The 72,089-nt window shown below is 34.8% G+C and overlaps 1 protein-coding gene across 1 annotated transcript; it reads right to left on the bottom strand.

The window, feature by feature from the left end:
* Positions 1–31,190: 31,190 nt before the first annotated feature.
* LOC142862591 (uncharacterized) lies at positions 31,191–50,995 on the bottom strand. The gene is given in 4 exon segments (XM_075995591.1): positions 31,191–32,803; positions 44,734–45,159; positions 45,241–46,286; positions 50,895–50,995. Coding segments are annotated over 4 exon segments (3,186 nt in total).
* Between the last annotated feature and the right edge of the window lie 21,094 nt (positions 50,996–72,089).

Genomic DNA, 72,089 nt, shown 5'->3' with positions numbered 1-72,089 from the left:
TCAAGGTATTGTCAGCACTCTATATTATTATTGTTTACTTTAAGTACTGTTGTATATTTTAAAGCTAATATTTTGGGAAAGTATTTCCAAAGTCATTACATTTATCTCACTTTTATCTAGTTTTATTTCTTTGATGATGAGTAAAATGTGAGCTGGTATTAAAGATTTTGTAACAATTGTAGAATTTTTCTCTGTGGTGAATTCTTTCAAGTAGATTAATATGTGAGCACTGGGTAAAAGCTTTGCTGGATTACTCACAATTGTATGGTTTCTCTCCTGTATGAATTCGTTTACGTAGACTGAGGTCTTTGAGCCAGATAAAGACTTTGCCACATTCTTCACATATGTATGGTTTCTCTGCTGTATGAATTGTTTTATGTAGATTGAGGTCTCTACACCAGATATAGGCTTTGCTACATTCTTCACATTTGTATGGTTTCTCTCCACTATGAATTATTTTATGTAGTGTAAGGATTGAGCACTGGGAAAAGGCTTTTCCACATTGCTCACATTTCTAGGGTTTTTCTCCTGTATGAATTCTTTTATGCCGAGTAATGTGTGTGTGCTGAGAAAAGGCTTTGCCACATTCCTCACATTTGTATGGTTTCTTTCCTGTATGAATTATTTTATGTCGAGTAAGGTTTCTGAGCCAGATAAAGGCTTTGCCACATTCTTCACATTTGTAGGGTTTCTCTCCACTATGAATTATTTTATGTTGAGTAAGGTTTATGCGCTGGGTATAGGCTTTGCCACATTCTTCACATTTGTAGGGTTTCTCTCCAGTATGAATTCTTTTATGTTGAGTAAGGTTTATGTGCCAGGTAAAGGCTTTGCCACATTCTTCACATTTGTAGAGTTTCTCTCCAGTATGAATTCTTTTATGTTGAGTAAGGTGTATGCACCTGGTATAGGCTTTTCCACATTCTTCACATTTGTAGGGTTTCTCTGCACTATGAATTCTTTTATGTTGAGCAAGGTCTGTGTACTGGGTAAAGGCTTTGTCACATTCCTCACATTTGTATGGTTTCTTTCCTGTATGAATTATTTTATGTCGAGTAAGGTTTCTGAGCCAGATAAAGGCTTTGCCACATTCTTCACATTTGTAGGGTTTCTCTCCAGTATGAATTCTTTTATGTTGAGTAAGGTTTATGCACCGGGTATAGGCTTTTCCACATTCTTCACATTTGTAGGGTTTCTCTGCACTATGAATTCTTTTATGTTGAGCAAGGTTTGTGTACTGGGTAAAGGCTTTGTCACATTCCTCACATTTGTATGGTTTCTTTCCTGTATGAATTATTTTATGTCGAGTAAGGTTTCTGAGCCAGATAAAGGCTTTGCCACATTCTTCACATTTGTAGGGTTTCTCTCCAGTATGAATTCTTTTATGTTGAGTAAGGTTTATGCACCGGGTATAGGCTTTTCCACATTCTTCACATTTGTAGGGTTTCTCTGCACTATGAATTCTTTTATGTCGAGCAAGGTGTGTGTACTGGGTAAAGGCTTTGTCACATTCCTCACATTTGTATGGTTTCTTTCCTGTATGAATTATTTTATGTCGAGTAAGGTTTCTGAGCCAGATAAAGGGTTTGTCACATTCTTCACATTTGTAGGGTTTCTCTCTACTATGAATTCTTTTATGTTGAGTAAGATTTGTACACTGGGTAAAGGCTTTTCCACATTCTTCACATTTGTAGGGTTTCTCTCCACTATGAGTTCTTTTATTTCGAGTAAGATTTGTGCACCAGGTAAAGGCTTTGCCACATTCTTGACATTTGTAGGATTTCTCTCCAGTGTAAATTCTCCTATGTATAGTAAATTTTGGGTAGCAGTTAAAGGGTTTTCCACATTCTTCACACTTGTAGGGTTTCTCTACAGTGTGAAATTTCCTAAGTCCAAGAATGTTTGATCTGTGGTTAAAGGGTTTGCCACATTCATTATATTTGAAATTTTTTTCTCTAGTATGTCTTATATTAGATATATTTAGATTTGAAGATTTGCTAAACATTTTTATACATTTATAACTTTTGAAGATTTTCCTATGGTTACTTGACAAACATTGGGTAAGACCATCATAACATACTTTTTGACGCTTACACTCACCAACACACTCCCAGTCCTTTCTTGAATGTACAATGTCAAGGTTACAGATTCCATTTAGTCTCATTATTGATTTCTGGAATGAAGCTTTTATACCCTGCTCTGACAGTAGTTCTTGGGTGCAATGGGAAGACAGTTCTGAAATAAATGAAAAGAACAAAGTATCTCACTAATTATACTTAGGTAAATATACTTCACAATTTGAATGTGCAAAACTATGGCAAGCACATTAGCAATAATGTGCAATAGAATACCATAATCTTACTTGCATCTTAGATGTAAGACCTTCAAAATATACTTGCAAACATGATTCATTGAGAAATCATCAGTGATAATATTTCATGGCATCCCAGATGTGAATGACACCAAGAACCATATGGAAGGGGAAGGAAAAGTTGTTACATTTACCCAGCAAAACCCTTCCTCCCCACTGATACAGAGTTATCACTTTAGCAGTAAAATTCCATTTCCTGGATTCCCTTTCAAAAGAGATTCAAACCAATGGCACATGAGTCCATATATCTGGTTTTTGATGACCTTTGAATAGCTGGTTTCTATTTTCCATGACAAGTACATAACTCTCTGGGAAAGATATGCACATATGAAAACTAAAACCCCACGGTATTATATTGATGGTGCAAAAACATTTAATTATGCTATAAAATTTGAAAGACAAAATAAAAATGATCATTCCCATGTGTTAAGTGACATACAATATAAAAAGACATAATTTTTGACATCCATATAATATAGTTGAGGGCAGATGTAAAGATTATGAATTTTTGTATACAATTGAAGTTAAGTAGTTATCGGTTTAACATAAGTTGCAACTTCAAAATATTTTATGTAATTCTCACAGTGAACAGCAGAAAAATCTTTAAAGACACACACAAAAAAGGTGGCCTCAGTAAAAACATGTATCACTAAAAATCAGTGAGGTGCAATGAGGGGGAAAGGAGTGGGAAGAAAGAAAATATAGTGGCAAAAGTTATATAAAACAATTATTAGGGAAATTATAAATCCATCCCTTTGAGAAAATTATGCAAATATACATGTACTAGTATTACTAGTCAGAAGACACAGTCAAATAAAGGAATTTAAAAAAATCCATCTATATTCTCTCTAAAGAGACTTGACTTCATACCTGGTGAAAGAAATAGACAAAAAGTGGAAGGAAATAACAAGATATACCACGAAAATGTTAAGCATACAACACCAGTGGAGTTCAAAATTATATTAGGCGCATTACTTTTGTAGTACAAAATGTTATAGTTTATAAAATATACTTTTTTTTTGTGATATCTCATTGTGTTTTTTTTTTTATTTTGGTATATTATAGGGGTACAGATTTTAAGGTTTCAATAAATGCCCATTTCCCCCCCTCCCCCCAAAAGTCTGAGTCTCCATCATGACCATCCCCCAGATGGTGCACATCTCACTCACTATGAATGTATATACCCGCCCCCCTCCCCCTTCCCACCTGCCCAATACCCTATTACTGTAGCACCTATGTGTCTACTTAGGTGCTACTCAGTTAATACCAGTTTGCTGGAGAATATATCTGGTGCTTGTTTTTCCATTCTTGGGATACTTCACTTAGTAGTATGGGTTCCAGCTCTAACCAGGAAAATATAAGGTGTGCTATATCACCATTGTTTCTTAGAGCTGAATAGTACTCCATGGTGTACATATACCACATTTTATTAATCCATTCTTGGATGGATGGGCACTTGGGCTGTTTCCACAGCCTTGCAATTATGAATTGTGCTGCTATAAACATTCGAGTGCAGGTGTCTTTTTTGTAGAGTGTCACTGGATCATTTGGGTAGATGCCCAGCAATGGGATTGCTGGATCAAATGGTATATTCACTTGTATCGCTTTAAGGTATCTCCATATTGCTTTCCACAGAGGTTGAACTAGTTTGCAGTCCCACCAGCAGTGTAGGAGTGTTCCTCTCTCTCCGCAACCACGCCAGCAATTATTGTTTGGAGATTTTTTTGATAAAGGCCATTCTCACTGGGGTTAAGTGATATCTCATTGTGGTTTTGATTTGCATTTATACTTTTAAGTCAAAACTGCCACAAGAGACAAACAAGGACATTTAATATAAACAGAGATCATTCACTGCAAACCATTTAAATATAATAGGTATATCTGATATCTATCTATATCTCATATAAAGGTTCTCAAATACATAAAAAAGCATTGACACAATTGAAGCAAGAAATAGACAGAAAAAATGATAGGATCCGTGGTATTCCACTTTCAATAATAATAAAGCCAGTCAAATTACTAATAAGAAAACAGGAGGTTTGAAAACACTAGAGAGCAATTAGACCTCACAGATATATAGAGAACATTCTGCTGAATAATAGTAGAATATACAATATTCTTGATAGCTCATTATACATTCTTCCTACAAACTACCTTTTCAGACACAAAACAAGCCTTAACCAATTTTAGAAAACTGAAATTTTACACACTTTAATTTCTGACCAGAATGGAATGAAACTGTAAATAAATAACAAAAAAGACAAAAAAAATGCAAAAGTATAGGAAAATGAACAACACACTCTTGAACACGTTCTTGTTCAAGGGAAGAAGACCTAATGTTGTGTAGATGTCCAATGTGATCTACAGATTAAATGCAATTCCTTTCAAATTCTCAATTTCATGTTTTCAAAAATAGAAATAGCATGAAAAGCCTGTCAATGGGTAGATCACAAGCTAAGGCCATGCTGATGGAGCTTGGTGAAAATGTACCCCTGGCACAGAAAGGGGGGCATCTCTGCACAGACAATTCCAGCATCGACTATTGTGGTGAGAAGGTGCCATGGTCTTCCTGTAGCACTCTGAAGCTGTTGTTTGTGTGTCAAACCACCCTCCTCCACTTTGAGTTGTAGCACCAGCTACACTTTAGAAGACAGCATTAGCTGGCATTTTGCACCCCACTGCCCAAGCATGCTCAGTCATTCAGTCCAGATTGTGCTGGACGTGTTCTACCCATTGCCCAAGGCAGGCTCAGGCACTCAGTACAAGGTGCTTTGGCAGCTGCTATGGGGTGAGTGTGGTCACACATGTATGAGAACCTTGAACCAAAAGGTTTCTTTCTGGGATGCCTGGAGTGTAGCAGATGCAGAGGAGGGGGTGTCCAGGTGTAGTGATTCTGGCTCTCGTGTTGCTCTTAGCACACTCCCATAGGATGAGAAACCTGATCCATTGCACTCCCAAGGCACTTGGGTGGGGGAGGTCAAAACCCCTTACTCTTTCCCTGGGCTCCAGAAGTCCTCTGATTTTGATTATGTGAGTTTCGACCTTCTATCCTCCTCTCTCTCAACTGCTTACTACCTGTGTTAGTGTTCTAGACTCCACTTATTTCTGTCTATACTGTTCCATGCTGACCAGGAATCATCTTCCACTCCCCTATGTTCAATCCTCAATGTTCTACTTGGAAAGTCCAACAAGCCTTGATTCTCATCAGTGATCTTGAAGTCTTCTTACACAATTATTTTTCTTACACAAATATAATACATTTTCACAGATAAAGAGCTGCTGAAATTACAATTTCCATGACTAATCACCTAGTGAAGACAAAAGAACTATTGAGCACAAACCAAGATAACAAATATTTAAATTTCAAACAAAATATACATAATCATTACACATCAGGTCACACAAACACATAGAGAATTATTTTAGCGATGGATAAATGGCTATTTCTTATTTAAATGTTAACCCATACAGTGTTAAAGTGAGCCGAGTTTAATATCACCACACAAAATTACAAAGTCTAGTTAAAAACAAAGATAAAATTAACTGAACTTATCATAAGATTTCAGGGCAAGCAGATGATTCACAAAACCTGTCCCACATCCACAAAAAATATAAATCTCTGGGAATCAAGTCTTAAGAAATGGAGATATTTACTGTATTTGAAATAAATGAAACATAATCATTTGAACCATCCTCTGCAAGAAATAACAAAACACTGCCAACACAATCTGTTGCCTAAAGAAAGTGATATATAAACAATGCCATAAAAAGTATAGCAAGAGCCTAATAAAAATTGTAGACCTCAAGTATACAATTACTGAGTTGAGAAATTCACTAGGCAAGCACAGAAGCACTGTTAATGAAGCAGAAGAATCAGAAAGTTGAAGACATTTCATGTATAAATCTTGAGTCATAGAAGCAAAATTTTAAAAGAGAGACAAGTGAAGATAGATTATGGGATTTATTGAACATAATCAAATAGATTAATATATTTAAGAAAGACTCCTAGAAGAAGAATATAGTGGGACAGTGGCAGGAAGATTATTTGGAGAATAAAGCAGCTGAGATTTTTCAAAATGCTATAGTGATAAAAAAAATATACTATCAACTAACAATACTTTATCTAGAATTTTTTCAAAAACAATACAAAAACTAAATATTTTCCAAGCTAAGCAAAAGCCAATGGTGTTCATCTCCACTAGAACAGCCCACAAGAAAGTAAATGGACTCCACTGTGATGAAAAATGAAATGATGTTGGGTAGCATAATAAACACTTAAAAACATAAAGCTCTGTATTAAAGATAAATCTGTAAACATATATAGAATTCTATAGGACCATGGTGGCTCATAAACCCTCATAATTATTCTATAGAATTAAAAATAAACAAAAGCACAAGTGTGAAAAAATCTGTTCTCATATATAAAATAAAAAACACATCATTTGTGACATTAATAACAAAATGTGGCACTCTAAGATATGTGGGTTTTGTATTCACTTGAACTGAAGTTGTTATGAGATTAAGATATATTGTTGTAACAGAAATATTTTAAGTAGCCTCCATTTCCTAATGTGATAACAAACAGAATGCCTATAGAATGTAATCTAAAGCAAATTGGAAAGCAATCAAAGCATGTCACTTCAAAATTAAGATAACAAAAATAAACAGAGTAAGACAGGCATGAGGAATAATGTATTGACAAGGCACATGGAAAAGAATTAACCAATGGCAATAACTTCATTTTCTTCAGAAGTTACTTTAAATATAAATGTTTTAGACTCTCTAAAGAAAACTAAGACAAGTATATGGATAAAGAACAAACAACCGTACAATATGCCACCTACAAAAGCCTTCCTTTAGCTCTAAAATGTCATATTGGCAGAGAGTAATAAAAAAAATCTATGTAAGTATTTAGGGGAGGATATCATGGACATAATTAAGAGAAGTACACTTTAAGTGAAAAACCAGCAGAAGAGACAAAGACTGCTATAAGATAATGATAAAATGGGTCATTTAGGATAAATCTATAGAATACACAAACACAGATGATATACATTTATTGTACATATTTTATCATAGATATTTTACATATATTATATATTAGGGCTTCTAAATATGTTAAGCAAATATGAACAAAAGTACGGACAGAAGTGTGGCAAGAAACAACTAGCAACAAATTAGTTATAGGAGACTGCAAGACCTCACTTTCACTAAGTACAAAGATTTAATAGAAGATCAATAAGAAAACAGATAATGAGAAAAACATTATAGACCACTTAGATGTAAAAGACATTTAAGGAGCTTTTCAGTCCAAAGCAGCAGAATATACAATAGTTTAAATCATACATGGCAAATTATATTACGACAATTAAATCTTATCAAGTTGAAGAAGCCTAAAAATATTCAACATATATTTTCTGAAAAAAAAAATGAAGTGGAAGTAGAAATCAAAAGCGAAATATAAAGTGGCTAATAGAAAAATATATCAAAATTAAACACACTCTTAAAGGTATTCATGCTCAATGGTCAGATAATTTGAAATTGTAAGATGTCAATACCATTCTCAGTGATTTACAAATTTAATGCAATGTCTATAACATTCCATTAATACTTATTTTGGATACATATAAAAATAAATTCTAAAGTGTATTGGAATAGTAAATACCAAGACTGTTTTTGAAAGTAAAAACATGGAGCATTGCACTTCTTGATTTGAAAACAACTCTACAGGAATAAAAGCAACATGTTACTGGCACCAAGACAAATATGAAATGAAATAACAGAATGGAGAACCCTGAAATAAATCTTTGTGTCCATGATCAAATTACATGCCTCAAGATTACAAAGACCACACAATCAAAAAGAATAGCCCTTTCAACAAATATTGTGGAAAACTGAATATCTATGAAAGAAAAAAATGATGTTGGGTCCTTTCCTTCCACTATATGTAGGATATATTTTAGTTGAATTAAATGCTAAAACATAAGAAATACAATATAAAACTCTTAGAAGAAAATATAAAGGAAAAGTCATGATATTGGTCCTGACACTGTTTTAGTAGATGTAACATCAAATGAATAAGCAATAAAAATGAAGAGGCCGGGAGCGGTGGCTCACGCCTGTAATCCTAGCTCTTGGGAGGCCGAGGCGGGAGGATTGCTCAAGGTCAGGAGTTCAAAAGCAGCCTGAGCAAGAGCGAGACCCCGTCTCTACTATAAATAGAAAGAAATTAATTGGCCAACTGATATATATATAAAAAATTAGCCGGGCATGGTGGCTCATGCCTGTAGTCCCAGCTACTCGGGAGGCTGAGGCAGAAGGATCGCTCGAGCCCAGGAGTTTGAGGTTGCTGTGAGCTAGGCTGACGCCACGGCACTCACTCTAGCCTGGACAACAAAGCGAGACTCTGTCTCAAAAAAAAAAAAAAATGAAGAAAAGATAAATGAGATTGCATCAAATTTCAAAATTTCTGCACAAAGAAAAAACTTGATAGAGTAAAAATGCCTCCTACAAAATGGGTAAAAATAGATGTAAACTGCATATTTCATAAGACTTAACATCCTGAAAATATAAAAATGACTACAATTCAACAACAAAAGTGAATGGCTTGATTAAAAAATTGACAATGGATTGATCTGGCATTTCTGGAAAGAAGATATACAAATGGCCAAATAGAATTTGAAAGGGTCCTAAAAATTATTAATCTTTAGAGAAATGCAAAGCAAAATCACAATGAGATATTACCTCATATCCATTACATTGAAAATTTTTAAATAAGTAATTATATATATATATACACATACATATGGTGAGAATGTAGAGAAATGGCAATGCTGCCATATTATTCTGAAACTTGGATTCTAATTGTATAAAAAAATAGACTTAGAACAGATCAAAAATTAAAAATACATAAAGAGGAAAATGATTTGCATTTCCCTGATGATTAGAGATGTTGAGCATACTGCAATGACATATCACTTATGTCCAGTAGGAATGGCCTTTATCAAAAACTCCCCCAAACAACAAATGTTGGAGTGGATGTGGAGAGATAGGAACACTCCTACACTGCTAGTGGGACTGCAAACTGGTTCAGCCTCTGTAGAAAGCAATATGGAGATACCTTAAAGTGATACAAGTAGATCTACCATTTGATCCAGCAATTCCACTACTGGGAACCTACCCAAAAGGTCAAATGACACTCAACAAATGGGACACCTATACTCTAATGTTTATAGCAGCACAGTTCACAATTGCAAAGGTGTGGAAACAACGCAGGTGCCCATCAATACATGAGTAGATTAATAAAATGTGGTACACGTATACCATGGAGTACTATTCAGGTTTAAGAAACAATGGTGATGGCCTGGAATGGTGGCTTATGCCTGTATTCCTAGTACTCCAGAGGCTGAGGCAGGCAGATTGCTCAAGGTCAGGAGTTCAAAACCAGACTGAGCAAGAGGGATACCCTGTTTCTAATATAAATAGAAAGAAATTAATTGGCGAACTAATATATAGAGAAAAAATTAGCCAGGCATGGTTGTGCAGGCCTGTAGTCCCAGCTACTCGGGAGGCTGAGGCAGTAGGATTGCTTGAGCCCAGGAGTTTGAGGTTGCTGTGAGCTAGGCTGATGCCATGGCACTCACTCTAGCCTGTGCAACAAAGCAAGACTCTGTCTCAAAAAAAAAAAAAAAGAAAGAAAGAAACAATGGTGATATACCACCTCTTGTATTTTCCTGGATAGAGCTGGAACCCATTCTACTAAGTGATGTATCTCAAGGATAGAAAAACAAGCACCACATGAACTCATCAGCAAATTGGTATTAACGAATCAACACTTAATTGGACATATAGGAATTACATTTATCTGTCCGGAGGGTAGGTGGGGGAAAGGGGGCATGGGCAATATACGTAACCTTAACATTTGTACCCCTATAATATGATGAAATAAAAAAAAAAGAAGAGTAAAATGAACAATATGGTCAGAGGGGAAATATCCACTTGTTTTATCCCAAACAACAAAAATTTGGCAGCCATCCACAGAAAATTATTTTTTTCTGAATTTGGGACTAAAATTGATGGTAATTAAACCATAGAGGGAGCACAGATCTAGGAAGGTCATTTTGAATTTCAGGCTCTCATCTAGTTGGCAAAATTAAGGACTCCTTGTCCTGACTACAGACTATAACATGGGTCATCATCTTTGATACACAGAGTCTCCAGTGGTTCCCTGTGAAAGTTGGAGTGGTGCTGCTCATCCAGTGACTTTGGGAGAGACACACCTATGTGCAGCCATGAAGGCAGGCCTATATAACTTAGTCTTGTTATCATCTGTAAAGCAGACCTGTGGCTCTGCTGCAGCAGTCTCAACTACAGTCCATGTCCAGTTCTTTCAGTGCATAGATCCACATGGTGACCTGAAGGGAAACTTCCAATGCATTCATTCGGAGCCACACCCATCCACACAGCTAATATCAGCCCCACCATATGCAGACTCACTATACAACCATGCCCTAGTCAGTGTCCTACAGATCAAAATCCTGAAGGAAACCAGTTTACCCAGACACAAGAGAGGATTAAAAATGGCCCTAGTACTTCAGAAGTGACCCACCAAATGCACCCTCCACTGCAGAGCAAGGGGCAGCCTTGTTACCTAGCTACAGCAACTATCCATTGAAAACCCAGGACACTAAAGCAAATATCTTTACCTTCCAAAATCAGTTTATAAAAACTGGAAAAGTATTGAATCCGTCACATGCACAGACACCAATATAAGGATAATGTGCAACCACTCATAATGCTTCTATTTTATCATATTACTACAAGATCTAATCAGACATGTTAGGCAAGAACATAACAAAAATCCACTCAAATAAGAAACAGAAAAGTAAAAATAATACTGTTTGCAGATGACCTTATCTTATATACCAAAAACCATAAAGAAGATGGGAAAATTTTTTTAAAGTAGTAAAACCACTCAGCTACTCACAGGATATAAAATTTACATACAAATATCAATTGTTTTTCTATACACTAGCAAACTATCCATTAAGAAAAGAAAACACTGTGATACAATAGTATCAAGATAATAGATTCATAAGAAATAAATTTAACCAAGTGGTAAAAATAAATCCTTTGCACTGTGTACTAGAAGATATTAATAAAGGAAATTGAAGAAGACATCAGTAAATAGAAAGATATTATCCAAAACAATGCATACATTCAATGTACTCCCTATCAAAATTCTAGAGGTATTATTCACAGTATTAACAAAAAAATTCTAATATTTGTTTCATATCACAAATACCTTTGGTGAGCTAAAACTATGTTTAGAAAGAATAGAAAAGGTTCTGGCATTACATTTTCTGATTTTTAAATATATATCAAGGTGATAGTAATAAAAACAAAAAAAATATGTGTATAAAAACGACCACAAAAAGCAAAGGAATAGAATGGAGAGCTCAGAAATTAATTAAGCATATAAAGTAACTAATCTTTATCTAAGGCACTAGCAATGCGAATGCAGGAAGTATGATCTCTTCAAGGCTTGGTGATGGAAAACTGGATACCCACAAACAAATTAATAAAAGTATACTATTTTTTTTTACATGATACACCAAAACTAACTTGAGATTTATTAATGATTTAAATGGTAGACTTAAAAGTGTAATGTTTCTTTTATAAAAAGCATAAATAAAAAGAAGAAATATGAGAAAACCTTGATATAAGTCTTGAAATTATCTTTTTTTGTTGTTTGTATTATGGATTTTACAAAATAAGCACTGGAGCAAAATATAAAAAGTTTGAGCTGCATCAAACTTCAAATCCTCTGTACAGCAAGGAAACAAAAAACATAAGAAAACATAGAATGGGAGAAAAAATTTTCAAACTTTATATTGTATAATATGTTCATACCCCAAATATATAGGAAACTCCTATTATTCAAAACCCAATACAATATTATCATCCTAATCCAATCAAAAATAAGCAAAACTTTGTGTAATTTTTTCAAAGAAAACATACAAGTTTACAAGTAACATGAAGAGTAATTCAGCATCACTAAAACATCATGTGAACACAAAGCAAAATTTTGGTAAGGTATCCCCTTCCCAACTGTTAAAATGGCTAATGTGCAAAAGAAGAGATATAACAAGTGCGGGCAAGAGTATGCAAGAAAGCAATCCCTGTACCCTGTTATTGATCATAAATTGGCAATGTCATCATAGAGATTCATTAACAATTGTAAAAATATAGAACTGCCTTATCATTCATCAATTCTACTTATGAGTATAACCAAAGATGTAAAATCAGTATCTTAAGAAGATTCTGCACACCCATGTATATCGCAGTATTATGCACATTTGCCAATAAAATGTTAACTAAATGACTGTTTATGTTGTATAGACCAAAAAATGAGTATACAGACACATACCATAGAATATTATTAAGCCATAAAAATTATAATTATCCTGCCATTTGAACAACATGGATGTACATGGTAGGCATTGTGCTAAGTAAAATAAGCCATTCCCAGAAAGATAAATACTGCTATGGGTTATATAAAATAGTTGAATTTATAAAAATAAATAGTACAACAGTGATTCCCAGGGTGTGGTGGCAAGAAAAGTAGGGAAATGTTTGAGGGAAAATCTTTTAGTTATAAGATGAATAAGTTTTGGAGATCTAATTCATGGCATCTTTACAGTTATTAATAATGTTACAGTTATTAACAATGATTTATGTGCATGAAATTTGTTAAGACCATAGACCTCACTATACTTAAATATTCTCACTATAAATGAATGACAAATGTGTGAGATGATGGATATGTTTATTATTTTAACTCTGTTATTTTACAATGTATACACACATCAAATCATTACAGCATATACAATAAATGTATACAGTTATATAATTCTTATTTGTGGAAAAGTCCACCTGGTAAACACACAAACACACACACATATGTATATACACACACACATATACGCAATAGGAATGACACATTCCTGATAGTATTAATTAGGGGAAAATTAGGAAATATAAGTTATCAAAATATTATGTATCAATTATGATTTTAAATATATTCAGCAATTTGAAGCACTCAATGAGACAGTATGTTTAAAAATTCTATGAGGTGAATATGCAAAATAAACTATATTACTGTTTGTGAATTTGGGTATAATAAAATTGCAATTTTACTCTTATTTTGTACTAGAATAAAGGATATTTAGAAGTGAAATAACATTAGGTATTTTAATGTTTAGGAAGAGGCTATGCATTTCTATATAATTGGTGAGTCTGAATTTCTGTCAATTGCCTCTGAAAGCTTCGAATTACAAATTATGGTGCAGACAATATGAACATCTTTCCCTAGTATTTCTAGCATTATTGAAACAAATCCTAGTATCTCTTATTCCCCATTTACAAATTATAGCAATGGGGCAACAAATGGAACTTCAAACATGGAGCTGGGCATGGTGAATCACACTTATAATCCCAGAATTTGGGATCACTTGAGGCCAGGATCTTGAAACGAGCCCCAGCAACATAAGGAGACTCCATTTAAAAAAAAAAAAAAATATATATATATATATATATATATATATATATATATTAATAACAAAAGTTAGCTTGCAATGGTAGCTCATGCCCATAGTCCTAGCTACTTAGAAGACTGAGGTATTAGGATCCCTGGAGCACAGAAGTTTGAGGTTGCAGTGAGCTAGGATCAGCCACTCTACTCCAGAAGAGGCAGCAGAGCAAACTGTCAAACAATGATTTAATGTACAGGTCTTCAAAATATGTACAGATATTCTCATATCACCCCAAACAATAGAAATACTGACAGATAATAGAGTCCATTAAAAGCCATGACAGGAAGTTTGGCTCTTGCTGAATTCTAAGGAAAATCAGTGCATGGGTAGACTTTGTAGAGAGTTTAAGAGCATGGGACAGAAGATGTCCTTCTGTAAGTTAAAGAGAAACATACAAGGCTACTAAAAATCATTTCCAACAAAGCAGAATATTCCAAACCATTTTTTAATATCTGCCTTCCTCCTTGAGCTTTACCTCTCTAACATTTGTTATCTGCTTCACTGAATCTCACCTACCTGGATATTTAGCTGTTGTTTCCTCTTTCTTCATAATCCAGGGCTCTATCCTTTGCTCCAGACATGTGATCAGCTCTGGCTTTGAGACAGCAAGACCTGTTTTGTAAGAAAAAAATGCACATGACATTTGCTGAAGTCTTCCCAATTCTTAATGTAGTACTATCCTTAGTAGAGATAACATTATAGAATATTGTAGAAAATTCCTTTGAAACATATTTTTTCCCACACACCCTGTAGAATCATAAGAAATTATTTCTAATTTATAATGAGAGCACCAATTACCACTAGCACCAAATAAATAAGAGGTGGAAATTATATTCTAAGGTGCAGGCAACTATTATATACCCTGATTTCTAGAGTAACCACTAATCTAGTGTGAAATATATATATTAGCCCAAGAAAGGGAAAGGTTCAAGATAATATGAGATATCTAATGATTTTATTTTATACACCAAAAATCTTCAAATGTTTTTTTAAAACCATTGATATAAAATTCATTCATGTAAAGTAGAAACTTTTAAGAAACTCTCTGCAAAAATAAATTCATGGCCTTAATGTGGAATAGGAATTGTGTATATAAGTGATCCTCACCAAGGGAGACCAGGTTTCCATAGTTCTCTAACATCACATCCCTATACAAATTCCGCTGAGCATTGTCAAGGCATGCCCACTCCTCTGGAGAGAATTCTACAGCCACATCCTGGAATGTCACCATCTCCTGTAAAAAGACACATATTTCCCAAGTGACCATAGAGAGAGTTCGTAATTTGACTACAAGGAAAATGAGTTATGAGAACTGTTTCTGACATATGAGGGACTGGAATTATCCAATAAGATATTTTTAGTACATTGATATTCTTGCATATATTCTCTTATTCACAGGAATGAGGATCGCAAAAGATGTATGAAACTGTGTGCATATAATTATTCTTTGGATGATAAAGTATTTAATACAAAATTTAGGGCCTTACAACAGTAATATTACTTTATGGGTGTTATATTTACATCATATCAATGAATTGTGCATATTACTCACATAGAGGAACAAAGAGCGTTTGAAAGTTTCACCTAATTTTTACGAGTACAATAAAGAACTGGAGATTTTGTTAAAAGACAGACTCTGATTCAGTAGATCTGGGGTGAGGTCTGAATTTCTGCATGTCACATGATATAACTAACTACCGATAACAATGCTTCTTGCCTAAGGAGAGTATTTTGTCATCATCCAGTAAGTGGCAAACTTTGAATTTATCTCAGTTCATCTGAACAGAACACAGATAATAGCCCTCATTTTTCAAAGCAAGCTATAAGAAGAAATTAGAGCTTCCAGAATAAATGTGATGGCTCATGCACATCAGTAAGTAAATCTCCACAAGGCACTTAATGATAAAGAAAAAAAAACAATTAACTTTATATTGGATGAATCTGTCAGAAAGCATCTTAAGCAAATGAATGAAATTAACATAACTTTAGTGGGACAAATTGGTGTTAGGCGCCATTGCAAAGAGGAGGATACAAAATCACTGCTGGGATGGTAGCGGCCTACAATATGTAGCCATGAAAAATCATTAGATTTACGCAAATTTCAGATGTAGATACTTCCTATGTTTTGTTACCTTTAATAATGTATGTAAATACTTTAGTATCATACAGAGCAAGTCTTTTATATTTTTTCCATAATCTTCTGGTTATTTTAGGTAATCAATGCTATCTTCTTTCTGAACTTTCCTAATAATATATTAGGTAGAGATGATGAATCATCTAGATCAAACTTTGAGAGTATCTGTTTCCCTTCCTCATTCAAATCCAAAGACTCTATCCTATCCTCAATGGGAATCTCAAACATTCACACTATTCTATCTTGACCTGTCATGAAGGGGACATTTTTAATATTACATGTCATACATTTCTTTTTTTTTTTTTTTTTTGAGACAGGGTCTCACTTTGTTGCCCAGGCTAGAGTGAGTGCCGTGGCATCAGCCTAGCTCACAGCAACCTCACACTCCTGGGCTCAAGCGATCCTCCTGCCTCAGCCTCCCGAGTAGCTGAGACTACAGGCATGCGCCACCATGCTCGGCTAATTTTTTCTATATATATATTAGTTGCCCAATTAATTTCTTTCTATTTATAGTAGAGATGGGGTCTCGCTCTTGCTCAGGCTGGTTTCGAACTCCTGACCTTGAGCAATCCTCCCACCTCGGCCTCCCAGAGTGCTAGGATTACAGGCGTGAGTCACCGCGCCCGGCCATGTCATACATTTGTTATAAAACTTGGTTATTGTATTAACAAGCTTGTGGGAGAGAATGTACAGCAGGCCCTGTACAGGAAGGATTTCCCAGAGATCTTTGACTATTGTAAGAAAAAATTTAAAAAATGTAGTTACAAAGCTTATTAGGCATACACATCACAAGTAAAGAAGTAAAGGTTTACAAGTTCAAAAAGCTTACGTTCTACATGCATTTCTGGAAAAAAGAGTGGACCCAAACCCTAATCTGGGACACACTTACCTGAAAACCAGCCATTTCCTCTTCCTCTACTCCTACTCTGAAATTTCTTTTCAGCTGATATTGTGTAGAACAATTAGAATTAAATCCTGAGACTACACTTAATGGCATCAGCACAATTTCTTCCCTTGTTTCTGAAACATTCACAAGCAGGAGGAACATAAAATGTGGAAAGGCTACACTAAGTTGTTCTTTGTCAAAGGAAACATACATCTATGATCAGCTCCTTTATGGAGACCAAAATGTGAGGTTCTCCTGTCTTTTCTTCCGGTTACCTCCCCCTGCTACAGGTGCCAGGCATTTCTGCAACAGGAATGGGAATCTGGACCACACTGATCTGCCTCTACCAAAACCAAGACAGAAGAACCTTGTTTACACTGGAACAAGGCTAAACTGAACTCTCATGAATATATGTAGGAGTCCTAATGCTTGACCCTGGTATCAAATTGGAATTATTTGGGGCACAATTAAAACCACATGGATGTTCCCACCCAGCCCAGCAGGCAGGTGATGGTGTTTCTTCAATATAGCCAGGTTATCCTCATTGAAAGCCTGGGATAAGAGGCAATTACCTTAAAATTGTCTCTGAAACATCACTGTGAATATAAATCATGTAGTACTGTGGGCCTCACTCTAAGAAATGTGGTCAGCTGGTGTGGAAGGGGTACATTCATTGGGTTCTTTGTCAGGTCCCCTTTTAGTGCTGATGTTGCTCAATCTAGATCCATTATTAGTAGCACTCAGGTAGAAACAGCAAGCACAGCATACATACTGCCTTTTGCCCAACACTCATCACAACATATACTTAATTTCCAAAGCGAAGAGCAGCATAATGCAATGTCTACTGAGCATGTGCTATGTGCTCAGAAGTATGGTTTGTTGCACTGTGAAGAAGCCTTTAAATTGTGTGATGTATTCCTTATTATACCAGAAAAGGTGAGTAGTAACTGTCCAATAATTTACAGAAAATTTTAGATGTGGTGCCAGCCTTTCTATTCTTCTCACTCAAGTATAATACAAGATGACACAAGATCCAGAAAATTGTCTACACTCACCCTAAAAAGGTCTTTTCCAGCTCGACTTACAAGTCCATGCTGATCTCTTACACTGCAGCATATGTCTCCCCTGAGATTTTTGTACATCCTTAGTCCAAAGTATGTCCCTGTCTTGTGAATTCCAGGTTGAGGCCATGTCTAGTTTGGATGGAACTTCTGTATTCTTTGCTTTGACAGAGAGGGAAGGAAAACAGGAAGAGAAATTCCTCCTTGGAACGTGCTCTAAGGCTTTCTGAGGAACCTCAGACTTTGGATTCTGAATTCAGAGCTGCAGATTTAGGTCTCTAGAGAGGCCTGGATTGAGTAGAACTCACTGCACATTTCCTGGCATTTGGACAAGAAGAGAAGGCAGAAAGGGAGTTTATGCGTTGCACACAGTGCACATAATCTTGTTCCCATTTGTGTCTGAGCCCCATGGTCTCTGACTCCATTTCAGTTTTAAAGATGTGAGATACATTTATAGAAAGGATAGTACAACTGATTATTATCCTATGAGAGTGTATTCAAGGGAATCTGCTCTAAGTATGCTCTGGAGGGACAGTAGACACCAAAGAGGCCTAGAGAACTTACTGTGTGCAGATGTGGGACAGTGAAGCTCTGTGCTGCAGAGTTTCAGGTTACAGACTGGAAGCTCAAGAAGGAATCTGGTGTTCAAAGCCCTACTAATTTAGAAGTGGTGGGCACATTTTATGTTTATGTTGCATTTTTAATTCTGGAAAGTGTTCAGGAAATATTAAAAGAGATTCCAACTAAGAAAACCTCTCCACAAAGTTAGAAGAAAATTAAAAGAAAACCCTTTTATTACTCAATTAAATCAGAATGTGATGTGCACAGTGCGAATCCACTGAGAGATTTCAAAGTAACACATAAAGTTATTATTGTACATAACTAAGCAAATCCTAACTTTTACATACATGTTATCTAGATAAATAATAATTTGCTTTGAAGAAAGAAGACTAAACAGTCCTATTTTGTAATAAAGAGTGCACTGTATACTTACTTGGTAATTAGTGAGACTCTTTTTATGGTTATTGGTTAAATTCAAATAAAATACAAGTGTCTCAAATCAATGCAGGAGGAGATAATTTGGCAACTTAAAGCTAGGTGCTCTCTGAAGTTAGGATCCCATCTTATTGAAATTTTGGGATAGGAAATTATCTTCCTGGATATATCATTTCAAAGAGATGTTTCTCAGTTTCAGAAAAATATTCTTAAAAAACCTTTTTTTAAAAATCTTTCAAAAGGATATTCAAATCTTAGGCAGATACTTAGGATCTCTGGTTCTTTTGGGGACAATGGTGCCCCGTTTTGGTGCTGTTTCCAGCAATTGCTCCACCTGGAGAGATGGATAAGGCTGCCATTCCATTTTTGTTCTGCTCCACCCTTCATTCTCCCCTGAGCCACTTCTATACCTGAGGAATGAGGGAATGCTTTATCAATCTAGCCTTTTCCCAGCCAAGGCATAATAAGATTTACAAAGTGACCTAGGGTATCCTAAGTGTAATTAATAAGTCATTAGCTTTCATCTGCATTGCAGTTCACCTTTCTCCATGGCCATTCTTAGAAAGAGCTCCTATAGTGTGATGAAATTTTCAGGACACCAGTTGATTATTTGATAATAATCTACACTTCTGAAGATACAAATTCTGATGAAATAAAATTAATGAGCATGTTACAATTTTAAAGTAAAATAAAAAAAAACACCCAAGAGCCTGTCATTACATGAGTGGATTATTAATATTTGGTATATGTTTACAATGAAATATTATTCAATTTACGAAATGACAAGGAGCTAGCACTGCTTATATTTTCCTGAATTGAGTGAGCCCATTATGCAAAGTGAAGTGACACAAGATCAGAAGACTGGCTCCACATGTACTAGTCATCAAATTGGTACTAATTGATTAAAAGTATGGTGCTCAAATGGTGGTGGTGTTCATCAGGGATTCAGGAGTTTGGAGGAAGACCCACATCTTAGGGATGCCTTGATCTCCATGAAGAAGAAGGGCATAACTCTAACCCTTGGTAGGGAGAGGCAAAGATATAAAATGTGACTAAAATGTTTGTACTCTCATATTTTCTTGTAATAAAAAAATGAATATAAAAACCATACTTCTTTCCTAAACTTTATAAAAATACCAAATATTGAGTAACAAAGCAAATATAAAAGTCAATCAAGTATGATTTCAAAGTAACTTAAGCAAAAAAGTCAAGTTTATTTGAAAATTATCAATGTATCAATAAAGTTTGATTTAGTAATCTCATGCCAGGAAGTTAGGGTTAGGGTGATTTTAGGGGAAATTTAAAATTTAGGAAAAAATTATATATTAAAAAATACAAATTATTACCTTGTCTACAATAGTAATATTAGAATATTACTACATTTGAATGGTGATAATTATGTAAAGATACCATGGTTCATCTATTTAGAGGTCTATGAATTTTAAAAAATGCACAAACAGATATTCCGTACCCTTTGTTTTTCTCTTTCCCCATCCCACTCTCTGTGGTAACCACACTTCCCACTATGAAATCAGCTTTCTTTAGATTCCACAGATAAGTGAGATCATACAGTATTTGTCTTCCTGTGCCTGGCTTACTTTACTTAGCATCATGTCCTCCAGTTCAAAACATGTTGTCACAAATGAGAGAATTTCATTCTGTTTGAAGGCTCATTGTGTAAATGCACCTCATTTTCTTCATTTATTCATGTGCTGGTAGACGCTTAAGCTGCTTCTATACCTGGGCTAGAATGAATATTTTTGTAATGAATATGGAAGGACAGATATATCTTCTACATACTGGTTTTGCTTCAATTGAATATGCATCTAGAAATGGGAGTGATGGATCATATGGTAATTCAATTTTCATTTTTGAGGAATCTCTATACTATTTTCTACAATGGCTGTGTTGAGAAAATAGATTTTAAGGCTAAGAAGGGAGGATGGTGTTTGGGATTGAGGGATCAAATCTTATCTACTGGGTGAAACCTACATTCGTTGAATGATTGATACAATAAATGTTCTGAATTTAACACTATACAATTCATACATTCATCAAAGAAACAAACACAACTGGTACCCCCCCAGATTTATTGTAATACAAATAAATTTGTCTATCCTGATTTACATTCACAGCCACAATATGCAAGTGTTTCCTTTTCCCCACATCCTCACCAGCACTTAGCAATCATCATATTGAGAACTGGCATTCTCACAGGTGTGAGCAAATAGCTCATTGTGGCTTTAACTTTCATTTCCATGATGATTAGATACGTTGAGCATTTTGACATATATCTGTTGAACATTGATTTCTGTCTTTTGAGAAATGTCAATTAGTTTTATCATATCTTTCCCAAAGTATGCGTAGATGAAATCATCACACTGTGTCTAATATATACATATACAATTATTTGTCAATTAAAAACAAAAATGTAGGAAAGTAAATAACAATGACCAAATAAGATGATTGCACAGGAATAAGAAATGGATATTTGATATAGTGCACAAATAAGCCACATTCCAAATATATTATATTTTAGTACAAATACAGAAATGAATAAAAGGAAGAAAATGACCAATTTACATATCAACTTTCAAGGCAGGATCATTTCTTTTTGTCCATGATCTGTTCCTCAAAATATCTGACTTTATAGTTAAATGCATATGAATATGTCTCTCTACATATGGTAAATCCCAAGATTTCAATGTATATGTTTCATTGTTTTAGATTTGTATTTTCAGTGGAAAGTTAAATATGTCATATTCCCTATTTTCTGAGAACTCTCCTGGGGGCTCCAAAGACATCCCCGTTTGTCAGATAGTAGATGAGTGGGTTGAGCATTCACATTAGGATGGTGTAGATGACAGAGGCCAGTTCTCCTGCTCAGGGGAATGAGACTTTTGTAGAAGGGAATTGGTAATTGAAGCCACATAGATTAGAGACTCCAGGGGCATGTGAGAGAAGTAAGTAGCAAGAGTTTCCATGTGCCCCAGGCTTGAGACTGCAACTAGTCAAGTGGACAGTATAAATACATAGGAGGCCATAATAGCTAAGATAGGAGGGAAGAGGAAAATAACACCGTGGATAAAAAGACCCTTATATAGAGGGACGTGTCAGCAGAGACTGTTAAATACAGCTGGGATCACAGAAACAAAATGATGACCTTTCCTGTAAGGGAAGTTATGGAAAGTCAGAGGGCCGAGCACATGGATCAAGGCATTCAGCAAGCTCCTCAGCCAAGATGGAAGTACCAGGAGAACACAGAGAACATGGGGAATGTGGATGGGGTAGTGCAATGGGTGACAGATGGCCACGTAGCAGTCCTAAGCCAGGACGGCCAGCATCTGACACTCTGCTGCTGACGGGGTGATGAGAAGAAAGAGATGAATGCCACATTTAGTGAGAGAGATGTCATGATCCCTAGAGAGAAAGTTGAGGGCCATTTGAGGAACAAACATGGACATATAGAACTGCTACATGATAGATGGCTTGGTCATCAGAAAATATATACGGCAGTGGAGAGGTGGGTAGGGCTGAATGAGAAGGATGACTGTGGTGTTTCCAGAAAGGACCAGGATTTCCAGCATGGTGAGGACAAAAATAAGCCAGGGATTCTGGGTTCTGTGAAACAGGCAGAAAGGGTGACATCACCCTTGATGTCTGGTTGTTCTGCCGTGGTTGTTCCTTACTTGTTAACTTTCGAGACAGATTGAAAGAGATATATTGACAATCTGTACATAATTACTCTAAATTAAATCACAAGGCACTTTCCAGCACTTTAAATTCATTTTTGCCCTGCCCTTCTTCTTTTAGTTTCAGTAAATAATTACATTTGCATTTCACCAGGATTTACTAAGGAATCATAAAGGAGTTCTAGAATATGACACTTGACACATTGGAGGAGAGAGCATAATCACTGTTGTATTTGAACATGTATATTTGAAATATTTTTACCTTAATTAAAGTTCTATAAATTGAAATCCTCTCACAATTACAGTAAACATTCTGAAGAACCATATACAATAATTTAGTTACACTAGACTAAGAGCTAGTTAGAGCTAAATAGCAACATGTGTTTAAAGGCTACAGCTTATACTATTGCATGGATACCAAACATTTTCAGTATTGAAGAATGTTCTCTTGGATGCCAAGCAGACACCAGCCATAGGAAGAGACAGTACTGGCCTGTACATAATACAAACCCACAAGGCAGCCAAACAAGCTTAGCCAAAGGATGATGTACACTCAGGAGTGTACATGGTAACAGAGAGCAAAATCTACATTCATCCATTCAGGTCATAATTCCTACTGCACTGGAGAAAAGGCTGGAAACAAAACAGAGAAGACTCCCAGGCTTTGTAAGCTTTCATTCTGTTTGTAGTGATGGGCACAAATATATAATGTCAGGTAAATGTAACTGTGATGGAGAGGAGTAAAACAGGAATAGTGGAAGGAGAGTTGATGGTGGGGTGGGGTGTGGGTCTTGTGCCCCTAGGGAGATCCATTTGATCAGGGGCCTGGATGAAGGTAATGAGTGTACTGTGTGAGGATATGTGGGAAGAACCTGAGTGTGAGCTTGGTGAGTTTTGGCTCAAGTGGTGCGATTTGTGTGGAGAATAGAAAGAAAGGTGCAGATGTCAGTAGAGAACAGGGTCCTTATACTATTTCTCTCAAACTCCTAGAGTAAAATACTTTGGGGCATGCACCCCTAAAATTCATACATATACTCTTTATTTACTAGTACCAGTATATTAGCAAAGCATCATCACTACATTTAAGGATAAAAGTAAACATCTATACAAGTTCTAGTATTCTCTCACTTTACCCCAATGTATCATTTGCCTAAGGGACATTAATTGAGTGAATGTGCTTCCTTATAAAGTCTTAAAGTTGTCAGAAGGGATTAATTAAATTGGTTGAATGGACCAAATTTTTGCCACTCAGCATATAGCATAACTTCTTCACAGCCAAAAGCTCCTATAATTAATGCAAAAATTTCCATAAATAAGCCATTTGGAAAGAAGGCATATGGCATACTTATAAGTACCACTTTTGGGCAAATGAAGCTCGTCTACTTGGTATATAACTTTGAACGAGTTCTTTATGCTTACTGACTCTCAGTTTTCTCATTTGTAAAATGGGAATTGGACTTAATTTTTTTTTTCTGAAATTTGTGGCTGGAGGCTCCTAAAGAAAACCAGGTAAGTTATAAGTAAAGAAAACACACTATATTTTATCTCTGTAGTCAGGCTTCTATGGACTGTAGCTAATTAGGCACAGGAGTTGGAGAAGGAGTTCAGGAATAGAAAAAAAAAAAACCACAATGTTTGTATAGGTAAAGTAGTAGAAAATGGCATGGTGTAATTAGGAATTCCATTTATTTGTAAATGGTGAGAGAGCATGGGTCATGTGTAGTATCCTTCAGCAGTGGCTGCTGCATAGTAGATACTTAAACATTTATGAAAATAACACAGGCGGAATGATGAAGGAGAGTATGGAAGGAAACTATCAGGAATTAGAGTCCAATCCAAAGGAGCTTTATATACTGATTATGAAAGCTCAGAGACTGTGGAGGGCTCTGAAGAATTTTATGGAGGGATTGATGTGTTAAAACTGGCTGTTTAGCATCCCTCTAGCTAGTAGTGGTGTAGGGGGTGGGTTGGAGGAGCCAACTTTCAGGGGAAAAGCATAGTTGGAAACCCATCAGACCAGTCACGGTGGCAGTGACTAGGGCCCTGCTGAGGTTTTGGCATTGAGGAAGGAGAGAGGTAGATTCAGGCAATATTAGAAGTGAGATGAAGTGCAGAATGGTATTTCTTACTGAGGTAAGAACATAGGAGTCAGGTAAGAGAAATATTAAGGAATTGATGGAATTTAAGCCTACTTACCACTGTGATATGGAATGAGACACCCCTTCCAAATTTACTATTTTTGAAGTCTATGAAAGAGGTTGGGGTGTGCAAAAAGACGTCTTCTCTTTCACTATCACCTGCAACCCCCATCCTCACCCCTGACTCCTCCTTCCTGGGGTGCCCTCGCCACTCTTGCCCATTGTACCAATCACCATGTCTCTCACTTTTGGAGGGCATTTCTGTAATGATGAGTATAGACATTTTGGGTTAGTAGCTCCTTGTAGTACCTTTCCCAAAAGATTGAGGTCTTTTTAATTTTTTTTTTTATTTCAGCATATTACAGGGGTAAAAATGTTTACATTATGTATATGGCCTTTGCCCCACATGAGTCAGAGCTTCCATTATGTTGATCCCCCAGACGGTGAGCACTGCAAGCATTAGGTGTATATATACCCATCCCATCCTCCACCTTCTAAGCCACCTGGCACAAGATCAATTTAGTTCTGATGAATATCATCTCAGATCACCTTCTCTCTCTGGTGTGCCATGGTGGCCTTGCCACTGCTTGATCCAGTCCAGGGCTCTCTCACTACTCTCTGGCAGTTGGCCTGGTCCAGGGTCTTCTGCTGTCCTGAGACAAAAGCATTCCTGTGCTTCTCCTCTGCTGGAATAGAGATCACTCAGGTCACCCATTTTCCTGTCTACACCCCTTCCACCATGTTCCCACCTCTCAGGATCTTATTTCATGCCCCACCCTCTTCTTGCTCCACTCACATGCTCTGGCTTCTGAGGACCTGCCTTGTTACTAGAACTGCCCCTGAATGCTGCAAGGAAAGGGCTTGCTCTGTAGGGCAAACCCACAAGGTAATGGACATAATATTGGAACTCAGCTTGGATATCTATTTTCTAAAAAAAATATTTTGAAAGAGGTCTAAAACCTCTCCCAATTTTAAGCACATACATAGAATCAAAACCCTCTATGGGTTATCTGAATAAAAGCAAAAATGGAAACAAAAATGGGGGTTCATGGTTGAGAAAATATTCTGGCAAATGTGGCCAATATCTCCAATGTGATAATATAGAAAGAATAACCCTGTCCTATTCTAAACCACTTGGTGACTATATAGGTAATTTACAATTTGAAATTGTGGTAAAATGCACCCAATATAATATTTGCCATCTTACACATTGTTAGATATACAGTACAGTAGTGTTAAGTATATTCACACTATGTGAAAGAAATTTGCAGAACTTTTTTACACCCAGTAAACATAGCTCCATTTTTCCATTTGTTCAGTCCCTGGCACCACCATTTTAATTTTTGTTTCTATGAATTTGATTTTTCTAGATACTTTGTATAATATAGGTATTTTTTAAATACAAAAACAAAAGTATCTCCAGCAGAGAATAAAGACACCCCTGGTTTTAGTAAGTACCTAAACACTGGGGTTAAGGTCTGTGATGTTCTCCACTGTATAGTTTATTCATTCACTCATTCTTTCATTGAGGAAGGAATATATTCTACAATGTGTCTAGGACTGAAAAACATAGTGTTGAACATATGAGTTCTGTAGACATTTCTGCAATTTTCAGAGTCCAGCAAGCTATATCTTCTACTAATATATATATATGTATGTATGTATATATATATATATATATATATATATATATATATATATATATCAGTAGATGGTATTAACAGGCCATTGTCACAAGATGGTTTTTGTTCTCTAAAATTACCTTTTGTGCCAACAGTCTCAGCCAAAAGTTGCATTTTAAATGTCTGAGCAAATCTTTTGGGAATTCCTTAAGAGTTTTTTCAGCCACCAGGTGCTCCACTTGCTACATAAGGTGCCATTGGGGTGCGGTGGTGGGGAGCTGGTGCTGGGCTGCCTGGCTGAGCACAGCCACCGCCTTGGTGGCTCAGCAGCCATGGCAGTGGTGGCACCATGCTGCTTAATTTAGCTGGGCATAATGCCATTGGCATTTAGATTTAACATTATTAAAAGCCAATATATGTAAAATACTATTCCTTAAATTAGGAGGACTAACCATTTCTTGCACCATATCTTTCTTGCAATCTAGCAATAAAATCTACATGAGTTTCATTAACATTTTGTTTAACATTTATATAGGAAGCTACAGTCTAAGAGAAGGTATCTTTTTCCATACTTTAATACAGCACTGTTGAATTTGAGAAATAGCCTGATCATCATATTTTAGTTGAGCATTAATATCAAACCAATATTCTTGACCCGTAATTTGTGCCAGAAATTTTTACTGGTGGGTCCGTGGACACATTTAGCTAGGGTTTCTGACACATATTATCCCTGCACCAAGTGGTGAGCCACAAAAATTTAGGCATTGATATAACTGTTCGCACAGGAGATTTCCAAACTCATGGAATTAAACTTTCTATTTGAGCCAATTCTTTAAATGAGTTATTGGTGTAAAGAGAGTTTGTGCTGACTGGGTGCAGTGACTCACACCTGTAGTCCTAGCACTCTGGGAGGCCAAGGCAGGAGAATCACTCAAGGTCAGGAGTTTGAAACCAGCCTGAGCAAGACCTTGACCATGTCTCTACTAAAAATAAAAAGTAATTAATTGGCCAAATAAAAATATATAGAGAAATCAGCAGGGCATTGTGGCATATGCTTGTAGTCCCAGCTACTAGGGAGGCTGAGGCAGAAAGATTGCTTGAGTCCAAGAGTTTGAAGTTGCTGTGAGCTAGGCTGATGCCATGGCACTATAACCAAGGCAACAGAGTGAGAGTGCTGCTTTTGTTATTCCATTTGTCAGTCATAAGCAAGGCAACTCTGATAATGACCAACAAATTCATAATCCAGCACAGAGCATCAAAGGAGTTTTAATGCTTTTATTTGAAGCTAAAGACACCTGGACTTCCTGGTGCTGATGATTATGTTATGGAAGAGACTAAAGAGGTGTGTGGTGCTCACTGTCTCCCCTCTGGCCACTGTGACTATACAAAACAAGATTGGATCCAAAATCACAAATGAAATTTTCAATCAAAAAGTGGCCATGATCCCTGAGATTCCTCTAGAGAGAATGACCGAATTGTTGGCCACAGTTAGATGACTAAAAATGAGAACTGTGTACTATGCCCTGCACCTACTAAAATAAAGGAAGATAATGTTATGTAAAATAAATTCTCTAAGATTGAAATATCAGATAAAGAAAGATAATTCCAAATATTTTCAATCCAGAGAAATCATTCTATTACATTCTAACACTCAAAATACACACTCATAAGTAGATTCTAGATGGATACATATGTTATACTACAAGTAATTCATAGAAAATTAAATGCAATGCTCTTTATTTACCTAAACTCCCTATTAAGAGATTGCCAAATTCTCATATTTCTTTATATAGTACTTACCATATGCATCACCCACTTATTAATGCTTCACTTATTGTAATTATTTTCATATTTATGATGTTATATGTTAGAATCTAGTAACAGATTGCTTTTACTAAGCAAACAATGCTGAGTCTTGATTTACTCCTCTGGCCTTCAGAATTGTTTATCTTTCATTGGACTTTAAGGCTCTTACTTTAACCTTAGGACAATGAATTTCTCTAATCTTAATTAAATAATCAGAATGCTATATGTATAGCCTGTAAATGGTCTCAAGCTTTCTAGTTAAAATGTTATTTTCCTCCACATTATAAATACTCTACAATTCTCATCAAAACTTCTTAAAAACTTTGTGAACTCGCTGGGGCTGAGTACAACAGTGAGAATATCATAGACCAAACAGACAGAAAGAAAAATGGCTAGATACAGTTGTAGAGGGAATGAAGATAAAAAATGGCAAAAAACTGGAGATAATTATGAAGTGAAAGAAGCAGAATTTCCACTTATAAATTCAGAGAGTTGGTTGTTCTGTTTGTCCCTTCACTCCACGTGCAAAATCAATGACTTTTTTTTACCCTGGACACTTTCAATCTCTTCTCTGGAGCCACAAGCTCACTCCCACAGACATATTGACTGCTAATTATGAAGCATCTATTACATATCTAACACTTTCCTGTACTTTTTTCTATTTAAATATAAAATCAACTCCATAATTTATAAATCCTTCTTATTGTTTACCTGAACAGAGTAGCCTGATAAAGTCAAGAAATCAATTAGTTTGATAACCCAAAGTAAAAGAAACAGTAACCAAAAAGTGCTTTCAATATGCTTCCCAAATTAGAATGCACTAAGTAAAATCATATTACTATACTGTGGAATTATTCATACCTTCAGGTAATTTTATGAACACCAGTAAGTTTTATAACAATCTTTGCTGTAATTGCAGATCACATCATATAACCAATACTTAATGAACTTTGAAATAATAAAAAAACATAGTAGGCCTAGCATGAGTAATAGGCATGTAAGAACAGGGGATTGGCTGGGCAAGTTCCCATTCAGAGGCTTAAGGGTTTTAAACAATTAATTCAATATAAAGGGAACAAAATATTTCCTTTCAGAATCTTTGAAGTTTCCAGTTTGCTAGCAAATTCTCAACACTTTTGAAATTACCCATTTTGTCTAATATTTCTTCTTTTCTGTTCAAAATAAGTATATATCCACATTCAAACAAACATAATTACTTTCTCTGTAAATATACTGCAACTATACGTCAACTTAACCATGATGTATTTGTATACTTGATTCAATATAAATAAAAAAAAATATGCTTATTTCTGTTTTACTGGCCAAGAAAGTTGCATGTTGAAAGGAAAATGTAGGATAAAATGTAACAACTAGTCATTCCATGTTCAGGAATGTATGGCTTTTCATTAAGTGCAAAATCTTTATTATAAGCATTACAGCAATAATATAATTATAAATATAATTAAAAAAGCTTTGGGAACAATATTTTTCAAAGTAGAGCAACTAATAAAAAGGATCACAAATGATGTCTTTGTACTGTGTAACCCAACAGTACATTTTTATAATCCATTACCTCCAACATTGAGTAACATGGGATAGATTAATGTTGGTGCAAAATAACACTTCATTCTATCTACAACATGTTTGACATATTAAAAATACTTTTAATTTAATAAAACAAATTAAGTTCACATGCAATCTAAAAACATTCCAAATTTCATTTTATTTTATTATCGTAATGTGCGATATTAAAACAAGTTATTTTTCATATTGTAATTTTTTCATTCTGATTATAATGAGGAGAATATTAGCCTGTACACCTACATCATACATCACTTAAAATATTGATTGTTATAAGAAAACTCCATAGTACCTCTCAATTTAGTAAATCTTACATTTCAGTGTTTTTAATTTTTCATAGAAAAGTACATGAATAATGCCTACTTAACACAGAAAGACCTCTAATAAATGTGATGTAGCTATCATTAACCACACACATTAACATGCACGCTAAGAATGAAAGCATACCATCGATTGTATTTAAAGTTGAATAATATCAGTATTTGCTTGTCACAAATAGCAAAACAAAATTTCACTTTATTACAATTTCACCCCACACTGACAAGAAAGTATATTTTACATGTAATTATAACTCTCAGAAAATCTCGTATTAAAGCTAACATACAAATAAATCAACTAACTATTTTAACTGGGTAGTTCTTTATAATGAACAACCTGGTTTAAATAAATGTGTGAATGTGTTAGTGCATTAGTGTATTGCACTGCGAGTCATCGGATATATGTTTATACTTGATTCTTGATTAATTGCATTCTGAAATTTATTAAAGTAGTTTTAAGTATCAACTGTTTTTGTGTTCTCTAAGGTATATCTTTTGCATAAATATTTTTTCACATTCATTATATTTGTAAGGTTTCTATTCTTTAATATTTTTCTGATGTTGAGCAATATTTAGAATATATTGGAGCATTTCTTTCAGTGTAAGTTCTCCCATATCCGGTAAGATCTGTTATAACTAAAGGTATTGTCAGCAGTCTACATCACTATATTTAAGTTTCAGTACTGTTGTGCATTTTAAGGCAAATACATTGGTAAAGCACTTACATACTCATTACATTTATCTAACTTTTATCTAGTATGATTTCTTTGATGTTGAATAAGATGTGAACAAATATTAAAGACTTTGCCACAAATCTCACATTCGTAAAATTTTTCAGTGATAGGAATTCTTTTATGTAGATTAAGGTGTGAGCACTGGGAAAATGCTTTGCCACATTCCTCACATTTGTATGGTTTCTCTGCTCTATGGATTCATTTATGTAGAGTGAGGCCTTTTAGCTGGATAAAGGCTTTGCCAGATTCTATTGCTTTCTAGGGTGTCTCTCCAGTATGAATTCTTTTATGTTGAGTAAGGTGTGTGCACCAAGTAAAGGCTTTGCCACATTCTTCACATCTGTAGGGTTTCTCTCCAGTATGAATCCTTTTATGTCGAGTAAGGTGTGTGCACTGGGTAAAGGCTTTGACACATTCCTCACATTTGTAGGGTTTCTCTCCAGTGTGGATACTTTTATGTCGAGTAAGAATTGAGGAATGGTTAAAGGCTTTGCCACATTCTTCACATTTGTAGGGTTTCTCTCCTGTATGAATTCTTTTATGTAGAGTAAGTTTTGTACACTGGGTGAAGGCTTTACCACATTCTTCACATTTGTAGGGTTTCTCTCCAGTATGAATCCTTTTATGTCGAGTAAGGTGTGTACACAGGGTAAAGGCTTTGACACATTCCTCACATTTGTAGGGTTTCTCTCCAGTATGGATTCTTTTATGTATAGTAAGGTGTGTGCACTGAGTAAAGGCTTTGCCACATTCCTCGCATTTGTATCATTTCTCTCCCATATGAATTCTTTTATGTAGAGTAAGTTTTGTACACTGGGTGAAGGCTTTACCACATTCTTCACATTTGTAAGGTTTCTCTCCATTATGGATTCTTTTATGTTGAGTAAGGTGTGTGCACCATGTAAAGGTTTTGCCACATTCTTCACATTTGTAGGGTTTTTCTCCAGTATGTATTCTTTTATGTTGAATAAGGATTGAGGACTGGGAAAAGGCTTTGCCATATTCTTCACATTTGTAGGGTTTCTCTCCATTATGGATTCTTTTATGTTGAGTAAGGTGTGTGCACCGTGTAAAGGTTTTGCCACATTCTTCACATTTGTAGGGTTTTTCTCCAGTATGTATTCTTTTATGTTGAGTAAGGATTGAGGATTGGGAAAAGGCTTTGCCACATTCTTCACATTTGTAGGGTTTTTCTCCAGTATGGATTCTTTTATGTTGAATAAGGATTGAGGACTGGGAAAAGGCTTTGCCACATTCTTCACATTTGTAGGGTTTCTCTCCATTATGGATTCTTTTATGTCGAGTAAGGTGTGTGCACCATTTAAAGGTTTTGCCACATTCTTCACATTTGTAGGGTTTCTCCCCAGTATGTATTCTTTTATGTTGAATAAGGATTGAGGACTGGGAAAAGGCTTTGCCACATTCTTCACATTTGTAGGGTTTCTCTCCATTATGGATTCTTGTATGTCGAGTAAGGTGTGTGCAGCATGTAAAGGTTTTGCCACATTCTTCACATTTGTAGGGTTTCTCCCCAGTATGTATTCTTCTATGTTGAATAAGGATTGAGGACTGGGAAAAGGCTTTGCCACATTCTTCACATTTGTAGGGTTTCTCTCCATTATGGATTCTTTTATGTCGAGTAAGGTGTGTGCACTGGGTAAAGGCTTTGCCACATTCTTCACATTTGTAGGGTTTCTCTCCACTATGGATTCTTTTATGTGGAGTAAGGTATGTGCACTGGTTAAAGGCTTTGCCACATTCTTCACATTTGTAGGATTTCTCTTTAGAATGGATTCTTTTATGTCGAGTAAGGTGTGTGCACTGGGTAAAGGCTTTGCCATATTCTTCACATTTGTAGACTTTTAAAATGGCTAATGTCCAAAACAAGAGACATATAAGTGAGGACAAGAGTGTGCAGGAAATCCATCCTTGTAGACTGTTATTGATTATAAATAGATAGTGTCATCATACAGATTTGTTTAAAAATATAAATAATACAACTGCCTCATCATTCACCAATTCTACCTATGAGTATACTCATGTAAAATAAGTATCTGAAGAAGATTCTGCACCCCCATATATATTGCAGCATTATGCACATTAGCCAAGAAAATGGAAACAAACTAAATGCCTCCTTTGATGAATAGAATAAAAAATGACTGTACAAACACCTACCATATAATATTACTAAGCCATGAAAATGATAAATATCCTGCCATTTCAACAACATGGATGGACATTATGCTAAGTAAAATCAGCCATTCCCAGAAAGATAAAAACTGCTATGGATAATTTTTCTAAAGTTGAATTTACAAAAGTAAAGAGTACAACAGTGGTTTCCAGGGTGTAGAGTAAGGAAAAACGAAGAGATTTTAAGGGTAAAATCTTTTAGTTATAAGATGAATAGATCTTGGAGATCTATTGTATGGCAACATGAATAGAGTTATTAATAATGTTTTATACACTTAAAATTTTTAAGACCATAGAACTCACTATTAATAAATGTTCTCACTATAATTAAATGATAAATATGTGAGATGATGGATATGTTTATTACCTTAATTTTATTGTTTTACCATTCATACACACATCAGATCACTACAGTGTGTATAATAAATTTATGCAGTTATACAAATATTATTTGTGGAGACTTCCACCCATTAAACACCCCACACACAGAAATATATGCACACACACACATATGAGTGACACATTTCTGATGCTACTAGATAGGAGGAAATTATGGAACATAAGTTATCAAAGTATCATATATCAATTGGGAGTATAAATATATTCAGTTATTTGAAGCACTGAATGAGACAGTGTATTTAAGAACTATATAAGGTGAACAGAGAAAATAAACTATATTATAGTTTGGGTATTTGGGTATAATAAAGCTGAAATTTTACTCTCATTTTATACTAGAAAAAGATTATTTTAAGTCAAATAACATTAGATATTTTTACATTTAGGAAGAGGATATGCATTTGTACAAAATTAGTGAATCTGACTTTCTGTAGGATTGCCTCTGAAAACATAGAATTGGAAATCATGATGCAGAAAATATAAATATATTTCCCTAGTGTTTCTTGCATTCCAGAAACAAATCCCAACATCTTCACTATTCCCCTTTACACATTTCAGAAATGAGGCATCAAAGGGAACTTAAAACATGGACCTGGGCATGGAGGATCACCCTGATAATCCCAGCACTTTGGGAGACCAAGCAAGAAGGAAGCCAGGATCTTGATACCAGCCCTATCAACACGAGGAGACTCCATTTTTATAAGAAAATAATAATAACAAAATGGTAGCTCATGCCCATAGATCTAGTTATTTGGAAGACAGAGGTTATAGGATCTCTGGAGCCCATAGGTTTGAGGTTGCAGTGAGCTATGATCAGCCACTGTACTCCAGAAAGGACAGAAAACCGAAATACTGTCAAAGATGGTTTAATGTCATGGTCTTTAAAATATGCAGATAATCCCATAACTCCTAAGCAATAGAAATGCTGACAGATAATGTATTCCCTTATAAGCCATGACAACAAGTTTGGCTCTCACTGAATTCTAAGGAAGATCACTGCATGGGTAGAGTTCTTAGAGAGTTTAAGAGCGTGGGACAGAAGATGTCCTTCTGTGAGATAAAGAGAAACATACACAGGCTTCTAAAAATCATTTCCAAAAGAGCAGAATATTCCAACCCACTTTTTAATATCTGCCTTCCTCCTTGAGTTTTGGCTCTCTAACATTTGTTAATCTACTTCACTGAATCTCACCTACCTGGATATTTAGCTGTTGTTTCCTCTTTCTTCATAATCCAGGGCTCTATTCTTTGCTCCAGGCACGTGATCAGCTCTGGCTTTGACTCGGCAAGACCTGTTTCACTAGAGAAATTTCACATGACACTTGCTGAAGACTTTCCAATTACTAATGCAGTACTATCCTTAGTACAGAGAATATTAGAGAAGGTTCTAGAAACTTCCTTTGCAACATATTGCTTTCTCACAGACCCTGTAGAATGATAAAAATTGATCTAATTTATGACTAGAGCACCAATTCCCATTAGCACCAAATAAATAAGAGGTGCAAATTCTATTCCAAGGTGCAGACAACAATTTTATACCCTGATTTCTAGAGTAACCACTAATCTAGTGTGAAATCCCAACAAAGGGAAAGGTCCAAGATAACATGAGACATCTAATGATTTTATTTTATGGACCAAAATCTTCAAATTTTCTTTAAAAGCATGGATATAAAATTCATTCATGTTGCATTCCACAGAGGTTGAACTAGTTTGCAGTCCCACCAGCAGTGTAGGAGTGTTCCTCTCTCTCTGCATCCACACCAACATTTGCTGTTTGGGAACGTTTGGATTACATTGAGAACTTTTAAATAAGTAAATATATATACACATACATACATACATATGTAGAGAATGTAGAGAAATTGAAATGCTGCCATGTTATTCTGAACCTTGGATTCTAATATTATATAACATAGACATAGAACAGATCAAAAATTAAAAATACATTAAGAATAAAATGATTTGCATTTCCCTGATGATCAGAGATGTTGAGCATACTGCAATAAGATATCATTTATCTCTAGTAAGAATGACCTTCCAATAAAAAGTCCCCAAACAATAAATATTGGCATAGATGTGGAGAGATAGGAACACTTCTACACTGCTAGTGGGACTGCAAACTGGTTCAGCTTCTGTGGAAAGCAATATAGAGATACTTCAAAGCGATACACGTAGATCTACCATTTGATCCAGCAATTCCACTACTGGGCATCTACCCATAAGATCAAAAGTCACTTTATGAAAAAGACACCTGCACTCGAATGTTTATAGCAGCACAATTCACAATTGTGAAGCTATGGAAACAACCCAAGTGCCCATCAATTCATGCATGGATTAATAAAATTTGCTATATGTATACCATGGGATACTATTAAGCTTTAAGAAACAATGGTGATATGGCACCTCTCATATATTCCTGGATACAGCTGGAACCCATTCTACTAAGTGAAGTATCTCAAGAATGGAAAAACCAGCACCACATGTACTCACCAGCAAATTAGTATTAACGGATCAACACCTAAGGGGACACATATGAGTAACATTTATCAGGTGTCAGGAGGGTGGGAGGGAGGAGGAGGGGATGGGTGTATACAACCACAATGAATAAGATGTGCAATGTTTGGAGGATGGACATGCTTGAAACTCTTACTCAAGGGGGGAGGGGGGCATGGGCAATATAAGTAACCTTAAGACTTGTACCCCCATAATACACTAAAATAAAAATTAAAAAAATAAAATTCATTCATGTAAAGTAGAAACCTTTAAGAATCAATAAAAAAAGTAATGGCCTTAATATGGAATATGAATTCTGTATATAAGTGATCCTCACCAAGGGAGACCAGGTTTCCATAGTTCTCCAACATCACGTCTCTATACAAATTCCGCTGAGCATTGTCAAGGCATGCCCACTCCTCTGGAGAGAATTCTACAGCCACATCCCTGAATGTCACCAGCTCCTGTAAAAAGACACATTTCCCAAGTGGTCATAGAGAGAGTTCTTAATTTGACTGCAAGCAAAATGAGTTATGAGAACTGTTTCTGACATATGAGTGACTGCAATTATCCAATAAGATAATTTTTAGCACATTGATATTCTTGAACATATTCTCTTATCTGCTGGAATGAGGATCACAAAAGATGTATGAAAAAGTGTGCACATGATTATGCTTTGGATGATAAATCATTGAATACAAAATTAAGGGCCTTACAACAGTAATATAAATTTATGGGTGTTATATTTACATCACATTGATAAATTGTGCATATTTCTCACATAGAGAAACATAGTGAGTTAGAAAGTATCACCTAATTTTTACGAGTACAATGAAGAACTAGAGATTTTGTTAAAATACATATTCTGATTCAGGAGATCTGGGGTGGGGTCTGAATCTCTGCATGGCACATGATATAACTGCTGATATCAATGCTTCTTGCCTAAGGAGAGTATGTTGTCAACATCCAGTAAAAGGTAGAATTTATCTCAGTTCATCAGAACAGAACAGAGATGATAGCCCTCATTTTTCAAAGCAAGCTACAAGAAGAAAGGGGAGCTTCCAGATTAAATATGATCCTTCATGCACATCACTCAGTAAATCTCCATGAGACACTTAATGATAAAGAGAAAAAAAACACAATTAACTTTATATGGGAACAATCTCTCAGAGAGCATCTTAAGCAAGTGAATGTAATTAATATCACTTTAGTGGGACAAATTGTTGTTAGGCATCATTGCAAAGAGTAGAATACAAAATCACCACTGGGATAGTAGTGGCCAACAATATGTAACCATGAAAATTTATCAGTTGTATGCAAATTTCAGATACAGATGTTTCCCATGTTTTGTTATCTTTAATAATGTATGTAAATACTTTAGCATCACACAGAGCAAGTCTTCTATTTTCTTTATTTTCCATAATTTTCTGGTTATCCTACACAATCAATGCTATCCTCTTCCTGAATTCTCCTAATGATATTTTATGTATAGCTGATAAAGCAACCAGATAAATCTTTGAGAGTACATGTTTCCCCTCTTCACTCAAATTCAAAGACTATATCCAATGCCCAACAGGAATTTCAGACATCCACACTATTCTATCTTGACCTGTCACAGTGGGCACATTTTCATATTACATATCATACAGTTCTTATAAAATTTGGTTATTGTATTAGGAAGCTTCTGGGCGAGAATGTAGAGCAGGCTCTGTTATATAGGAAGGAAGGATTTTCCAGAGCTTCTTGACTATTATAAGAAAAAAGAAAAAAAAAATGTACTTACAAACTTCTTAGGCATACACAACAGAAGTAAAAATTAAAGGTTTACAAGTTCAAAAAACTGAAGTTCTACATGACTTTCTAGGAGAAAGAGTGGACACAACCTCTAATCTGGGACACACTTACCTGAAAACCAGCCATTTCTTCTTCCTCTTCTTCTACTCTGAAATTTCTTTTCAGCTGAGATTTTGTAGAACAATTAGAAGTAAATGTTGAGACTGCGCTTAAAGCAGTGAGCACAATTTCATCCCTTGTTTCCACCACATTGACAAGCAGGAGGAACATAAAATGCAGAAGGGCTACACTCAATTACTCTTGCTCACAGTAAAGAGTCAGCTATGATCAGCTCATTCATGGAGACCAAAATGTGAGGTTCTCCTGTTTTTTATTCTGGTTACCTTCCCTTGCTACAGGTGCCAGGAGTTTCTGCTACAGGAATGGGAATCTGACCACAGTGATCTGCCTCTAACAAGCCCAAGAGACCAGAACCTGTGACTTTCCTCTACAACAAAGGCTAAACCCAATTCTCATGAATATATGCAGGAATCCTAATGCTTGACCTGTTATCAAATTAGAATTAGTTGGGGCACAATTAAAACCACATGGATGTTCCCATCAAGCCCAACAGGCAGGTGATAGTGTTTCTTCAATCTAGCCAGGTTATCCTAATTGAAAGCCTAGCTGAAAGGTAATTACCTTAAATTTGTGTCTGAAACATCATTGTGAATATAAATCATGTGGTACTGTAGGCCTCACTCTAAGAATTGTGGTCTGCTGGGGTGGAAGGGGCACATTAATTGGGTTCTTAGCCATGTCCCTTTTAGTGCTGATGTTGCTCAACATAGATCCATTATTGGGAGCACTCAGTAGAGACAGCAAGCACAGCATGCATACTGCCTTTTGCCCAACACTCATCACAGCATATACATAATATCCATATGAAGAGCAGCATAATGCAATGTCTACTGAGCATGTCCTATGTGCTCAGAAGTATGGTTTGTTGCACTGTGAAGAAGCCTTTACATTGTGTGATTTAATCCTCATTATACAAGAAAAGGTGAGTAATAAGTGTTCAATAATTTACAGAAACATTTAGATGTGGTGCCAGCCTTTCTTTTCTTCTCATGCAACTATAATATGACACTACACAAGATCTGGAAGATTGTTTACACTTATCCCTAATAGGTCTTTTCAACGTCCGCTTACAAGTCCATGTTGATCTCTTACACTGCAGCGTATTTCTCCCCGGAGATTTTGATCCATCCTCAGTCCAAAGCGTGTCCCTGTCTTGCAAATTCCAGGTTGAGGCCAGGTTTAGTTTGGATCAAATTTGTGTATTCTTCGCTATTACAGAGGGGGAAGGAAAACAGGAAGAGAAATTCCTCTTTGGAAGCTGCTCTAATGCATCCTGAGGAAACTCAGACCTTGGATTCCGAGTTCAGAGCTGCAGATTTATGTCTCTAGAGAGGCATGAATTCAGTAGGGCTCACTGCCCATTTCCTTGCATTTGGGCAAGAATTGAAGGCAGAAAGGGAGTTTATGTGTCCAATTCAGTGTGCATAATATTGTTCCCATTTGTTTTTGAGGCCAATGGTATCTGAATCCATATAAGTTCTAAAGATGTGAGATGCATTTACAGAAAGGATAGAACTACTAATTATTATCCTATGGGAGTGTATTCACAGGAATCTGGTCTAACTATACTCCGGAGGAACAGTAGACACCAAAGAGGTCTAGAGAACTCACTGTGTTCAGATGTGGGGACAGTGAAGCTCTCTGCTTCAGACTTGCTGGTTACAGACTGGAAGCTCAAGAAGGAATCTAGTGTTCAAAGCCCTTCTAATTTAGAAATGGTGGGCACATTATATGTTTATGTTGCAGTTTTAATTCTGGAAAGTGTTCAGGAAGTATTAATAGTAAAGAGTATCAAACTAAGAAAACCACTCCACAAAGGTAAAAGAGAATTAAAAGAAACCCTTTTATTACTCAAATCACAATGTGATGTGCACAGTGCCAATACACTGAGAGATTGCAAAGGGACACATAAAGTCGTTCCTGTACATGACTAAGCATATCCTAACTTTTACATAAATGTTATCTAGATGAATAATAATTAGCTTTGAAGGAAGAAGTCTAGACAGCCCTATTTGTCCTAAACAGTGCACCATAAACTTACTGGGTAATTAGTGAGACTCTCTTTTTTTGATAATTGGTTAAATTCCAATAAAAAACAAGCTTCTGAAGTTAATACAGGAGGAGATAATTTTGCAACTTAAAGGCAGGTGCTCACTGAACTTTGGATCCCATCTTCAGATGGAAATTGTGGGATTGGGAGCTATTTTCCTTGATAACTGAAATTTCTTTCGAATAAGCTGAATCAATTACACCTAAATGCATTAATACTCCTTTTCATATAACAAAAATATGAACAAATTATTAATATTAATGTGCCTGTTGGACCAGGACAAATAATGGCAAATTCTTAAAAGTTTTTTCAGCAGCCAGGTGATCCCCTTCCTCCATAAGGTGCCATTGGGCTGTGGTGTCGCGGAGCTGGTGCTGGGCTGCCTGGCTGATCACAGCCACAGCATTGGTGGCTCAGCAGCCATGGCAGCGGTGGCACCATGCACTTTAATTTTTCTGGGCATAAAGCCGCTGGCATTTAGATTTAACATTATTAAAATCCAATATACGTAAAACCATATTTCTTAAATTAGGAGGACTAACCATTTCTTGCACCATATGTTTCTTACAATCTAGCAATAAAATCTACATGAGTTTCATTAACATTTTGTTTAACATTTATATAGGAAGCTACAGTCTAAGAGAAGCTATCTCTTTCCATTCCTTAATACAGCACTGTTGAATTTGAGAAATAGCTTGATCATCATATTTTAGTTAAGCATTAATATCAAACCAAATTTCCTGTCCCATCATTTGTGCCATCGATTTTTACTGGTGGGTCTGTGGACTCATTTAGCTACGGTTTCTGACACATCTAATCCCTGCACTAAGTGGTGAACTTTAAAAGTTTACACGGAGATATAACGGTTCACTCAAGAGATTTCCAAACCCAGGGAATTAATCTTTCCATTTGAGCCAATTCTTTAAACGAGTTATTGGTGTAAAGAGAGTTTGTGCTGACCGGGTGCAGTGGCTCACACCTGTAATCCTAGCACTCTGGGAAGCTAAGGCAGGAGGATCACACAATGTCAGGAGTTTGAAACCAGCCTGAGCAAGAGCAAGACTGTGTCTGTACTAAAAATAGAAAGAAATTAATCAGCCAAATAAAAATATATAGATAAATCAGCAGGGCATTGTGGCATATGGTTGTAACCCCAGCTACTAGGGAAGCTGAGGCAGAAGGATTGCTTGAGCCCAAGAGTTTGAGGTTGCTGTGAGCTAGACTGATGCCATGGCACTCTAGCCTGGGCAACAGAGTGAGAGTGCTGTTTTTGTCATTCCACCTGTCATTCATAAACAAGGGAACTCTGATATTTACCAATAGATTAATAATGCAGCACAGAACCTGAAAGGGGCTTTAACAATTTTATTTGAAGCTAAAGACAGCTGGACTTCCTGGTGCTGATGATTATGTTATGAAAGAGACTAAAGATGTATGTGGTGCTCACCGTCTCCCCTCTGGCCACTGTGGACATAGAAAGCAGGATTGCATCCAAAATCACTAATGAAATTTTCAATCAAAAAGCAGCTATGATCCATGAGATTCCTCTAGAGAGAATGACCGAATCGTTTGTCAAAGTTAGATGACTAAAAATGAAAACTGTGCACTGTGTACTGCACCCACTAAAATAAAGGAAGATAAAGTCTTGTAAATAAATTCTCTAGATTGAAATATCAGATAAATAGTATTCCAAATATTTTAAATACACAGAAATAATTCTATTATATTCTAACCCTGAGAATACACACTCATAAGTAGATTCTAGATGGATGCATAGGTTGTACTATAAGTACTTTATAGAAAATTAAATTCAAACTTCTTTATTTACCCAAACTCTCTATTAAGAGATTGCCAGATTCTCATGTTTCTTTATATAGTACTTACTGTATGCATCACACACTTATTTATGCTTTACTTATTGAAATTATTTTCATATTTATGGCATTATATGTTAGGATCTAATAACAGTTTGCTTTTACAAAGCAAACAATACTGAGTTCTTGATTTAATCCTCTGGCATTCAGAATTGTATATCTGTCTTTGTTCTTAAGGCTCTTACTTTAAGCTTAGGATTCTGAATCTCTCTAATCTTAATTAAGTAATCAGAATACTGCATGTATAGCCAATAAATTCCCTCAAATTCTATAGTTAAATGATTTTCACCAAATTAAATTAATTCTACAATTCTCATCAGAACCTTTAAAGTATTATGTGAACTCTCAGCAGGTGAGTACAACAGTGAGAATATTGTAGCCCAAGTGCAGGCAGAAAAAAGAATGGCATAGATACATTTGTAGAAGGGAATAAAGATAAAAAGAGACCAAAAAAAAACACAAAACACTGGAAATAATTACGAAATGAAAGAAGCTGAATTCCCACTGATAAATTCTGAGAGTTGTTTGTTCTGCAGGTCTCATCACTCCACATGAAAATCAGTGACATTTTTCACCCTGGACATTTCAATCTCTTACTTGGAGCCACAATTAAATTTTATAAAAATCATTCTTATAGCCGGGCGCGGTGGCTCACCCCTGTAATCCTAGCACTCTGGGAGGCCGAGGCAGGCGGATTGCTCAAGGTCAGGAGTTCAAAACCAGCCTGAGCGAGACCCCGTCTCTACCATAAAAAAAAAATAGAAAGAAAATTATTTGGCCAACTAATATATAATATAAAAAAAAAATCAGCCGGGCATGGTGCCGCGTGCCTGTAGTCCCAGCTACTGGGGAGGCTGAGGCAGAGGATTGCTTGAGCCCAGGAGTTTGAGGTTGCTGTGAGCTAGGCTGACGCCATGGCACTCACTCTAGCCTGGGCAAGAAAGCGAGACTCTGTCTCAAAAAAAAAAAAAAATATCATTCTTATAATTGCAGAGTAGGTCATATATACAATAAATACAAACTTTCAATTAATAAAATAATATATTAAGCCTAGCATGAGTAATAACCGTGTAAGAACAGAAGATAGGCATGGGCAGGTTCTGAATTAGAGACTTTCGAATTTTAAACAAATTCATTCAACATAAAGAAAAAAAAATTGCTATCAGAATCTGTGGAGTTTCTAGTTTGCTAGTATATTCTGAACAATTATGAAATTAACTATTTTTTTCAATATTTCTACTTTTCTTTTCAAAATAAGTATACATCCATATTCACACAAACATAATTACTTACTCTATAAATCTACTGCAACCAAAGTTCATCTTATATGTGATGTATTTGTATATTTGATTCAGTATAAATAAAAAAGTGTGTTTATTTCTGTTTAACTGGCCAGACGGGTGGCACGTTGAAAGAAAAACGTAGCATAAAATGTAACAAATACTCATTCAGCGTTCAGAAATATATGGCTTTTCATTACGTGGACAAACTTTATTATAAGCATTACAGTGTCAATGAATTATAAAAATAATAAAAAATAAAACTTGTGGGAACATTATTCTTCAAAGAATTAGAAATTGGAAGCCACTGAAAAAAAGATCACAAATGATTTAATTTTACTGTGTAACACAATAGTACATTTTTACAATCCATTGCCTCCAACTTTCAGTAACATGGAATAGGTTAATGTTGGTAACAAACTAACAGTTCATTCAATCTACAACACGTTTGACACAACAAAAACCTTTCTTAATTTAATAAAACAAATTAGGTTTACATGTAATCTAAAAATATTTAAAAATTCACTGTTTCATTATTCGAATGCACAATTAGTAAAACAAATTATTTGTAATATTGTCATTGTTTTATTCTGATTTTAATGAGAAGGATATTAATCTGTATACCTACATCATATATCACTTGAAATACTGTTTGTTAGAAGTCTACCACACAGCACCTCTCCATTTCATACATCTTACATTTCAGTGATTTTAGTTTTCTATGGAAAAGTATATGAATGATATGTACTTAATACACAAAGACTTCTAATAACTGTTACGCAGCTATCATTAACCATAGACATTCACATACACACTAAAAATGAAGCATAGCATCTACTGTTTTTAAAGTTGAATAACATCAGTATTTCCTTGTCAAAGGTTGCAAAAAAATTATACTTTATTGCATTTGCATCCCACCCTGATGAGAAAGTATATTTTACACATCATTATAATTTTCAAAAAATCTCTCGTTTTTAAAACTGATATAAAAATAATTTATCTAACTATTTTAACAGAGTTATTCTCTATACTCAACAACCTGGTTTAAAGAAATGTTTAAATGTGTTAGTGCCTCAGCACATTTTCCTGTGAGTCCTCTGATATCTGTTTAGACTTAATATTGATTATGTGTGTTCTGAAATTTATTATATCTGTAAAGGAGTTTTAAGTATCAGTTCTTTGTTGTTCTCTAAGGCATACCTTTTTCTTAAATATTTGTTCACATTCATTATATTTGTAAGGTTTCTATCTATGAAAATTTTTGTGATGTTGAGCAATGTTTCAGAAAATATTGGAGAATTAATTTCAGTGAAAGTTCTCCCATGTCCAATAAAATCTCTGTCATAACTCAAGATATTGTCAGCACTCTACATTATTATTGTTTACATAAGTATAAGTACTGTTGTGCATTTTAAAGCTAATATTTTGGGAAAGTACTTCCAAAGTCATTGCATTTATCTCACTTATATCTAGTATGATTTCTTTGATGATGAGTAAGATTGGAGCAGTTATTAAAGACTGTCACAATTTTCATTTATACAATTTTTTTCTGTTATGAACTCTTTCATATAGATTAAGGTGTGAGCAATGGATAGAAGCTTTGCCACAATCCTTAAATTTGTAGGGCTTCTCTCCATTATGATTTCTTTTATGAAGAGTAAGGGTTGAGCACCGGGTAAAGGCTTTGCCACATTCCTCACATTTGTAGGGTTTCTCTCCTGTATGAATTCGTTTATGTCGCTTGACATGTCCAATCTTGTTAAAGGCTTTCCCACATTCTTCACATTTGTAGGGTTTCTCTCCACTATGAATTCTTTTATGTTGAGTAAGGTGTGTGCTCTGGGTAAAGGCTTTGCCACATTCTTCACATTTGTAGGGGTTCTCTTCACTATGAATTCTTTTATGTTCAGTAAGGTGTGTGCTCTGGGTAAAGGCTTTGCCACATTCTTCACATTTGTAGGGGTTCTCTTCACTATGAATTCTTTTATGTTCAGTAAGGTGTGTGCTCTGGGTAAAGGCTTTGCCACATTCTTCACATTTGTAGGGGTTCTCTTCACTATGAATTCTTTTATGTTGTGTAAGTTCTCTGCACCGGGTAAAGGCTTTGCCACATTCCTCACATTTGTAGGGTTTCTCTCCACTATGAATTCATTTATGTCGATTGAGGTCTCCATTCTTGATAAAGGCTTTGCCACATTCTTCACATTGGAATGGTTTCTCTCCACTATGAATCCTTTTATGTTCAGTAAGGTGTGTGCTGTGGGTAAAGGCTTTGCCACATTCTTCACATTTGTGGGGTTTCTCTCCACTATGAATTCTGTTATGTAGAGTAAGGGTTGAGCACCAGGTAAAGGCTTTGCTACATTCCTCAATTTTGTAGGGTTTCTCTCCTGTGTGAATTCGTTTATGTCGATGGACATGTCCAATCTTGTTAAAGGCTTTGCCACATTCTTCACATTTGTAGGGTTTCTCTCCACTATGAATTCTTTTATGTACAATAAGGGTTGAGCACCGGGTAAAGGCTTTGCTACATTCTTCACATTTGTAGGGTTTCTCTCCTGTATGAATTCGTTTATGTCGATGGACATGTCCAATCTTGTTAAAGGCTTTGCCACATTCTTCACATTTGTAGGGTTTCTCTCCACTATGAATTCTTTTGTGTTGAGTAAGATATGTGCTCTGGGTAAAGGCCTTGCCACATTCTTCACATTTGTAGGGTTTCTCTCCACTATGAATTCTTTTATGTTGTGTAAGTTTTGTGCACTGGGTAAAGGCCTTGCCACATTCTTCACATTTGTATGGTTTCTCTCCAGTATGAATTATTTTATGTCGAGTTAGGGTTGAGCACCAGGTAAAGGCTTTGCCACATTCTTCACATTTGTAGGGTTTGTCTCCTGTATGAATTCGTTTATGTCGATTGAGGTCTCCAATCTTGATAAAGCCTTTGCCACATTCTTCACATTTGTAGGGTTTCTCTCCACTATGAATTCTTTTATGTTGAGTAAGGTGTGTGCTCTGGGTAAAGGCTTTGCCACATTCTTCACATTTGTATGTTTTCTCTCCATTATGAATTCTTTTATGTTGAGTAACGATTGAGCAATGGGTAAAAGCTTTGCTACATTCTTCACATTTGTAGGGTTTCTCTCCTGTGTGAATTCTCCTATGTATAGTGAGATTTGTGTAGCAGTTAAAGGGTTTTCCACATTCTTCACACTTGCTGGGTTTGTCTATAGTGTGAAATTTCCTATGTCCAAGAACTTTTGAGCTGTGCATAAAAGGTTTGCCACATTCATTATGTTTGAAACTTTTCTCTCCAGTATGTCTTATCTTAGGTTTATTTAGATTTGAGGACTTGCTAAACATTTTTATACATTTATAACCTTTCAAGATTTTCCTATTGTTACCTGACAAACATTGGATAAGACCATCATAACCTACTTTCTGCCTCTTACACTCATCAACACACTCCCAGTCTTTTCTTAAAAGTACATTTTCCTGGTCAGAGCTTCCGTATAGTCTTATTATTGATATCTGGACTGAATGTTTTATGCCCTGCTCTGGCATTGGGTCTTCACTGCAATGGGAAGAGAGTTCTGAAAGAAATGAAAATAACAAAGTATCTCACTAGTTATACTTATGTAAATATACTTCATAATTTTAATATACAAAACTATAACAAGCACATTAGCAAGAAAGTGCAATAGAATACCATAGTCTTACTTCCATCATAGATGTATGGCATTCAAAATATATTTGCAAACATGATTCATTGAGAAATCACAAGTGGTAATATTTCATGGCACCCCAGGTGAGTATGACACCAAGAACCATATGGAAGGGGAAGGAACATTTGTTATATTTACCCAGCAAAACTCTTCCTCCCCACTGATACAGAGTTCTCACTTTAGCAGTAAAATTCCATTTCCTGGATTCCCTTTCAAAAGAGACTCAAACCAATGGCACATGTGTCCATACATCTGGTTTTTGATGGCCTTTGAATGTCTGGTTTCTATCTTCCAAGACAATTACATAACATTCTGGGAAAGATATGCACATATCAAAAATAAAATTCTGCAGTATTATATTGATGGTGCAAAAACATTTAATTATGCTATCAAATTTGAAAGACAAAGTAAAAATGATCATTCCCACATGTTAATTGACATAATGTAAAGAGACATAATTACTGACATCTATATCATGAAGTTGAGGGCAGATATAAATAATATGAATTTTTATGTACAATTGAAGTTAAGTAGTCACGAGTTTAACATAAGTTGCAACTTCAAAAATTTTAGGTAATTCTCACAGTGAACACCAGAAAAATGTTTAAAGCAATACACAAATGAAGGTGGCCACAGAAGCAAAATATATCACTAAAAATCAGTGAGGTGGAATGAGGAGAAAAGGAGTGGAAAGAAAGACTAAATAGTGACAAAAGTTAAATAAACAATTAATATTAGGGCAATTTTGAATCCGTCCCTTTTAGACAATTATGCAAATATTTATGTACTAGTATTTCTACTCAGAAGACACAGTTAAATAAAGAAATTAAAAATCCAACTCTATTCTCTCTAAAGAGACTTGACTTCATACCTGGTGAAAGCAATAGACAAAAAGTGACAGGAAATAACAAGACATACCATGAAAATGCTCAGCATAGAAGAGCAGTGGAGTTCAAAATTATATTAGGCACATGACTTTTGAAGTGCAAAATGTTATAGTTTATAAAATGTACTTTAAGTCAAAACTGCCACACGAGATAAACAAGGACATTTAATATAAAAAGAGGTCATTCATTGAGAACCCTTTAAATATAATAGCTATATCTGATATCTATCTATTTCTCGCATAAATGTTCTCAAATATATAAAAAGCATTGACACAATTGAAGGAAGAAATGGACATAAAAATAATAGGATAGCATGGTATTCCACTTTAAATACTAATAAAGACAGTCAAATTACTAGTAAGAAAACAAGATATTTGAAAACACTAGAGAGCAACAAGGCCTCACACATATATAGAGAACACTCTGCTAAATAATAACAGAATATACAATATTCTTGATAGCTCATAAAAATTCTTCCTACAAAATCTACCTGTTCAGACACAAAACATGTCTTAACCAATTTTTGAAAATTGAAATTTTACACAATTTCTGATCAGAATGAAATGAAACTGTAGATAAGTGACACAAAAAACACAGAGAAATTCAAAAGCATAAGAAAATAAACAACATACTCTTGAACACTTTCTTGTTCAAGGGAAGAAGACCTAATGTTGTGAAGATGTCCAAAGTGATCTACTGATTAAATACAATTCCTTTCAAATTCTCAATTTCATTTTTTCAAAAATAGAAATAGCAAACCCAAAATAATATGAAATCTCAAGAGACCACAAAGATGTGAACAATCACCAAAAAGAGAAGCAATGCTATAGGTACCACACTTACCCATTTTAAAACATTAAAAATGTATACTTTGGAGTACTATTCAGCTATAAGAAACAACACTAATATAGCACCTCTTGTAATATCCTGGATAGAACTGAACCCCATTATCCTAAGTATTCCAAGAATGGAAAAATAAGCACCACATGTACTCACCAGCAAATTGGTTTCACTGATCAACACCTAAGTGGACATATAGGAATAACATTTATTGGGTGTTGGGCACGTAGGAGGGGGAGGAGGGGATGGGTATATACAAACATAATGAGTTTGATGTGCACCATCTGGGCATGGACACACTTAAAACTCTGACTCCGGGGTGAAGGCAACACACATAACCTAAACATTTCTACCCCCATGATATGCTGAAATAAAAATAGAAAAATAAAAAAAATGATACAGTAGTCAAAGAAGTTATCTAATGGCAGAGACACCTGGACCAATGAATGAGAAAGAAACACAAATAAGCTCTTGCATATATTGTAAAATAAAGAGTTATATTCATATGCATATTTATTTCACCATAATTCACAAAAGTCAGTGGATGATAGCAACACAAACTGCCTTTGCCAAATGAACAGATAAATACTATTTGAAATGTAGAAATAATGGATTATTTCTCAGCTTAAGAAAAAACAGATTCTCTAATAACATCCACAATATAGATAAACCTCGATGACAATATGATTAATGAAACCTCAGTCACAATAAGACAGATGTATTTTGATTGTATGCGTAGGATATTTCTAAGCTGTTACACTCCTAGGAACAGAAAACATAATGCTTTTTGTCAGCAGTTAGGCAATGGGCAAAACAGGTAGTTTTCTCATGTGTACTGAAATTCACCTTTACTTAGTACATACATTCCAGACAATATAGTACATGATGATGTAAATATAGCTCACATGACTGATGTTAACAACTAAAAGTAATTAAGATTTCAATTTTTGTGATTTTATAATAATTAAAATAAAAAGAATATCTTAAAGAGATACAGAGATGAACTTTTCAAAACTTTCTTACATATTACAAAATTGTTTTTTTAATTTCAAAATATTATGGGAGTAAATCATTTAGAATATGTATATTGCTTTTGCATCGACTGATCAGAGCTACAACTGTGCCCATCCACAGATCGTGTTCACCACACTCATTAGGAGTGGATTTTCCCAACACCTTCTCCCCCTTTCAAAAGCCCAATACCCACTGAAATTTACTTCCATTTGTTCACATATGTGTTGATCGATTGGTAACAATTTGATAGGGACTATTTGTGGTGCTTGTTTTTCCATTCTTGTGATAGTTTACTTTAAAGAAAGGCCTCCAGCACAATCAAGGATAATATAAAAGGGTGTCATTTAGCCACTGAATTTGAGGCTCAGTAGTACTCCATGGTATACATATATCACATTTTATATTTATTTATAGATATATTTATATTAATGTATTTATAAGTACCAAGGATGTTTCTACCTCTTTGCAATTGTAAATTTTGATGTTATAAACATTCAAGTGCAGATGTATTTATTATAGGATGACGTTTTTACATTGGTTAGATACCAAGTAGTGGGATTTCTGGATCAAATGGATGTTCTAAATTTAGTATTTTCCTGTGTCTCCATATAACTTTCCAGAGAGATTGTACCAGGTTGCAGTCTTGCTAGTAGTACATAAGTGTTCCTAACTCTCTACATCCACACCTACACTTATTTTCAGCTTATTGATAAAAGCCATTTTCACTGGAGTTAAGGGATATCTCAGTTTGGTTTTCATTTGCATTTCCTTGATGAATAGAGATGTACACACATTTTTCATATGCTTCTTGGCCATAGTACATGTCCTTTTTAAAACTTTCTGTTCATGTATTGGCATGCTTTTAATCAGGTTGTTTGATTTTATCTTACTGAGTTCCTGGACTTATGTATAAATTCTAGCTATTAGCAATATATTGAATATATACCATGCAAATATTTTCTCCCATTCTCTAGGTTGTTTGTTTGCTCTAGTTATACTTTTAATGGCTGTGTAGAAACTTTTTAGTATGATGACGCCTGATTTATTTATTTTTGTTGGTGGGGTGATTGATTTGGGGGTAGTCTTCCTAAATTTTTTGTCTAGGCTGAAGTATGTAAGAGCATTTTCAACATTTTCTTCTAAAATTCTATGGTTTTATGCCATAGGATAAAGTCTTTCATCCATTGTGAATTGATTTTTGTGAGAGATGATAGGTGTGGATCCTGCTTCATTCTTCTACGTGTGGCTATCCAAATTTCACTGGACCATTTATTCAAAAGGGATTTCTTTTCCCTGTACATGTTCTTGTCTGCTATTCCATGACTATATGAGGATGGTTTTATATCTATGATCTCAGTTCTGGTCTTTTGTTCTATGTCCTGTTCTTGTGACAATGCCATGCTGTTTTGGTTATGATAGTCTTGTATATAGCTTAAAGTCTGGTAAAGGGATGCCTCTCAATTTGTTCATGCTCCTCAATGTCGTTTTTGTTTTATGGGGCCTTCTCTTGTACCATATGAAGTATAGAATTACTTTTCTAAATCTGTAAACAATGATGTTATTAGTTTAACACAAATTGTATTGAATCTGTAGATTACTTTGGGTAGTATAGATATTCTAACAATGTTGATTTTGCCTATCTTTGACCATGGAATGCTTTTCCGTATGTTTCTATTCTCTTCTATTTTCTTCCTCAGTGTTTTATAATTCTCCCTGTAGAAGTTCTTCTCATCCTTAGTAAATATATTCCTAAGTATTTCATTTGCTTTGTTTCAATTATGAAAGGCATGCATCTTTGATTTGGTTCTCAGTTTCACAGTTGTTGGCCTATGAGAAAGTTCCTGATTTGTGTACATTGATTTTGTAAGCTGAGACTTTGCTGAACTTATTTATCAACTCCAGTAGCTTTTGGCAGACTCTTTGGTGTTTTCTGAGATCATTAATCTGTAAAGTGTGATGGTTTGACTTGTTCTGCTCTGACTGAGACTCCCTTAGTTTCCTTCCCTTGCAGAATCTCTAGCAATGATTTCCAGTACTATGTTTACAATAACTTAAAGGGATATATTATCTGTTTATAAGCAGGAATGCTTTCAAATTTTCTCTGTTCAGTGTGAGATTGACTGGGGGTTTGTCATATACGACCTTTATCATTTTGAGGTAAGTCCCCTCAATGCCTATCTTGTTAAGCATTCTTACAGCAAAGAGGCCTGATTTTGTTAAATGCTTTTTCTGGGTCTCTTGAGAATATTATATGATCTTTGTTTTTACTTTCCTTTTATGTATATAATTACATTTATGGATTTGCCTATGTTTAACCATGCCTACATCTCTCGCATGAAGCCCACTTAACCATAATAGATTACATCCTCAATATATAAAAATGACTACAACTCAACAACAAAAATGAATGACTTGATTAAATAATGGACAATGGATTGATCTGGCATTTCTGAAAAGCAGATATACAAATGGCCAAACAGAATTTGAAATGGTCCTCAAAATTATTAATCTTTAGAGAAATGCAAAGCAACATCACAATGGGATATTACCTCACATCCATTACATTGAGAAGTTTTAAATAAGTAAATATATATACACATACATACATATGTTGACAATGTAGAGAAATTGAAATGCTCCCATGTTTTTCTCAACCTTGGATTCTAATATTATAACACATAGACATGAAACAGATCAGAACTTAAAAATACATAAAGAATCATGAAAGTAAACAGACAACCTACGGAATGGGAGAAAATTTTTGCATCCTATGCATCTGATAAGGGACTGATAAAAAGAATATACTTAGAACTCATGAAAATCAGGAAGGAAAAATCAAATAATCCCATTAAAAAGTGGGCAAAGGACTTGAACAGAAATTTTTCTAAAGAAGACAGAAGAATGGCTAACAAACATATGAAAAAATGCTCCCTAATCATTAGGGAAATACAAATCAAAACCACAATGAGATATCACTTAACCCCAGTGAGAATGGCCTTTATCAAAAAATCTCCAAACAATAAATGCTGGCGTGGTTGCGGAGAGAGAGGAACACTCCTACACTGCTGGTGGGACTGCAAACTAGTTCAACCTCTGTGGAAAGCAATATGGAGATACCTTAAAGCGATACAAGTGAATATACCATTTGATCCAGCAATCCCATTGCTGGGCATCTACCCAAATGATCCAATGACACTCTACAAAAAAGACACCTGCACTCGAATGTTTATAGCAGCACAATTCATAATTGCAAGGCTGTGGAAACAGCCCAAGTGCCCATCAATCCAATAATGGATTAATAAATTGTGGTATATGTATATCATGGAGTACTATTCAGCTCTAAGAAACAATGGTGATATAGCACATCTTATATTTTCCTGGTTAGAGCTGGAACCCATACTACTAAGTGAAGTATCTCAAGAATGGAAAAACAAGCACCAGATATATTCTCCAGCAAACTGGTATTAACTGAGTAGCACCTAAGTGGACACATAGGTACTACAGTAATAGGGTATGGGGCAGGTGGGAGGGGGGAGGGGGGTGGGTATATACATACATAATGAGTGAGATGTGCACCATCTGGGGGATGGTCATGATGGAGATTCAGACCTTTGGGGGGAGGGGGGGGAAATGGGCATTTATTGAAACCTTAAAATCTGTACCCCCATAATATGCCAAAATAAAAAAAAAAGCCAATAAAAAAATAAAAATAAAAATAAAAAGCCAAAATAAATAAAAAAAAAAAAGCAATATGGTCGGGTGGAAAATATCCAGTTGTTTTATCCCAAAAAACAAAAATTTGGCAGCTATCCACAGAAAATTACATTTATGTGAATTTGGGGACTTAAATGGATGGTCATTAAACCATAGAGGTACCACAGATCTAGGAAGTCATTTTCAATATTCAGGTTCTCATCCAGTTGGCAATATTAAGGACTCCTTGTCCTCACTACAGACTATAACATGAGTCAACCATCAGGAATGCGCAGAGGTTCCAATGGTTCCCTGTGACAAAGTTGGAGTGGTACTGCTCATCTAGTGACTTTAGGAGAGACACACCTATGTGCAGCCATGAAGGCAGGCCTGTATTACTTGGTCTTGCTATCATCTGTGAAGCAGACCTGTGACTCTGCTATAGCAGTCTCAACTACAGTCCATGTCCAGTTTTTTTAGTATGTAGATCCACATGGTGAACTGAAGGGTAACTTCCAAGGTACTCATTGGTAGCCACACCCACCCACACAGCTGGTATCAGCCCCACCATATGCAGAGTCACTATACAACCAGGCCCTAATTGGTGTCATACAGATCAAACTCCTGAAGGAATGCAGTTTACCCAGAAACAAGAGAGGATTGAAAATGGCCCAAGTGCTTCAGAACTAGCACACCAAACGCAGACTCCACTGCAGAGCAAGGGGCAGTCTTGTTACCGAGCTACAGCAACTATCCATTGAAAACCCAGAACCCTAAAGAAAACATCTTTACCTTCCAAAATCACTTTATAAAAACTGGAAAAGTAATCCTTCACATGCACAGATACTAATATAAAGATAATATGCAATGACTCTTAACACATCTATTTTATCATATAACTAAAAGATCTAATCAGAAATTTTAGGCAACAACAGAAGAAGAATCCACTCAAATTATAAACAGAAGAGTAAAACTAACACTGTTTGCAGATGACATTATCTTATATATCAAAAGCCATATAGAAGATAGAAAAAAAATTATAAAGTAGAAAAACAACTCAGCTATTCACAGGACATAAAATTTACATACAAATATCAGTTGTTTTTCTATACACTAGCAAACTATCCATTAAGTAAAGAAAACACTGTCAATTACAATAGCATCAAGATAATAGATTTCTAAGATATAAATTTAACCAAGTGGTAAAAAAGATCCTTTGCACTCACTACTAGAAGATATTAATAAAGGAAATTGAATAAGACATGAGTAAATAGAAAGATATTATCCAAAACAATGCATACGTTCAATCCACTCCCTATCAAAATTCTAGTGATATTACACATAGTATCAACAAAAAAATTCCTAATATTTGTACCATATCACAAATACTTTGATGAGCCAAAACAATGTTTAGAAAGAAGAGAAAAGGTTCTGGCATCACACTTTATGATTTTTAAGTGTATGTCAAGATGACAGTAATAAAAACAACAAAATATGAGTATTAAAAAAGCACAAAAAGAAAAGGAAGAGAATGGAGAGCTCAGAAATTAACGGAAACATATAAGGTAACTAATCTTTATCTATGGCACTAGCAATGTGAATGTAGGAAGTATGGTGTCTTCAATGCTTGGTGCTGGAAAACTGGATACCCACAAACAAATTAATAAAAGTAGACTATTTTTTCTTACATGATACACCAAAACTAACTTGAGATGTATTAAATATTTAAATGGTACACTTAAAACTGTAATGTTTCTTTAAAAGAAGCATAAGTGAAAAGAAGAAATATGGGACAACCATGATATATGTCTTGAAATTTTGTTTTTTGTTTTTTGTTTTTCTTTGGGGGGGGATATATATGACAAAATAAGCACTGGAAAAAATATAAAAAATGTGAGCTGAATCAAAGTTCAAATCCTCTGTACAGCAAGGAAAAGAAAAAAATAAGAAAACTTAAGATAGGAGAAAATATTTTCACACTTTATATTCTATAATATATTAATGCCCAAAATATAAAGGAAACTCCTATTAATCAAAAGCAAAAACAATATTATCTTCACCATCATTACCCAATCAAAAACAAGAAAAATATTGTGTAGATTTTTCTCACAGAAAACCTACAAGTTTATAACAAGCAACATGAAGAAAAACTCAGCATCACTACAACGTCATGCAAACACAAGTCAAAATTTTGTTAAGGTATACCCTCCCAACTGTTAATATGGGTAATGTCCAAAAGAAGAGACATAACAAGTGTGGGCAAGAGTGTGCAGGAAAGCAATCCCTGTACACTGTTATTGATTGTAAATTGGTACTGTCATCATAGAGATTCATTAACAATTGTAAAAAAGAGAATAGCCTTATCATCCATCAATTCTACTTATGAGTATAACCAAAGATGTAAAATCAGTATCTTAGGAAGATTCTGCACTTCCATGTATATCACAGCATTATGCACATGTGCCAATAAAATGGAAACAAACTAAATGACTGTTTATGATGAAAAGGCTAAAAAATGAGTATACAAACACATACAATAGAATACTATTAAGTCATAAAAATGATAAATATCCTGCCATTTCAACAACATGTATGGACATGGTAGGGATTATGCTAAGTAAAATAAGCCATTCCCAGAAACATAAATACTGCTACAGGTAATATAAAAAAGTTGAACTTATAAAAATAAATAGTACAACATTGGTTTCCAGAGTGCAGAGGCATGAAAAGTGGGCAGATGTTTAAGGGAAATAACTTTTAGTTATAATTCTTGGAGAACTAATGCACAGCATCATGGTTACAGTTATTAAAAATAATTTATATACATGAAACTTGTTAATAACATAGACCTCACTATAAGTAAATGTTCTCACTATAAATAGATTATAAATGTGAGAGATGATGGATATGTTTATCACTTTAACTCTATTATTTTACAATGTATACACACATCAAATCATTACTGCATAAAAAATAAATGTATACAGTTATACAATTCTTATTTGTGTAAAAGTACACCTGTTAGACACACACACCACACACACAAATACACACACACACACACACACACACACACACATATATACGCACACATATGCACATAGGAATCACACATTCCTGATGGTACTAATTAGGGGAAAATTACAAAATATAAGTTATCAAAATATTATGTATCAATTGTGATTATAAACATATTTAGCAATTTGAAGCACTCAATGGGACAGTATGTTTAAGAATTCTATGAGGTGAGTATGCAAAATAAACTATATTACTGCTTGGAAACTATGGTCTAATAAAGTTGTAATTTTACTCTTATTTTCTACTAGAAAAAAGGATATTTAGAAGTGAAATAACATTAGATTTTCTTATGTTTAGGAAGAGGCTATGTATTTGTATAAAATTAATGAGTCTGAATTTCTGTAGGATTGCCTCTGAAACCTTGGAATTGGAAATTATGATGCAGACAATGTGAACATCTGTCCCTAGTGTTTCTAGCATGACTGAAACAAATCCTAATATCTCTAATATTCCACTTTATAAATTACAGTTATGAGGCAACAAAAGGAACTTAAAACATGGAGCTGGGTATGGTGGATCACACTTATAATCTCAGCACTTTGGGAGGCCAAGGAAAGAGGAACACTTGAGGCCAGAATCTTGAAACCAGCCCAAGCAACATAAGGAGACTCCATTTTTTTTAAAAAAAAAACTATTAATAACAAAAAATAGCTTGCAATGGTAACTCCTGAACATAGTTAGTCCTAGCTACTTAGAAGACTAATGTAGTAGGATCCCTGGAGCACAGAAGTTTGAGGTTGCAGTGAGCTATGATCAGCCACTATATTCCAGAAGGGGCAGCAGAGCAAAACTGTCAAAAGATGATTTAATGTAGAGGTCTTCAAAATATGTACAGATATTCTCATATCCCCACATGCAATAGAAATAGAGACAGATAATAGAGTCCCTTATAAGCCATGATAAGAAGTTTGGCTCTTATTGAATTCTAAGGAAAATCAGTGAATGGGTAGACTTTGTAGAGAGTTTAAGAGCATGGGACAGAAGATGTCCTTCTGTAAGTTAAAGAGAAACATACACAGGCTTCTAAAAATCATTGCCAACACAGCAGAATATTCCAAGCCACTTTTTAATATCTGCCTTCCTCCTTGAGCTTTACCTCTCAAACATTTGTTATCTGCTTCACTGAATCACACCTACCTGGATATCTGGCTGTTGTTTCCTCTTTCTTCATAATCCAGGGCTCTATCCTTTGCTCCAGACATGTGATCAGCTCTGGCTTTGAGACAACAAGACCTGTTTTATAAAAAAAAAAAAAAAAAATTCACATGACTCTTGCTGAAGTCTTTCCAATTACTAATGCAGTACTATCCTTAGCAGAGAGAACATCATAGAATATTCTACTATTCCTTTGCAAGATATTGTTTTCTCACAGACCTTGTAGAATGATAAAAAAATTATTTCTAATTTATGACTAGAGCACCAATTCCCACTAGCACCAAATAAATAAGAGGTGGAAATTCTATTCTAACTTGCAGGCAAGAACTATATACCCTGATTTCTAGAGTAACTACTAATCTAGTGTGAAATATACGTATCAGCCCAAGAAAAGGAAATGTCAAGATAACATGAGACATCTAATGATTTCATTTTGTACACCAAAAACTTCAAATTTTCTTTACAAGCAGGGATATACAATTCATTCATATAAAGTAGAAACTTTTAAGAAACTACCTACAAAAATAAATTAATGACCTTAATGTGGAATAGGAATTCTGTACATAAGTGATCCTCACCAAGGGAGACCAGGTTTCCATAGTTCTCCAACATCACATCCCTATACAAATTCCGCTGAGCATTGTCAAGGCATGCCCACTCCTCTGGAGAGAATTCTACAGCCACATCCTGGAATGTCACCATCTCCTGTAAAAAGACACATATTTCCCAAGTGGCCATAGAGAGAGTTCTTAATTTGACTACAAGGAAAATAAGTTATGAGAACTGTTTCTGACATATGAGTGACTACACTTATCCAATAAGATATTTTTTAGCATATTGATATTCTTGAACATATTCTCTTATTCACAGGAAAGAGGATCAGAAAAGATGTATGAAACTGTGTGCATATGATTGATTTGGATGATAAAGTATTTAATACAAAATTAAGGGCCTCACTACAGTAATATAAATTTATGGGTGCTACATTTACATCATATCAATAAATTGTGCATATTTCTCATATAGGGAAACATAGAGATTTAGAAAGCATCACATAATTTTGATCAGTACAATAAAGAAGTGGAGATTTTTTTTTAAATACAGACTCTGATTCAGTAGATATGGTGTGTGGTCTGAATCTCAGCATGTCACATAATATAACTACTGATTACAATGCTTCTTGCCTAAGGAGAGTATTTTGTCAATATCCAGTAAGTGGTAGACTTTGAATTTATCTCAGTTCATCTGAACAGAACACAGATAATAGCCCTCATTTTTCAAAGCAAGCTATAAGAAGAAATTAGAGCTTCCGGATTTAATATGATGGCTCATGCACATCAGTCAATAAATCTCCACAAGACACTTAACAATAAAGAAAAAAGAACAATTAACTTTATATTGGATGAATCTGTCAGAGAGCATCTTAAGCAAGTGAATGAAATTAACATAACTTTAGCTGCACAGATTGGTGCTAGGCACCGTTGCAAAGAGGAGGACACAAATCACTGCTGGGATGGTAGTGGCCAACAATATGTAACCATGAAGAATCATCAATTTATGCAAATTTCAGATACAGATATTTCCTATATTTTGTTATCTTTAATAATGTATGTAAATACTTTAGCATCATACAGAGCAACTCTTCTATTTTCTCTTTTCTCCATAATTATTCTTTTCAATCAATGCTATCCTCTTTCTAAATTGTCCTAATGATATTTTATGTAGAGCTAATGAAGCATCCAGATCAAACATTGAGAGTACATGTTTCTCTTCCTCACTGAAATCCAAAGACTCTATCCCATCCCCAGGACGAATCTCAGACATTCACACTATTCTATCTTGACCTGTCACAATGGGAACATTTTCAATATTACATGTCATACAGTTCTTATGAAACTTGGTTATTGTAGTAAGAAGCTTGTGGGAGAGAATATAGAGCAGGTTCTGTTGTATAGGGAGGAAGGATTTTCCAGAGCTCCTTGACTATCATAAGAATAAAGAAAAACATGTAGTTACAAAACTTTTTAGGCATATACATCAGAAGTAAAGAAGTAAATTTTACAAGTTCAAAAAACTAAAGTTCTACATGACTTTCTAGGAGAAAGAGTAGACACAACCCCTAAATTAGGACACACTTACCTGAAAACCAGCCATTTCTTCTCCCTCTTCTCCTACTCTGAAATTCCTTTTCAGGTGAGATTGTGTAGAACGATTATAATTAAATCTTCAGACTATACTTAAAGGAGTCAGCAAAATTTGTTCCCTTGTTTCCACAATATTCACAAGCGGAGGAACATAAAATGCAGTAAGGCTACACTCACTTGTTCTTAGTCATAGAAAAGATTCAGCTATGATCAGCTCCTTTATGGAGACCAAAAAGTGAGGTTCTTCTGTCTTTTCTTCTGGTTACCTCCCCCTGCTACAGGTGCCAGGAGATTCTGCTACTGGAATGGGAATCTGGACCAAACTGATCTGCCTCTACCAAACCCAAGAGAGCAGAACCTGTGACTTCCCTCTAGAACAAAGGCTAAACTCAATTCACAAGAATATATGCAGAAGTCCTAATGCTTGACGCTGGTATCAAATTAGAATTTTGTGGGGCTCAATTAAAACCACATGGATGTTCCCACCCAGCCCAACAGGCAGGTGATGGTGTTTCTTCAATCTAGCCAGGTTATCCTAACTGATAGCCTGGGCTGAGAGGTAATTATCTTAAAATTGTCTCTGAAACATCACTGTGAATATAAATCATGTGGTACTGTGGGCCTCACTCTAAGAAATGTGGTCTGGTGGTGTGGAAGGGGTATATTAATTGGGTTCTTTGACATGTCCCCTTTTAGGGGTGATGTTGTTCAATCTAGATCCATTATTATTAGAACTCAGGTAGAGACCTCAAGCACAGCATACATACTGCCTTTTGCCCTACACTCATCACAACATATACTTCATTTCCAAAGTGAAGAGCAGCATAATGCAATGTCTACTGAGCATGTGCTATGTGTTCAGAAGTATAGTATGTTGCACTGTAAAGAAGCCTTTACATTGTGTGATTTAATCCTTGCTGTGCCAGAAAAGGTGAGTAGTAAGTGTCCAATAATTTACAGAAAAATTTAGATGTGGTGCCAGCCTTTCTATTCCTCTAACACAATTATAATATGACATTACACAAGACATTATAATACAAGACATTATAATATGACATTACAGAAGATCTAGAAAATTGTCTACACTCACCCCAAAAAGGTTTTTTCAAACTCAACTTACAAGTCCATGTTGATCTCTAACACTGCAGCATATGTCTCCCCTGAGTTTTTGGTACATCCTTATTCCAGAGTATGTCCCTGTGTTGCGAATTCTCGGTTGAGGCCAAGTCTAGTTTCCTTCCCTCTGTAAAAGCAAGGGATACACAACATGTGTATACAATGTGTGTATACAACGTGTGTACACACTTGTGTATCCTTTGCTTTTACAGAGAGGGAAGGAAAACAGGAAGAGAATTTCCTCTTTGGAACCTGTCTAATGCATCTTGAGGAACCTTAGACCTTTCATTCAGAATTCAAATCTGCAGATTTAGGTCTCTAAAGAGGCATGGATTCAGTAGCACTCATGCACACTTCCTGGCATTTGGGCAATACAGAAAGCAGAAAGGGAGTTTACGTGTCACACACAGTGCACTGTATCTTGTTCCCATTTCTGTCTGAGCCCCATGGCCTCTGAATCCATTTCAGTTCTAAAGATGTGAGATGCATTTAGAGAAAGGATAGAACTACTGATTTTTATCCTATGAGAGGGTATTCACAGGAATCTGGTCTATGTATGCTCTGGAGGGACAGTAGACACCAAAGAGGCCTAGAGAACTGACTGTTTGCAGATGTGGGGACAGTGAAGCTCTGTGCTGCAGACTTGCAGATTACAGACTGGAAGCCCAAGAAGGAATCTACTGTCCAAAGCCCTTCTAATTTAGAAGTGGTGGGCACATTTTATGTTTATGATGCATTTTTAATTATGGAAAGTATTCAGGAGATATTAAAAGTAAAGAGTCTCCAACTCAGAAAACCTATCCACAAAGTTAAAAGAGAATTGAAAAAAAAACCCTCTTATCACTCAATTAAAGCAGAATGTGATGTGCACAGTGCCAATCCACTGAGACATTTCAAAGGCACAACATAAAGTTGTTACTGGACATAGCTAGGCAAATCCTTTTACATACATGTTATCTAGATAATAATTTTCTGTGAACAAAGAAGAAAAAAGCCTGGACAGCCCTATTTGTCATAAACGGTGCACCCTAAACTTACTTGGTTATCAGTGAGACTTTCTTTTTTTGGTAATTGGTTAATTTCAAATAAAATGCATGTGTCTGAAGTTATTGCAGGAGGAGATAATTTTGCAACTTAAAGAAAAATGTAGGATAGAATGTAATAAGTAGTCATGCTGTATTAAGAAATGTATGGCTTTTCATTAAGTACAAAATCTTTATTATAAGCATTATAGTAACAATGTAATTATAAATATAATGAAAAAGAACTTTGGGAACATTATTCTTCAAAGTAGAGACACTGATAAAAAGGATCACAAGTGATGTATTTTTACTCTGTAACCCCACAGTACATTTTTACAACACATTATCTCCAAGTTACTCTTTGAGTAACATTGGATAGGTTAAAGTTGGTGCAAAAATAACACTTCGTTCAATCTACATGTTTGACACATTAAAATTATTTTTAATCTAATGAAACAAATTAAGTTTACATGTCATCTAAAAATATTCCAAATTTCATTTGATTTTATTATCTATCATAATGTATAATATTAAAACAAGTTATTTCTAATATTGTAATTTTTCATTCTGATTATAATTAAAAGAATATTAGCCTGTATACCCACATCATACATCACTTGAGATACTGTTTGTTATAAGAAAAATCCATAGTACCTCTCCACTTCATAAATCTTACATTTCAGTGATTTTAATTTCCCATGGAAAAGTACATGAATAATGCCTATTGAATACACAAAGACTACTAATAAATGCAATGTAGCTATCATTAACCACAGACATTCACATACACACTAAGAATGAAAGCATACCATCTACTGTTTTTAAAGTTGAATAACATTAATATTTGCTTGTCAAAAAGGGAAAAAATTATATCTTTTTATATTTTTACCCCACCCTGACCAGAAAGTATATTTTACATGTAATTATAACTCTCACAAAATCTCTCTCTTTTTAAAGCTGACATACAAGTAAATCAACTAACTATTTTAACTGGGTAGTACTCTATAATCAACAACCTGGTTTAAAGAAATCTGTGAATGTGTTAGTGCATTAGTGTATTGCACTGTGAATCCTCTGATATTTGTTTAGACTTGATTCTTCGTTAAATGTGTTCTGAAATTCATTATATCTGTAGAGTATTTTTAAGTATCAATTCTTTGTGGTTCTCTAAGGTATATCTTTTGCATAAATGTTTTTTCACATTCATTATATTTGTAAGGTGTCTATCTCTTAAAATTTTTGTGATGTTGAGCAATGTTGGGGAAAATATTGGAGCATTTTTTTAAGTGTAAGTTCTCCCATGTCCAATAAGATCTCTGTTGTAACTAAAGGTATTGTCAGCACTCTACATTATGATTGTTTACTTTAAGTATAACTACTGTTGTGCATTTTAAAGCTAATACTTAGGGAAAGCACTTTCATACTCATTACATTTATCTCACTTTTATCTGGTATAATTTATTTGGTGTTGAATAAAATGTGAGCAGTTAGTAAAGACTTTGCCACAATTCTCACATTCATAGAATTTTTCTGTTATGCATTCTTCTATGAAGATTAAGGTGTGAGCACTGGGAAAATGCTTTGCCACATTTCTCACATTTCTATGGTTTCTCTCCTGTATGGATTCATTTATGTAGAGTGAAGTCTCGGAGCTGGATAAAGACTTTGCCACATTCTACAACATTTTAGGGTTTCTCTCCATTATGAATTCTTTTATGTCGAGAAAGGCCTGAACACTGGGTAAAGGCTTTGCCACATTCTTCACATTTGTAATGTTTCTCTCCAGTATGAATTCTTTTATGTTGAGTAAGGTGTGAGGACCAGTTAAAGGCTTTGCCACATTCTTCACATTTGTAGGGTTTCTCTCCAGTATGAATTCTTTTATGTAGACTAAGGGTTGAGGATGAGTTAAAGGCTTTGCCACATTCTTCACATTTGTAGGGTTTCTCGCCAGTATGAATTCTTTTATGTCGACTAAGGATTGAGAACTGGATAAAGGCTTTGTCACATTCTTCACATTTGTAGGGTTTCTCTCCAGTATGGATTCTTTTATGTTGAGTAAGGTGTATGCACTGGGTAAAGGCTTTACCACATTCTTCACATTTGTAGGGTTTCTCTCCAGTGTGAATTCTCCTATGTATAATAAGTTTTGAGCAACAGTTAAAGGGTTTTCCACATTCTTCACACTTGTAGGATTTCTGTGTGGTATGAATTTTTCTATGTCCAGAAACATTAGAGCTGTGGTTAAATGTTTTGCTACATTCTTTAAGTTTGAAACTTTTCTCTCCAGTATGTCTTGTCTTGTGTCTATTTAGATTTGATGATTTGCTAAAGACTTTTGTACATTTGTCACTTTTGAAGATTTTTCTCCGGCAAGTTGACAAACATTGGGTAAGACCATCAGAACATACTTTCTGCTTCTTACACTCAGCCACACACTCCTCATCTCTTCTTAAGTATATATTTTCAAGGTCACAGCTTCCATATAGTCTCGTTATTGATTTCTGAAAGGAGTCTTTTGTGCCCTGCTCTGGTAATAATTCTTTGGTGCAATAGTGAGACAGCTCTGAAAGAAATGAAAATAACAAAGTATCTCACTAACCAGACTCAGGCGAATATACTTCAAAATTTGAATATATAAAACTATAGAAAGCACATTAGCAAGAAAGCACAATAGAATACCATGGTCTTAGATGTATGACCTTAAAAATATACTTGCAACCATGATTCTTTTAGAAATCATAACTGCTAATAGTTCATAGCACCTCAATTGAGAAAAACACCAAGAATCACAGGAAGGGGAAGGAAACTTTGTTGCATTTACGAACCAAAGCCCTTCCTCCATGCTGATACTGAGTTATCACTTTAGTAGTAAAATCCCATCTCCTGGATTCCCTTTCAAAAGAGAATGAAACTATGGGCACATGTCCACACATGTGTTTTTTGTGGCCTTTCCAAAGGCTGGTTTCCACCTCCCTTGACAACTACATAACTCTCTGAGAAAAATATGCACATATTAAGAATAAAATTCTGCATTATCATAATGATGGTGCAAAATATTTAATTATGCTATGAAATTTTAAAGGCAAAATAACAAAAAGATCATTGTCATGTGTTAATTTCTATACAATATAAAAAGACATAATTATTGACATCGATATCATAAAAGTGAGGGCAGATGTAAAGATTAAGAATTTTTATATGCAACTGAAGTAGTTATTCATTTAACATAAGTTGCAAGTTCAAAAGGTTTTATATAGTTCTCACAGTGAACATCAGAAAAAAAGGTTTATAGAGAAAAAAGAAAGCTAGGCAAAGAAACAAAATATGTCACTAAAAATCAGTGAGGCACAATGCAGGAGAGAAGGAGAGGAAAGAAAGAAAAGAAAGTGAAAAAAGTTATATAAAATAATTAACAAAGAGAAATTGTAAGTCCTTCCTTTGAGAAAATTATGTAACTATTTATGTACTACTGTTCCCAGTCAGAAGGCATAGTTAAATAAAGAGTTAAAAAAAAATCCAACTATATTCTATCTAAAGTGACCTGTCTTCATACCTGGTGAGAACAATAGACTAAAACTACAAGGATATAGCAAGATATTTCAGAAGAACATTTAGCATCAAAGAGCAGTGGACTTCAAAATTATATTAGGCACATTATTTTAAAGTGAAAAACGTTATAATTTTTAAAATACACTTTAAGTCAAAACTGTCACAAGAGACAAAAAGGGCAATAAATATAAAAAGTGGTCATTCATGGAGGGCCTTGAAAATAATACATTTATATGATATCTATCTTTATCTCACATCAAGGTTCTCAAATATATTTTTAAAACACATTGACAGAAATGAAGCAAGAAATGGACATCAAAATAATACGATACTTTGATATTCTATTCCACTTTCAATAATAATAAAACCAGTCAAATTATTAATAAGAAAACAAAAGATTTGAAAACACTACATAGCAGTTAGATCTAACAGATATATTAGGAACACTCTACAGAATAATAGTAGAATACACAATCTCCTTGATAGCTCATAAAACGTTCTTCCTAAAAAACTACCTGTTAAGCCACAAGTCTTAACCAATTTTAGAAAATTGAAATTTTACTAACTTTAATTTTTGACTAGAATGGAATGAAACTTAAAATAAATAATAGAAGAAACACAGAAAAATTCACAAATATAGGAAAATAAACAACACAATCTTGAATACATTCTTCTTCAAGGGAAGAAGACCTAATGTGGTGAAGATGTCCATATTGGTCTACCGATTAAATGCAATTCTTTCAAATTCTCAATTTCAGTTTTTGAATAATGGAAACAGCACACTCTTCCTTCAGGTGTTACATTACATATAAATGGTTTAGATTCTCTAATGAAAAATAAGATGAATGTATGAATAAAAAACAAAGAGAACCCTACAATATCCCACCTACGAAAGCCTTCCTTTAGCTCTAAAAAGTAAAAGTGCTTGGAAGTAATTGTAAAAAAAAAATCTACATGAACAATAAGAGGATGATATTGTGGCCATAATTAAAGAAAATACACTTTAAGTCAAAAACCATCAGAAGACACAAAGACTTTTATAATGAAATAATGAGTCATTTAGGAGAAATCTATGGCACAGAATACACATAGATGATATACATGTAATGTACATATTGTTGCATATATATTTTTAAATATATATTATATAACTAGGTTTCTAAACATATTAAGAAAATATGCACAAAATTATGGACAGAAGTATTGCAAGAAATACCTAGCAACACACTAGTTATAGGAGACTGTAAGACCTCACATTCAATGATGAATACAAAAATTTGACAGGACATAAATAAGAAAGCAGAAAATGGGTAAGACATTATAGACCATTTAGATGTAAAAGATATTTACAGAGCTCTTCAGTCAAAAGCAGCAGAATACACTATGGTTTCAATCATACATGATAAATGCTGTTAGGACACTTAAGTCTTATCAAGTCGAAGAATCCTAACAACATACAACATATATTTTTTGACATGAATGAAGTGGAACTAGAAATCAAAAGCACAACACAAACTAGCTAAATACAAAAATAAATCTAAATTAAACACACTTTTTAATGCATTCAGCTCAATGGTCAGATGATTTAAAAAGTTAAGATGTCAATACTCTCCACAGTGATATACAAATTGAATCAATGTCTATAATAGTCCTATCATACTTCTTTTGAAGATATATAAAACTAAATTCTAAAGCGTATTGGAACAATAAATAGCCAGACTGTTTTAGAAATACAAACAAGGAGGCATAGCACTTCTTGATTTCAAAACAAATCTACAGGAATAACAAAACAATCTACTGGCACAATAACAAACAATGAGATGAAACAACAGAATGGAGATCCCAGAAATAAGCCTTTGTGTCCATGACCAAAATAATGTTAATCAAGATTGCAATGACCATGCAATGAAAAAGAAGTCACTTCAACAAATGTTGTAGAAAACTGAGTATTTGTGATAGAAAAAAAATGATGTTGGTACCTTCCCTTGCACTATTTAGAATATATCTCAAGTAAATTAAATATTAAAACATAAGAAATACATGTATAAAACTCTTAGAGAAAATATAAGGGAAACATCATGATATTGGTCCTGGCGCTGTTTTAGTAGATGTAACATCAAATGCATAATGAAGAAAAAGGAAGAGAAGAAAAATGAGATTGTATCACACTTGAAATTTGAAGAAAGGAAAAACTTAGTGGAGTAAAAATGCCTCCTACAAAATGGGTAAAAATAGATGCACATCACATATTTGTTAGAATTTAAAATTGTGAATATTTGAACAATGATTAAAATTCAAAAACAAACGTGAACAAATTGACTAACAAATGGACAATAGATTGATCTGGCATTTCTTAAAATAAGATATACTAATGGCCAAACATAAAATGAAAGCATCCTAAAAATTGTTAATCTTTAGAAAAATGCAAACAAAAAATCTCAATGAGATATCACCTCATATCCATTACATTGAGAACTTTTAAATAAATAAAACCATATGCCGTCACATACATATGGTGAGAATGTAGAGAAATTGAAATGCTGTTATGTTATTCTGAACTTTTGATTCTAAAAATTATAAAAATTAAATTACAACAGATCACAAATTTAAAATATATAAGGAGAACAAATCAGCTATATGGTGGGAGGGGAAGGATCCACTTGCTTTTTTCTTTCCAAAAGAACAACAACAATTTGGTAGGCATCCAAGGAAAATTACAATTATCTGAATTTGAAGACTTAAATGGAGGGCATTAAACTCTAGTGGAACCATAGATCTGGGATGGTCATTTTGAGTATTCAGGCTCTCATCCAGCTGACAAACTTAAGGACCCATTGTCCTGAATACAGACTGCAACATGGGTCATCATCTTGGATACACAGAGTCTCCAATGGTTCCCTATGGCAAAGTTGGGGTGGTGCTGCTCATCCAGAGACTTTGGGAGAGACACAGCTATCTGCAGCCATGGAGGCAGACTTGAATATCTTGGTCTTGCTATCATCTGTAAAGCAGAACTGTGACTCTGCTACAGCAGTCTCAAATAGTCCATGTCCAGTTCTTTCAGGGCATAGATCCACACAGTGACCTGCAGGGACTCTTCCAATGTACTCGTTGGGAGCCACACCCAGCCACACATATGGAATCAGCCCTAAAACATGCAGACTGAAATCCACAACCATACCCTAGTATGTGGCATACACATCCAAATCCTGAAGGCAACCAATTTGCCCAGAAACAAGAGAGGATTGAAAACCACCCAAGGCCTTTGGAACTGGCCCACCAGATGCAGACTCCACTGCAGAACAAGGGGCAGACTTGTGTCCTAGCTACAGCAACTCTTCATTGAAAACCCAGTGGAGATACCTTTAATCCAAGTACTCAAAAGAAAAAATCTTTACCTTCCAAAACCAGTTTTAACTGGGAAAGGTATTTAATCCTTCATATGCACAGATACCATCATAAGTATAATGTGCAACCACTGTTAATGCTATTTTATTATGTGACTACAACACCTAAGCAGAAATGTTTGGCAAGAACATGACAAGATCCACTCAAATTAGAAAGGAAAAAGTAAAAATAACACTGTTTACAGATGACATTATCTTATAGATCAAAAGCCATATAGAAGAAAGGAAGAAAGCTATAAAAGTAATAAAACCTCTCAGTTAAGTCACAGGATGTAAAATTTACATACAGATAGCAGTTGTTTTTCTTTACACTAATAAAGTAGACAATGAAAAAGGAAAACACTCTCATTTACAATACCATCAAGAAAATAGATGTCTAAGAAATAAATTTAACTAAAGTGGTTAAAAAAACCCTTTCCCCTGAGTACTATAAGATATTAATAAAAGAAATTGAAGATGGCATGAGTGAATAGAATGATATTATCCAAAACAATGTATACATTCAATGCACTCCCTATCAAAATTCCAGGGGCATTACTTGACAGTATTAACCAAAAACTTCTAATATTTGTATGATCTCACAAATACCATTGATGAGCCCTATATAATAATGAGAAAGAATAAAAAAGGTTCCAGCATTGCACTTTCTGATTTCAAACTAAATTTTAAGGTGGGAGTAATAAAAACAGCAAAATATGTGCATAAAAACCAACACAAGGCTGGTCCGATGGTAGTGGGTTATCAGAACTTATTCACATTAGTGTCACTAAAGTTGGTATTCAACCCCCCACTGCTAAATTTGACTGGCTTTAAAAAAAAAAAAATTAAAAAAAAGATAAGAAAAAAAAAAAAAACCAACACAAATAACAATGGAGGAGAATGGAGAGCTCAGAAATAAACCAAAACATATAAGGTCAAGTAACATTTATCTAGGCACTAGCAATGTACAATGCAGAAAGTATGGCTCTTCTATGCTTGGTGCTGGAAAACTGGATACCCAAAAACAAATGAATAAAAGCAGACTATTGTTTCTTATATGATACCCAAAAACTAACTCCAGAAGTAATAAAGTTTTAAATGGAAGGCATAAAACTGTTTCTTTAAAAAATAATATAAAGAAAAGAAGACATATGAGAAAACTTGGACATAAGATTTGCAATTTTCTTTTATTTTTGGATATGACACAATGAGCACTGAAACAAAATCTGAACAATTTGGGCTGCATCAAACTTAAAATCCTCTGCACAGCAAAGTAAAAAAACAAAATAAGAAAACATATAGGATGGGAGAAAATATTTTCAAGGTTTATATTGTATAATATGTTAATACCCAAAATATATAGGAAACTCATATTTTTCAAATGCAAGACAATGTCATCACCCACTTCTAAATAAGCAAAAGTTTATGTAGATTATTTTCAAAGAAAGCATACCAGTTTACAACAAGAAACACGAAGAGTAACTCAGCATCACCAAAACATCATGTAAACACAAATGAAAACTATGATAAGATATCACCTCACAACTGCTAAAATGGCTAATGTCCAAAAGAAGAGACATAACAAGTGAGGACAAGAGTGTGCAGGAAAGCAATCCCTGTACACTGTTATTGATTGTAAATGGATAATGTCACCATAGAGATTTGTAAAAAAATGTAAATAATACAACTTCCTTGTCATTCACCAATTCTACCTATGAGTATAACCATGTAAAATCAGTATCTTAAGAAGATTCTGCACCCCTATATATATATCGCAGCATTATGCACATTTGCCAAGAAAATGGAAACAAACTAAATGCTTGTGTATCATGAATAGACTAAAAAATGAATGCACAAACACATACCATATAATATTACTAAACCATGCAAATGATAAATATCCTGCCATTTCAACAACATGGATGGACATAGTAGGCATTATGCTAAGTAAAATCAGCCATTCCCAGAAATGCTGCTATGGATAATTAAATACTGATAATAAATACTGATAATAAATACTGCTATGGATAATTTTTAAAAAGTTGAATTTACAAAAATAAAGAGTACAGCATTGGTTTTCAGGGTGTGGAATCAGGAAAAGTGAGGAGATGTTTAAGGCTAAAAGCTTTTAGTTATAAGATGACTAGATCTTGGAGATCTAATGTATGGCATTATGATTAGAGTTACTAATGATGTTTTATATGCTTAAAATTTGTTTAGACCATAAACCTCACTATTAATAAATGTTTTCACTATAATTAAATGGTAAAAATGTGAGATGATGGATATGTTTATTAACTTAATTATATTGTTTTACCATTTATACACGCATCAGATCACTACAGTATGTACAATAAATTTATACAGTTATACATTTCTTATTTGTGGAAATTTCCACCCATTAAAACCCCACACACAGAAATACATGCACACATACAGACATATGAATGACACATTTCTAATGCTATGAAATAAAAGGAAATTATGGAGTATAAGTTATCAAAGTATTATGTATCAATTGGGAATATAAATATGTTCAGCTATTTGAAGCATTGAATGAGACAGTATATTTAAGAATTCCATAAGGTGAGCAGGGAAAATAAACAATATTATTACTTTGGGAATTTGGGTATAATAAAGTTGAAAATTTACTCTTATTTTATACAAGAAAAAGAGTATTTACAAGTGAAATAACATTAGATTTTCTTACATTTAGGAGGAGGCTATGCATTTGTACAAAATTAGTGAGTCTGACTTTCTGTAGGATTGCCTCTGGAAACTAAGAATTGGAAATCATGATGCATAAAATATGAACTTGTGTCCTTAGTGCTTCTGGCATTCCAGAAACAAGTCCCAATATCTCCACTATTCCCCTTTACACATTTCAGTAATGAGGGATCAAAAAGAACTTAAAACATGGAGCTGGGCATGGTGAATCACACCTATAATCCTAGCACTTTGGGAGGCCAAGGTAGAAGGATCACTTGAGGCCAGGATCTTGATAGCAGCCCTAGCAACATAAGGAGACTCCATTTTTACAAGAAAATAATAACACCTAAGAAATTGCTGGCCATGGTAGCTCATGCCCATTGTTCTAGCTACTTAGAAGACAGAGGTGGTAGGATCCCTGGAGCCCCTATGTTTGAGGTTGCAGTGAGCTATGATCAGCCACTGTACTCCAGAAAGGGCAGGAGAGTGAAAGGCTGTCAAATGATGGTTTAATGTCATGGTCTTCAAAATATGCACAGATAGTCCCATAACTCCTAACCAATAGAAATGCTAATAGATAATGTAGTCCCTTATAAGCCAAGACAAGAAGTTTGGCTCTCACTGAATTCTAAGGAAGAT

Source organism: Microcebus murinus, chromosome 20, assembly GCF_040939455.1.
Source record: "Microcebus murinus isolate Inina chromosome 20, M.murinus_Inina_mat1.0, whole genome shotgun sequence".
Taxonomy (NCBI): Eukaryota; Metazoa; Chordata; class Mammalia; order Primates; family Cheirogaleidae; genus Microcebus; species Microcebus murinus.
This window is presented reverse-complemented; position numbering and strand designations above follow the sequence as displayed.